The sequence below is a fragment of the Salmo trutta genome, chromosome 4, assembly GCF_901001165.1.
Source record: "Salmo trutta chromosome 4, fSalTru1.1, whole genome shotgun sequence".
NCBI lineage: Eukaryota > Metazoa > Chordata > Actinopteri > Salmoniformes > Salmonidae > Salmo > Salmo trutta.
Window position 1 is genome coordinate 466,036 of NC_042960.1, and position 65,217 is coordinate 531,252.

At 40.5% G+C, this 65,217-nt stretch overlaps 1 protein-coding gene across 3 annotated transcripts; it reads left to right on the forward strand.

The window, feature by feature from the left end:
* The first annotated feature begins 12,150 nt into the window (after positions 1–12,150).
* On the forward strand, positions 12,151–51,891 carry LOC115191643 (CD209 antigen-like protein E). 3 transcript variants are annotated; one of them, XM_029749444.1, is made up of 8 exons: positions 12,151–12,267; positions 17,378–17,554; positions 30,366–30,456; positions 35,927–36,010; positions 36,096–36,320; positions 45,367–45,506; positions 45,597–45,706; positions 51,242–51,891. In XM_029749444.1, the coding sequence occupies exons 2-8, from the start codon at positions 17,411–17,413 to the stop codon at positions 51,372–51,374; spliced, it is 927 nt and encodes a 308-aa protein (XP_029605304.1). In that variant the 5' UTR covers positions 12,151–12,267; positions 17,378–17,410; the 3' UTR covers positions 51,375–51,891. The 3 variants fall into 3 exon arrangements, with proteins under 3 accessions (XP_029605304.1, XP_029605306.1, XP_029605305.1); XM_029749446.1 differs by having other exon boundaries at positions 45,597–45,610; XM_029749445.1 differs by lacking the exon at positions 35,927–36,010.
* Positions 51,892–65,217: the final 13,326 nt, after the last annotated feature.

Genomic DNA, 65,217 nt, shown 5'->3' on the forward strand with positions numbered 1-65,217 from the left:
CTACACTAGAGCTGAAGTAACAGAGGAAAACATAGCATTTAAGTCTAGAAATGTAAGAGACAATCTATACAAAACACAGGTGGAAAATCCAACCATGCTGACCATGAATATTGATGACGACACGTATGCCAAGAAGCCCAGTGTTACATTTTCAGGTATCAATTAAATTAGAAACACACACAGCTTTAGTTTCTTACATTTCTGGATGATATCCGTTTTTTTTTATTACCAGAGAGACTTTAAAGATCTTACATGATATTTCCCTTTGATTCAGCAAATTTTCCGTGGTGGAAGAGACCTTCTGGAGTTGCTGCAGTGTGTCTGGGGCTGCTGTGTGTTCTCCTATTGGCTGGGATCATAGGCCTGTCTCTCTACTGTAAGTTTATAATGTTTTGACAGAAATATTTGTAAACTAAAATGGTGTGATAGTTAAACATATTTATAAACTTTTTCCTTTTAAAGATGGAGTCATTGATCATCACTACTCAACAGAGAGAGACCAACAGGCCAGTTTCAGCCTTCTGACTAAAGGAACCCACCAGTTATAATAACTTGACTAAAGAGGGAGACCAGCTACAGAACAGTTACAACAACCTGACTTTAGAGGGAGACCAGCTACAGACCAGTTACAACAACCTGACTAAAGAGAGAGACCAGCTACAGACCAGTTACAACACCCTGACTAAAGAGAGAGACCAGCTACAGACCAGTTACAACAACCTGACTAAAAAGAGAAACCAGCTCCAGACCAGTTACAACAACCTGATAGAAGAGATAAACCAGATACAGACCAGTTACAAAACCCTGACTAAAGAGAGAGACCAGCTACAGAGTAGTCTCACAACCAAAACTAAGGAGAGAGACCAGCTACAGAATAACCTAAATACCATGACCACAGAGAGACACCAGCTACAGAATAGACTAAATTCCAGGACCACAGGGAGAGACCAGCTACAGAAAATTCTCACCACAAGTACCAAAGACAGGGACCAGCAGCAAAATAGTTATGATTGCTGAAAAGGATCAATTAAAGAATAGCCTTAACTCCAGGACCACAGAGAGAGATCAGTTACAGAATAGTCTCACAACCAAAACTAAGGACAGAGACCAGTTGCAGAATACTCTCACCACAATAACTCAGGAGAGAGACCAGCTACGGAACAGTCTAAATACCATGACCACAGAGAGAGACCAGGGTTGAGACCAAGACGCAGCGGGAAAATGTACACTCATCTTCTTTTATTATGTGAAGAAGGAAAAACACAAAAAAACGTATACAAAACACAAAACAAACTTGACAGTCTTGTCAGGCACACATAGCTAAACAAGAACAATCTCCCACAAAACACTAACACAAACACATACCTATTTATAGGACCCTCAATCAGAGGCAACTAGAAAACACCTGCCTCCAATTGAGAGTCCAACCCCCAATTACCTAAACATAGAAATACAAATGACTAGACTAAACATAGAAATACATTAACATAGAACAGTGCCCAAAACCCGGAATAATAAATCAAACACCCAACTACTAACACAACCAGCCCGAACCACATAAAACAAATACCCCCTGCCACGTCCTTACCAAACTACAATAACAAATTACCCCTTTTACTGGTCAGGACGTGACAGCTACATAATAGTCTAAATACCATGACCACAGAGAGAGATCAGTTAAAAACAGGCTTAGTTTCTATGGTGAGTGCAATCTTTTATTTGCTTAATTTAGAAGTATGATTTTATTTCATACTTAGAAGAGATGTAATATATTTGTAGACGTTTAAATGCCTGCTGTTCTGTTGTGTTTATTTCAGAGAAACCCTGTCTGGATGGATGGTGGAAGTTTGGCACCAGCTGTTACTATGTCTCCTCCACGATGGACACAGGCGGGGGAGGTCAGGAGGAGTGCTGGCAATGGGTGCTGACTTGGTTATTATAAACAGCAAAGAAGAACAGGTAATCGATAATACATTAGTAATACTATAATACTACTTTTCCATTATTATTATTATTATTATCTACTTCTCTGATTAGTATTCAACATGTGTAACCAATTGTATCACCAATGTTCATGTCACTGTCATTTTATAAATTATAGTTCCTGACAGAATAGCAAGTTTGCGTTAGACAATATCTTGACCTATACAGTCGTGGCCAAAAGTTTTGAGAATGTATAATTACAAGCATTTCATAAGTGTCAAAGGCTTTTATTGACAATTACATGAAGTTGATGCAAAGAGTCAATAGTTACAACAGTGTTGACTCTTCTTTTTCAAGACCTCTGCAATCCGCCCTGGCATGCTGTCAATTAACTTCTGGACCACATCCTGACTAATGGCAGCCCATTCTTGCATAATCAATGCTTGGAGTTTGTCAGAATTTGTGGGTTTTTGTTTGTCCACCTGCCTCTTGAGGATTGACCACAAATTCTCAATGGGATTAAGGTCTGGGGAGTTTCCTTGCCATGGACACAAAATATCAATGTTTTGTTCCCCGAGCCACTTAGTTATCACTTTTGCCTTATGGCAAGATGCTCCATCATGCTGGAAAAGGCAGTGCTCCTCACCAAACTGTTCCTGGATGGTTGGGAGTAGTTGCTCTTGGAGAATGTGTAGGTACCATTCTTTATTCATGGCTGTGTTCTTAGGCAAAATTGTAAGTGAGCCCACTCCCTTGGCTGAGAAGCAACCCCACACATGAATGGTCTCAGGATGCTTTACTGTTGGCATGACACAGGACTGATGGTAGTGCTCACCTTGTCTTCTCTGGACAAGCTTTTTTCCGGATGCCCCAAACAAATGATTCATCAGAGAAAATGACTTTACCCCAGTCCTCAGCAGTCCAATCCCTGTACCTTTTGCAGAATATCAGTCTGTCCCTGATGTTTTTCCTGGAGAGAAGTGGCTTCTTTGCTGCCCTTCTTGACACCAGGCCATCCTCCAAAAGTATTCGCCTCACTGTGCATGCAGATGCACTCTGCTGCCATTCCTGAGCAAGCTCTGTACTGGTGGTGCCCCGATCCCGCAGCTGAATCAACTTTAGGAGATGGTCCTGGCGCTTGCTGGACTTTCTTGGGCGCCCTGAAGCCTTCTTCACAACTATTGAACCGCTCTCCGATAAATGGTTGATTTAGGTGCAACTGGCAGCAATATCCTTGCCTGTGAAGCACTTTTTGTGCAAAGCAATGATGACGGCACGTGTTTTCTTGCAGGCAACCATGGTTGACAGAGGAAGAATAATGATTCCAAGCACCACCCTCCTTTTGAAGCTTCCAGACTGTTATTCAAACTCAATCAGCATGACAGAGTGATCTCCAGCCTTGTCCTCGTCAACACTCACACCTGTGTTAACGAGAGAATCACTGACATGATATCAGCTGGTCCTTTTGTGGCAGGGCTGAAATGCAGTGGAAATGTTTTTGGGGGATTCAGTTCATTTGCATGGCAAAGAGGGACTTTGCAATTAATTGCAATTCATCTGATCACTCTTCATAACATTCTGGAGTATATGCAAATTGCCATCATACAAACTGAGGCAGCAGACTTTGTGAAAATTAATATTTGTGTCATTCTCAAAACGTTTGGCCTCGACTGTACTATAGTGTAACAGCTGAGGTTGCAACCTGATCTCATAGTTTCACTTCAAACTTTTTACAGTCTGATAATCTCGTCCTCAACCAGCTCTCTCTCCCTCTCTGTAGAATGGTAACAACTGAGCCTGGGGACTAGGTTAACTGTCTGATTCTCTATGTTGTATTGGATGATTTTCAACTCTGATTCTGTGTGTTGTTTATAGCTATTGGATGGAAGGGAACCAAATAATTTGAGTGACAAGGGGGTTTGTGTGGAGATCTCACAGACGGCATCAGACCGATTGAAGGCTGCAACATGTACTTCAAGTTACTGGGTGTGTGAAAAACCGTTCACCCCGTAGTCTAATTATAATAGCTAATGTAACCCCATATCTTATGGAGTTGAACTGGTTTTCACTGTGTTAGGCTGAACCTGTTTTTGTTTCTATTTGTAACTACATTGAAAGATGTATTTGATGTCTTTAAAGAGACCATGTCTATGTGGAGTTTGTCCACCATTCATCAGGCCCAGGGGAGTGGAACTGTGGACTAGTAGTCTCTAACTGTGGTTTATATATTATTATTTTTGACCATAATTTACTATTATTTTCTTTACAAAATGTACCATTCTGGTGTGCATAAATTTTTTTTTTTTCAAGTTTTTACAGTTAGCAATCCATTTCAAATGCAGCAGTGTTCTATATTTGTGTCCATTCTGTTCCATATGTACCATGTGTTCATTCTACTGATTAAATACATCTATATACTGTGATCCAGATATACTGTATTACTAAGTGTTGTAATGTACTAATAGTAACTCCAGTGTTTTCCTTCTAAAGGATGTCAGTTATTAGTTGACATAGCACAGTAAAAACACTTTAGTTAATAGATAGAAAATACTCCTTATCAGTAAAGTTATAGCAGTACCAGAATTGACCACTAGATGGGTTGGTTCATCCATGGACATGTGATCAGAGCCTGTATTCACAAAGCGTCCCAGAGTAACAGTGCTGATCAAGAAACTGTTTTTTTCTTTGACCTCTCTCTCGTAATGTTAGAATATATTTTTTACTTAGCTTACCCAGTACGAAGGAACCAATGGGATAGTCCCAAAACTGCAAACTCTGCCCAACCAGCAACACAATACTCCTGTTGGATAAAATATTCACATTTAAAACATCTGTGCAGTATTCTGCAGCTACACATACTACCCGTTTCCAACCACTTACACATTTTCTGAACCCACCGTCCAATGGTACGTTAGTTCATTATTGTTTGGCCAAATAAGGTAACTGATATCCTGATGTAAACACATAATGCAGGGTGTTTAAACTTTAAAACACACGTTACTCCAATCTTACATTTCACTCGGTACATTTTGCTACATTTGTATTATTTACAAACCAATATATCACAGTTGGATGCATATGTTTTCACTTCTCAAAGACTTATTTTCTCCATTTCACCAGATATGATCATTTTCTGCATTCTCTAGTTGCGCCGTGATTGGCTCAGTGTTCTGTCACACATGGGACACTACGTCACCACAAAATCTACAAGGAGAGCTCGACAATTCAAGCCCCTTTGGTGCTGCCATAGATTTACATTAGAAGTGCCCATCCAAGAAGGCTCAAGGTCATTGGCCACAAATAAAATGACGTCAAATCACCATTACATCTACCGTAGCTTTTATTAGGCTGATCATGTCAATATCATACTTTCAAAATCTTAGCTATCAAGCTAGACAAGCAGTCATCAGTCATCATCATGAATCAAGTTGACAATCTACTGGCAAATCCTTTTCAATCCTTGTCATATGAAGAGAAATTATACATAAAACACATCGGTGCTCATCGGCCATTGGACATAAACATTACACAACAAGTTGGAAATAACAAATTCAACAATGAGTGGTTTAGAAGGAATCAGTGGCTAACAGCAAGTGTTGCATAGCAATCACTATCCTGCTATTCAGTGGAGAGGGTGTGTGGTCCAAGTCTGGGTTTAAGGGTCTCTTTTAAAACCTTAATAGGATAAACACACATGCAACAACATGGGCCAGAAAAGGTTGAAAACATTGGCGATTCTGTCAATCCAGCATGACTTCTGCCAAGTTCAAAACAACTGGAAACTCGGAACTGCGAAATCTCAGACTTGAGTGAGTTCAAGAGAAATGGGACATTGGAAAAAAATGAGCTCTGACTGGGAAAATACGTTTTGAACGGTCATCTAACTCGTAAGTTCAAGTCGGGAACTCAGGCCTCTTTCTAGATCTCCGACCTGAAGATCACTGACATCATGATTCAACCTTGTTTTTTTCAGAGTTCCCAGTTGTCTTGAAAGCACCATAAATCCAAGATATTCCCACAAGAAGGACCCCCGCACCACCTTACTGTTCAAGTGAGCACTGCACAACAAGGTGAGTCCAAAAAAGTATTGTATGCTGCTTCATAAATTGTTATGCCAGGGAGATATGTATACTGTAGCTAAGAAAGAAAATACTAAGTGTATGTTGTGTAGTAAACTGTTAGTAGCCCATCTGCCTCATCCTAAAAATGTGATCCCTTTCCCCCTCATAACTTAGCCTACTGTTCTGACTTGGTGGTGCACATGTAGCCTATAACCTGTTTTAGAGAAACGTCATCATCGAATATTGTAAGAGCTTTCATTGTCTGCTTATACACCTCCTTTATTGATCCTACGGTTCTGACTTGGAGTACAGGGAGAACACTGTAAGAAAGGCCCATGTTCTGAATTTTATCACTGTACATTTCAAAAGTGCTGAACATATCGTTTTATTGACTACGTCCTTCTCATTAGTGTCTTCATCGAAATTACAGAATGCCTCTTGTCCGCTCACCATTCCCTTATGCTGTAGTTTGTACATCTCAATTGTCAGTAGAAACTACATTTGTTTAAGCAAATCAGCAATATCAGATTTGTTTTTTGAAAAGGCAGTAAATGAGGCTGAATGAACTGTTTCACTGCCAGACAAGGCTCCGCTGATAGCCAGGTGTAGCAGTGGTAAGGTGTTGGGACTCTGCTGTTGGGACAGCTTTGTGTGCACCGTTTGTCACCGTTATAGTACAGTTAATGTATTGTTTAGTGTTGTGTTCAGTTGTGCAGTGGCTTTGCTGGCATGCATTCTGTTTAAAGAAAAGAAAATGTTTCTCCTTGCCGAAGGTAAAAGACATATTTGGGAAACTGAACGAACTGAACAAAAGTATCCAGGGGAAATACAAAAACATTCTACAGATGAGTGACCGAATCAGTGGATTCAGAGGAAATTATTATTATTGGAGAGAGTCTTTCAAAAACGAACCATGCCCCCTTCCCTCGACTGTGCATTTTTCTAACAAACAACAGCGTCAGTAAGTGTCCCACATGAGTGATGACTGCTCACCTCCAACGCTTGAAAGAGCACTTTGGGACCTACTTCCCAATCTGAAGTCAGTTGACTTGCCTGTAAGTGAAATCGAACAGCTGACAGAGCTGTCATGACTGAATGCTGCAGACAACACATTCAGGGGTTAATGTATCACTGGATGAGTGTCAACAAAATGCATACCCAGCATTGTTAAAATAACAGTTTTTATTCAATCTGAGCATACTAGTTCACGCCCTAAAAGAAGACAAGGTTCCAATGCAGTCTATGAAGAGGGAGGTCTATTAGGATTATGTGAACAGCTATTCTGCTATACTATTACAAACAGCAGTCATACTGTTCACATTTTGGTCAAAAGTTAAGACTGAAATCCAGCTTTGTAGTATCTGGTTTATCTTGTCACAAAGTGTCCTGGTTCAATTATTTTCAGTTTCAGAGAAAATGGAGTGTCAAATAGTGACTACACAATCCAAGAAAAAACCAAAGCAAACAGCAGTAAGTGAAGTTACTGTATTCTGTCTTTGTTCCACCGTGATTTGACTGCAGTTACTGTGGTTTGTCTTGGTTTTCTGTCAGGCTCCGAGTTCAGGTCAAACCAATCATGGCACCCTCAGACACACCATGAGACAGCCAGTGATCCCCAGAATAAAGATGGCACATTCCCACGGAAAATGTTTGGTTGAACTCTCATTGAAATGTAAATAACCAGATAACGGTAAGATAGCAAACAAAGTATGTAAAAGTTAGCTAACATTAAGCAACTGACAGCATTGTAACTATATTTATACAATGTCAAATATTCTTAAGTTTAAACATTCTCCATGATTAAATAGTTCTTACCTTATACTGAAAAAATGTGTCAGGGTTACATTCAAAACATGAAAACATGTCTACATAAAACCATTCAATACATCTAGAATGTAGTTAGAACTCTCAAACTGTTTCCATCAAACAGAAAAACAACAAGAAAGATGTATTAACATATTTCTGATCCTATACTTTACATTTACCCATATAGTTGTTTAAGGTGATACAAAGGGAGAGTGCAGATAGTTTGTGAACTCTGCAAATAATGTTTCCACTCCGAGAATGAGAACAGTAGGCTAATTGACGGTAATTAATACATGCATTAACAGAATTTAATGTAACCAAATGGCAGGGTATAAACAGTATATTTACAAGGCCTACTGGTGACATATGTAATGGGGAATTGATAAACAATTAACAAAGGGCAAACAATTCACACAATTAAACAACGAATGCTCAAGAATTGGAGGGTGACAGCTGAGAGCATTCTGGAATTGCTGATGAAGTGCATCCATTCTGGAGAGAGATGCCACACCCCCCTCCCCTTCTTCTTGATGCAACATTTTCCATTAAACTCAAGACACATTATCTTCACACATATTTTAGATGCTTTTCACTGACAGCCACAACTCAATCAGCTAGGCCTATTGCCACATGCTCTGCCCAAATTGCAGGCTTCCCACATAGGCCTTGGCCTACGCACTTGTGATGTGTAACAATCCACAACAAAAATATATTTGTAAATAAGCTAATGATCCTCTGTGGCGTTGTCATGCTCTCTGGTGAAGTAATTTGAATGATTTTTATTCAGGCAGGATTAATTAGATACTTTTGGCAAAACATCAATTTACTTTAGGGGAAGCATGCATCCAAACAGTGCACAGGATGCACCCGGCAACTTTCCCTTCCAATTCGCAAGAGGCTGAAACCAGAGATCTGTATATAATGACGTGATGCTCCGTCCGAACAATGGGATTAGTCGTCCCAAAGGCAGGGAGGCAGGCTACAAGCTTAGGTCTGCATATTATGCCAATAGAAACACACAGTATGTAGCCCATGTATCAGATGCTGTCTGGCCAGAAATCTTATGACATGCCATACTCTTTTGGTCCAGACAGCATCAGATACATGGTCTACACATACTGAGACAGAGAGGTGCTGTTTCACTGTCCAGACAGCATCAGATACATGGTCTACACATACTGAGACAGAGGGGCGCTGTTTCACTGTCCAGACAGCATCAGATACATGTCCAACACATACTGAGACAGAGGGGTGCTGTTTCACTGTCCAGACAGCATCAGATACATGCTCTACACATACTGAGACAGATGGGCGCTGTTTCACTGTCCAGGCAGCATCAGATACATGGTCTACACATACTGAGACAGAGGGGCGCTGTTTCACTGTCCAGACAGCATCAGATACATGGTCTACACATACTGAGACAGAGAGGTGCTGTTTCACTGTCCAGACAGCATCAGATACATGGTCTACACATACTGAGACAGAGGGGCACTGTTTCACTGTCCAGACAACATCAGATACATGGTCTACACATACTGAGACAAAGAGGTGCTGTTTCACTGTCCAGACAGCATCAGATACATGGTCTACACATACTGAGACAGAGAGGTGCTGTTTCACTGTCCAGACAGCATCAGATACATGGTCTACACATACTGAGACAGAGGGGCGCTGTTTCACTGTCCAGGCAGCATCAGATACATGGTCTACACATACTGAGACAGAGGGGCGCTGTTTCGCTGTCCAGACAGCATCAGATACATGGTCTACACATACTGAGACAGAGAGGTGCTGTTTCACTGTCCAGACAGCATCAGATACATGGTCTACACATACTGAGACAGAGAGGTGCTGTTTGACTGTCCAGACAGCATCAGATACATGGTCTACACATACTGAGACAGAGGGGCGCTGTTTCACTGTCCAGACAGCATCAGATACATGGTCTACACATACTGAGACAGAGGGGTGCTGTTTCACTGTCCAGGCAGCATCAGATACATGGTCTACACATACTGAGACAGAGGGGCGCTGTTTCACTGTCCAGACAGCATCAGATACATGGTCTACACATACTGAGACAGAGAGGCGCTGTTTCACTGTCCAGACAGCATCAGATACATGGTCTACACATACTGAGACAGAGGGGCACTGTTTCACTGTCCAGACAGCATCAGATACATGGTCTACACATACTGAGACAGAGAGGTGCTGTTTCACTCGCATGGACGATTTATCTGAGATTTATGCTTCTTTCTGTCGGCACTCGTCTGGGTCAAATAAATGATCAATATATCAATATTTTATTTGGACGGTCAAGGAGATATGATAGGGCAGGCTAGGAGGTATGGTAGGGCGGGCTAGGAGGTATGGTAGGGCGGGCTAGGCCTCCTAAGGACCGCCCATAACACCAGCCCTGTTGCCAGGAAACAAAACCAAAGCATTGATTGCTGTCATAACGTGCCGATAGACTGCTTACAGGGTAAGGAAACCAAAATGTAATTTTGTAATTTGGGTGAACTATCCCTTTTACACATTTAGATTTTAGATACTGCACTTTGCATCTGCATTACCCATATAGTTGCTTAAGGTCATACAATGGCAGAGTGCAGTATCAGCATTTTAGGGGTCATAGGTTATGTCACGATAACTCTAACAGGCAGGAGGGGTGAAGTCAGGCGCAGGAGACGTAGGTACGTGGGACAACACATTTAATAAACACCATGCAAAAATGCCGTAACAAAAGCCGGGTACACAATCCAGCAACAGGCAGAACCATAAACCGAGTCGGGACGCAGCCCAAAAACCCCGTATGCCGAAAAAACAGAATGGACCTGGAAAACCCAAATCCCCAACCTACAAACACAATGACACGAAATAATCCCGCACAATCCCAAACCTAAAACAGAAAATGTAGCATAGTTTTGTTTGATAAAAATACATTTTGATATTCAAATGTTGGAACTGGGTTCTAAAGTTTCAACCCATTTTATGGCATTAAAGTAATTCAATTAATTGTTTTTAATTGGTACCGGGTTCAGATGAGTCTTGTGAGGCTTGTGTTCATCGAAGAGTAAAACAACCGACCTGTACGTGTTCATGTGAGTCTCAACTTTCGATGGTGGGGTCATATTATACTTTGTAGGGCCACAACATTTTGGCCATCTCAGTCTCCGGACTTGAACCCCATTGAAAACCTGTGGTTTGAATTGAAGAGGGCAGTCCATAAGCACAGACGAAGGATGTCCAGGATATGGAAAGATTCTGTATGGAGGAGTGGTCTAAGTTCTCTCCCAATGTGTTCTCCAATCTCTTTTATATTTTTTCTTTTTTTGAGGTCTCAGCGTTGTTATCCTCGCAAGGGGAGGGTGATAGAGTATTGAAAACAGGGTGTCACACCCTGATCTGATTCACCTGTCTTTGTGCTTGTCTCCAACCCCCTCCAGGTGTCACCCATCTTCCCCATTATCCTCAGTGTATTTATACCTGTGTTTTCTGTTTGTCTGTGACCATTTCGTCTTGTCTTGTCAAGTCAACCAGAGTGTTTTTCCGGGCTCCTGGATTTCATAATCTCTGTTTTTCTAGTCCTCCTAGGTTCTGACATTTTGACTGTGGTCGCCTGCCTGAACAATTAGCCTGCCCTGACCTCGAGCCTGCCTGCCGCCCTGTACCTTTTGGACTCTCACCTGCTTTATGAACTTCTGCTTGTCCTCGACCTGCCTCTTGCCTGCCCCTTGTCTACTTCGACGACATCCTTTATTTCTCCCGTTCTGCTTCTTAATAAATATCAGCGACTCGAACCATCTGCCTCCGGTGTCTGCATCTGTGTCTCGCCCTGCGTCGTTATACAAGGGATCCAATAATTTGGACCCCTATCTTTTTTAGATTGTAAATTGTACTAGTATAAAATATATATTTTGTTGCATACAATATAGCTCAGTATTTGTATGATTTTTTAAAATAGTATTTTCTGCTCATTTTAATCAAGGGACCCAATAATTCTGGACCCCACTGTATGTGGGTGAGTCAATTTATTTGAATGGCATTATTTTTACATGATTTAATACATGTTCTCCATCTGAAGAATACATTAAAAGTAAACTTTATTACATTAAACAAAATGTTGAATCAGTTTGAGACTACAGGAAATAGGTTGACTGCTTTGTTAAACAACAACAGTCACGGTTGCTTTGGTTGTCAACAGCCTTGTGGAAAAACAGGAATCCCTGAAGTTGTTGCAGGTGAGGCATGCGGCATGCAAGGGTGGGGCAACTGTTCCTGCACCTGAACTAGACAGACTGGAACAACCTCTGTGATTAACAAGAAATCACCTGACTGACTAGAAAGGGAAAACCTTCAAACTAAGGGTGACCTGTCACTTCATGAAGTACAACTTGGCCTCACATCACTATAAAACATCAGCTGTAGCTCCACTTGCAGACATACGACTCCAGATACCCAACTCAACAGGCAGGTAAGGATGTCTATAAAGTCACTATTACAAGACACAAGCCTGATACAATAAATGGGTGTTTTGTCTTTCTAACCTGACATGAAATGAAGTATGACTTTTGTAAAGGCTATATGCAATTTATTTTTTACAAAACTGGATGGTGTTAAGATATAGATGGGAGGGGTTGAATGGAGCAGAAGGGTGGGACTAATAACAACAAGAGAAGAAATGTAAAATATACGGTGTCCGTAAAATGTATGTAGGTTCAGTACTTTTGTGAAACAGCACAGTTAAAAATATATGGCAAATAGAAATCAAACTGGATGGACATCAGAAATAGACGGGAGAGGTTGAGTAAGGAAAGGACTAAAAAAATACAACTATTGTAAAATATACTGTGTCTGTGAAATGTATATAGTATGTGTTAGCTGGAAGTAGAAGACTAAGTGTTGTTCATTAGTTTCCTCTAATTAGGGGAGGGGTGGAAGGGTTAGTGGAAAATAATAAAGGAAAATACATTTTAAAAAGGTATGTATATATGTGTCTATGCATTTATATATGTGCAGTTGAAGTCGCAAGTTTACATACACCTTAGCCAAATACATTTAAACTCAGTTTCTCACAATTCCTGACATTTAATCCTCGTAAAAATTCCCTGTCTTATGTCAGTTCGGATCACCACTTTATTTTAAGAATGTGAAATGTCAGAATAATAGTAGAGGGAATGATTTTTATCAGATTTTATTTCTTTCATCACATTCCCAGTGGGTCAGAGGTTTACATACACTCAATTAGTATTTGGTAGCATTGCCTTTAAATTGTTTAACTTGGGTCAAACTTTTTGGGTAGCCTTCCACAAGCTTCCCACAATAAGTTGGGTGAATTTTGGCCCATTCCTCCTGACAGAGCTGGTGTAACTGAGTCAGGATTGTAGGCCTCCTTGCTCACACACGCTTTTTTAGTTCTGCCCACACTGTCACGGCTGTTCGAAGGAGCGGACCAAGATGCAGCGTTTTCGTAGTTCCACAATTTATTAAAATAGTGAAAACGAATACAAATAAACTTAAATTACAAACAACAAACTGTGACGCAGAGAGGGAAACACACTACTCAAAATAATACTCACCCACCAAAACACAAGTGAAACAAACATCAACTAAATATGGCCTCCAATTAGAGACAACGACAACCAGCTGCCTCTAATTGGAGGTCATGCCAAAAAACCCAACATATAAATAGAAAACTAGAATTAAACATAGAAAACATAGAACAAAACCAAAAACACCCCCTGTCACGCCCTGACCTACACTACCATAGAAAATGACAACTTACTATGGTCAGGATGTGACACACACATTTTCTATAGGATTGAGGTCAGGGCTTTGTGATGGCCACTCCAATACCTTGACTTTGTTGTCCTTAAGCCATTTTGCCACAACTTTGGAAGTATGCTTGGGGTCATTGTCCATTTGGAAGACCCATTCGCGACCAAGCTTTAACTTCCTGACTGATGTCTTGAGATGTTGCGTCAATATATACACATAATTTTCCTCCCTCACGATGCCATCTATTTTGTGAAGTGCACCAGTCCCTCCTGCAGCAAAGCACCCCCACAACATGATGCTGCCACCCATGTGCTTCACGGTTGGGATGGTGTTCTTCGGCTTGCAAGCCCCCCCCCTTTTTCCTCCAAACAAAATGATGGTCATTATGGCCAAACAGTTCTTTTTTTGTTTCATCAGACTAGAGGACATTTCTCCAAAAAGTACGATCTTTGTCCCCATGTGCAGTTGCTGTTTTGGAGCAGTGGCTTCTTCTTTGCTGAGCACCCTTTCAGGTTATGTTGATATAGGACTCGTTTTACTGTGGATATAGATAATTTTGTACCTGTTCCCTCCAGCATCTTCACAAGGTCCTTTGCTGTTGTTCTTGGATTGATTTGCACTTTTCGCACCAAAGTACGTTCATCTCTAGGAGACAGAACGCGTCTCCTTCCTGAGCGGTATGACGGCTGCGTGGTCCCATGGTGTTTATACTTGTGTTCTATTGTTTGTACAGATGAATGTGGTACCTTCAGAAGTTTGTAAATTGCTCCCATGGATGAACCAGACTTGTGGAGGTCTACAATTTTTTTTCTGAGGTCTTGCTGATTTCTTTAGATTTTTCCCATGATGTCAAGCAAAGAGGCATTGAGTTTTGAAGGTGGGCCTTGAAATACATCCACAGGTACACCTCCAACTGACTCAAATTATGTCAATTAGCCTATCAGAAGCTTCTAAAGCCATGACATCATTTTTGAGAATTTTCCAAGCTCTTTAAAGATACAGTAAACTTAGTGTCTGTAAACTTCTGACTCACTGGAATTGTGAAACAGTGAATTATAAGTGAAATAATTTGTCTGTAAACAATTGTTGGAAAAATTACTTGTGTCATGCACAAAGTAGATGTCCTAACCGACTTGCCAAAACAATATTTTGTTAACAAGAAATTTGTGGAGTTGTTGAAAAACGAGTTTCAATGACTCCAACCTAAGTGTATGTAAACTTCCGACTTCAACTGTATGTACAGCCGTGGCCAAAAGTTTTGAGAATGACACAAATATTAATTTCCACAAAATTTGCTGCTTCAGTGTCTTTAGATATATTTGTCAGATATTACTATGGAATACTGAAGTATAATTTCAAGCATTTCATAAGTGTCAAAGGATTTTATTCACAATTACATGAAGTTGATGAAAAGAGTCAATATTTGCAGTGTTGACCATTCATTTTCAAGACCTCTGCAATCCAACCTGGCATGCTGTCAATTGACTTCTGGGCCACATCCTGACTGATGGCAGCCCTTTCTTGCATAATCAATGCTTGGACTATGAAAGAATTTGTGGGTTTTTGTTTGTCCACCCGCCTCTTGGTGTTTGACCACAAGTTCTCAATGGGATTAAGGTCTGGGGAGTTTCCTGGCCATGGACCCAAAATATCGATGTTTTGTTCCCCGAGCCACTTAGTTATCACTTTTGCCTTATGGCAAGGTGCTCCATCATGCTGGAAAAGGCATTGTTTGTCACCAAACTGTTCCTGGATGGTTGGGAGAAGTTGCTCTCAGAGGATGTGTTGGTACCATTCTTTATTCATGGCTGTGTTCTTAGGCAAAATTGTGAGTGAGCCCACTCCCTTGGTTGAGAAGCAACCCCACACATGAATGGTCTCAGGATGCTTTACTGTTGGCATGACACAGGACTGATGGTAGCACTCACCTTGTCTTCCCAGGACAAGCTTTTTTCCGGATTCCCCAAACAATCGGAAAGGGGATTCATCAGAGAAAATGACTTTACCCCAGTCCTCAGCAGTCCAATCCCTGTACCTTTTGCAGAATATCAATCTGTCCCTGATGTTTTTCCTGGAGAGAAGTGGCTTCTTTGCTGCCCTTCTTGACACAAGGCCATTCTCCAAAAGTCTTCGCCTCACTGTGCGTGCAGATGCACTCACACTTGCCTGCTGCCATTCCTGAGAACGCTCTGTGCTGGTGGTGCCCCGATCCCGCAGCTGAATCAACTTTAGGAGACGGTCCTGGCGCATGCTGGACTTTCTTGTCAAGAAGGGCATCCTGAAGCCTTCTTCACAACAATTGAACCTCTCTCCTTGAAGTTCTTGATGATTCGATAAAAGGTTGATTCAGGTGCAATCTTACTGACAGCAATATCCTTGCCTGTGAAGCCCTTTTTGTGCAAAGCAATGATGACAACACATGTTTACTTGCAGGTAACCATGGTTGACAGAGGAAGAACAATGATTCCAAGCACCACTTCCAGTCTGTTTGTCGAATTCAATCTGCATGACAGAGTGATCTCCAGCAACGTCCTCTTCAACACCCACACCTGTGTTAACGAGATAATCCCTGACATGATTTCAGCTGGTCCTATTGTGGCAGGGCTGAAATGCAGTGGAAATGTTTTTGGGGGATTCAGTTCATTTGCATTGCAAAGAGGGACTCTGCAGTTAATTGCAATTCATCTGATCACTCTCATAACATTCTAGAGTATATGCAAATTGCCATCATACAAACTGAGGCAGCAGACTTTGTGAAAATGTATATTTGTGTCATTCTCAAAACTTTTGGCTACGACTGTATATACAGTACCAGTCACAAGTTTGGACGCACCTACTCATTCAAGGACTTTTCTTTATTTTTACTATTTTCTACATTGTAGAATAGTAGTGAAGACATCAAAACTATGAAATAACACACATTGAATCATGTAGTAACAAAAAAAGTGTTAACCCTTGTGTGGTGTTATATTTGAGATTCTTCAAATAGCCACCCTTTGCCTTTGCTCAGCCTCCGACCGCAAGGCACTACAGAGGGTAGTGCGTATGGCCCAGTACATCACTGGGGCCAAGCTTCCTGCCATCCACGACCTCTATATACCAGGCGATGTCAGAGGAAGTCCCTAAAAATTGTCAAAGACTCCAGCCACCCTAGTCATAGAGTGTTCTCTCTGCTACCGCACTGCAAGCTGTACAGGAGTGCCAAAACTAGTTCCAAGAGGCTTCTACACAGCTTCTACCCCCAAGCCATAAGACTCCTGAACATCTAATAAAATGGCTATCCAGACTATTTGCATTGCCCCCCCCCCCCTTTTTTTACACCGCTGCTACTCTGTTATTATCTATGCATAGTCACTTTAATAACTCTACCTACATGTACACATTACCTCCATTACCTCGAGTAACCAGTGCCCCCGCACATTGAACCTGTACCGGTACAGGTTCAATAGAATAGAATCTGATGTGGATCTTGAATCTAATGGTGGTGGAATCAAGGAGAATTGGACTATTTTCCAAAAGAATGGAAAACGGAGCAAGGTAGAGTACAGTGCTGAGAATATCCCTTCTTACAGTATCTTGTAGGAGTACAGTTTGATAATGAGGAGCAGCTGATTGGATTACCAATCTTAAAAAATCTATTTCAGATATCAAAATTGTGGAGAGAGTACTGGGTAAAGTGAAGGGTGTGAGGATCACGAAAGGCGGGCTTGTTTCAATTTTTTTGTACTTCTGAGGATCAGAAGGAATGTGTGTTGCGTCTCAGCCGATTTGAGAAGTTTTACATGTCATGTGTCTCTTCGGAACAGGGCACCCCTCAAGGGAGTAACATCTGGCATCTCATGGGAAGTCGATGTTGCAGAGATGATAAACACCTTGACAAGAAAGGCCCAGCAGAGGAGGTATTAGGTGAACACCTTGACAAGAAAGGCTCAGCAGAGGAAGTATTAGGTGAAAACATTGACAAGGAGAAGGAGGCAGAGATGGTAAGACACACTTACATAATTTACATCCTCAGTGGTAAGCATGTTCCTGTAATGTGTTATGTTATTTTAGTTTTGCTCATTAAAACTTGTTTATGTGACCTAACAAGCAATGTATAGTGTAGAGGATCAGTGTACCATCTTTGTAATAACCAAAAATATCCTATTTTGAAGCTGGTGTTCAAAAATGAAAGTAAAATTATGCAAAAAGGAAACTTTAAGGATGGGAAGCATACAAATAGGCAGAGATGTGGACTCGAGTCATGTGACTTGGACTTGAGTACTACTCGAGTTGCACATTTTGTGACTTGCCATTCGACTTGAGCATCTACTGTATGACTCTTGACTTAACTAGGACTTGAGCTGTATGACTCGATGTGTCATCTCGCTCACAATATTGGAGTGCTGCAGGTTCCGTGCATTGTGTTCTGTGTCTTGACCAATCAGATTCACGGAAATTACAGGTTGCGCAGGCTAGGCACAAAGCTCGATGCAAAGCACGCACTGCACCGCAGAGATGGAACCTAGTCACAATTTTGCAAAAATCATGAGCAAGTCTCAAGTCTTAACCTTCAAGTCCAAAGTAATGATGGGCAAGTCTCAAGTAAAGTGCCAAGTTCCACAGCTCAGGTCGAGTCAAGTCACAAGTCCCTAATTTTGGGTTTCGAGTCGACAAATCAGTTGTTGTTTTTTTTATGCCAAACTGCATCCTTTCACAATCCCCCCCACCCAACCGAATTCAACGATTTCTGGGCTGATGATGCCCTGATGCAGAGGTGGCACCACAGGTCCCAGAGTGGTGGAGCAAATTGTTTCCCCTGGGGCCCAGAGCTCTTTTTTAATCTGGTTACCTAACCAGGTATAAACCAGAACCCTATAGGGTCTGACAGTGATTAATTAGTTGGAAAATGTTTTTATATGGGCAATGATAGGAGAGGGACCCGATTTACATTTGAGTCATTTAGCGGACGCTCTTAGGGTCAAGTGCCTTGCTGAAGGACACATTGGCATATTGTTCACCTAGTTCGAACCAGCGGCCAAAATTAAGAACTTGACTCGACCTGAGCTTCAAACTTAGAAATTTGACGTTTGGAACAATTTAGAAATGTGTTGTTTGTGAAACATGGATAAATGTCTAATTCTAAGGTGAGACTGTGAGATCTTGTTGATCTTTCCACCTGCTAAGAAGGTAAAATATCTAGATAAAAACAAAAAGCTTCCAGCAGATGTCGAAGTGCATCAGTTCCAACATCTGTCACATGGTAGACTGATGTCTGAAGCTTCGAACGTCATCATCACATTGTATTGTTGCTTTGATATAAGCATCAGTACATTATATTGAATCAGTAGTGCTTTGAAAACTGCATCAGGATGTTGGAGTATCAATCATCCCATCACAAAAAATAAGTAAAGAAGTAATTTTGTGTGGAAGCCAAAAATGTTTTTACGTCAGAGGCAGAGATGCCTAAGTGGACGCGTCATAATTCCCTTAAAACCTAGCTGTCTAACACGGAAATTGTTCCAATAGTTTTTTCACCATCAATTTTTCCTATAGGGGATTTTAAGAACCACTTCAAACAAGGTCTGTGTTTCATGTAGGCTTTCCCTGGCTCTATTTAATCTCAGATTGGAAAATGCTAATTGCCCCTTGTGTGCACTTCCGGTAATACCGTATACCCTGGTATGGAATAGAAATGGTATGACGGTATGAAAATCTGGATACCGCACAACCCTAAACAACTGTACACCACAACACTTATAAAACTTGTTTTTGATTCTAGATGTTATCAAATCTGGAGAAGAACAAGTGATGGAAGCAACATGGGGAAAATGGGTGAAGGTTCTAATGGCACCGGAGGGGATGGCTGCTGTTTTATGGGCTCTTAACCAACCGTGCTATTTTTATTTTTTTTTCGCATTGTTTGTAACATATTTTGTAAATAATGTTGCTGCTACAGTCTCTTAGGAACAAAAAGAGCTTCTGGACATCAGAACATCGATTACTCACCTTGAACTGGAAAAATTATTTTTCTTTAATGAGTCAGACAAGAGGGATTTACTCCAGACAAGGCCCTCATCCCCGTCATTAGCAGGAGAAAGAGACGGAGATATCGCAGAAGGAGATCAGGGTGCCTTGTAAGGATCCGGCGATGAGTGGCTAATCTGCCTTTGTCATCGGTACTCTTGGCCAACGTACAATCGCTGGATAATGAAGTGGATGAACTACAAGCACGTATATCCTACCAACGGGACATTAAAAACTATAATATCTTATGTTTCACCGAGTCGTGGCTGAACAACGACATGAATAACATACAGCTGGCGGGTTATATACTGTATCGGCTAGATAGAACAGCAGCCTCTGGTAAGACAAGGTGTGCCGGTCTATGTATATTTGTAAACAACAGCTGGTGCATGATATCTGAGGAAGTCTCAAGGTTTTGCTCGCCTGAGGTAGAGTATCTCATGATAAGCTGTAGACCACACTATCTACCAAGAGTGTTCATTTATATTTTTCGTAGCTATCTATTTACCACCACAAACTGATGCTGGCACTAAGACCTCACTCAGTGAGCTGTATGCAGCCATAAACAAACAGGAAAATGCTCATCCAGAGGCGGTGCTCCTAGTGGCCGGTGACTTTAATGCAGGGAAACTTAAATCCATTTTACCTCATTTCTACCGGCGTGTAAATGTGCAACCAGAGGGGGAAAAATTCTAGACCACCTTTACTCCACACACAGAGACGCATACAAAGCTCTCCCTCGCCCTCCATTTGGAAAATCTGACCATAATTCTATCCTCTTGATTCCTGCTTACAATCAAAAATGAAAGCAGGAAGTACCAGAGACTCGGTCAATAAAAAAGTGGTCAGATGAAGCAGATGCTAAGCTACAGGACTGTTTTGCTAGCACAGACTGGAATATATTCCGGGATTCTTCCAATGGCATTGAGGAGTACACCACATCAGTCACTGGCTTTGTCAATAAGTGCATCGATGACGTCGTCCCTACAGTGACTGTACATACCCTAACCAGAATCCATGGATTGCAGGCAACATCTGCAGTGAGCTAAAGGGTAGAGCTGCCGCTTTCAAGGAGTGGGTCTCTAACCCGGAAGCTTATTAGAAATCCTGCTATGCCCTCCGACGAACCATCAAAAAGGCAAAGCGTCAATACAGGACTAAGATCGAATCGTACTACACTGGCTACCGACGCTCATCGGATGTGGCAGGGCTTGCACACTATTACAGACTACAAAGGGAAGCACAGCCGCGAGCTCCCCAGTGACACGAGTCTACCAGATGAGCTAAATTACGAGGCGAGTAATACTGAAACATGTATCAGAGCATCAGCATCAGTTTCGAACGACTGTGTGATCACGCTCTCGTAGCCGATGTGAGTAAGACCTTTAAACAGGTCAACATTCACAAGGCCGCAGGGCCAGACGGATTACCAGGACATGTACTCTGAGCATGCGCTGACCAACTGGCAAGTGTCGTCACAGACATTTTCAAACTCTCCTTGTCTGAGTCTGTAATACCAACATGTTTCAAGCAGACCACCATTGTCCCTGTGCCCAAGAACACTAAGGCTACCTGCCTAAATGACTACTGACCCATGGCACTCACATCTGTAGCCATGTAGTACTTTGAAAGGCTGGTCCTGGCTGTCATGACTTGCCCTCCTGGATGGAGATCAAAGGTGCTGGCTAACCAAAGTTTTAAAGACCCCCCTCTACTGGGGTAGTTGGCCAGTTTTATTTATTTGTATTTATTTTGTTTACCCCTTTTTCTCCCCAATTTCGTGTTATCTAATTGGTAGTTACAGTCTTGTCCCATCGCTGCAACTCCCGTACGGACTCGGGAGAGGCAAAAGTCGAGAACCATGCATCCTCCGAAACACAACCCAGCCAAGCCACACTGCTTCTTGACACAATACCCTCCAACATTTGTTAGGCCATATTATAACTTCTGGCATTTGGTAGGCCATCTGTTTGTCAAATATAGTTAGATACAATGCATTTGGAAAGTATTCAGACCCTTTCACTTTTTAAGCATCTTGTTTCGTTACAGCCTTATTCTAAAATGTATTAAATAAACATTTTGCCTATCCCATAATTACAAAGTGAAAATAATATTTTTTTATGTTGCCAATGTATAAAAAATGAAAACAAAAATATCGAATTTACATAAGTATTCAGACCCTTTGCTATGAGACTCGAAATTCAGCTCAGGTGCATCCTGTTTCCATTGATCATCCTTGATGTTTCTTCAACTTGATTGGAGTCCACCTGTTGTAAATTCAATTGATTGGACATGATTTGGAAAGGCACACACCTGTCTATATAAGGTCCCACAGTACAGTACAGAGAGATCCTTGATGAAAACCTGCTCCAGAGCACTCAGGGCCTCAGACTGGGGCGAAGGTTCAACAGGACAACGACCCTAAACACAGAGCCAAGACAACACAGGAATGGCTTCGGGACAAGTCTCTGAATGTCCTTGAGTGGCGCAGCCAGAGCCCGGACTTGAACCCGATCGAACATCTCTGGAGAGACCTGAAAATATCTGTGAAGCGATGCTCCCCATCCAACCTGACAGAGCTTGAGAGGATCTGGAGAGAAGAATGGGAGAAACTCCCCAAATACAGATGTGCCATGCTTGTAGTGTTTTACCCAAGAAGACTCAAGGCTGTAATCGCTGCCAAAGGTGCTTCAACAAAGTTCTGAGTAAAGGGTCTGAATACTTATGGAAATTATATATTTCCTTTTTTTATTTGTAATAAATTAACAAACATTTCTAAAAACCTGTTTTTGCTATTTCATTATGGGGTATTGTGATGGCATAATGGTGTATTGTGTGCAGATTGATGAGAGAAAAAAAATACTTTATTCAATTTTAGAATAAGGCTGTAACGTAACAAAATTTGGAAAAAGTGAAGGGGTCAGAATACTTTCCAAATGCACTGTACAGTACATGCAGCTTCTCTTCTGTCATAATTTGTTGCCCCACAAGACTAAATAAAGTAGTGCTTTCCAGAATAATGTCTTACATTGATAGAATTAATGCGTTAGTAATCTAGTTGACTGTCACGTCCTGGGCAGTATAAGGGTTAATTGTTATTATAGTTTGGTCAGGACGTGGCAGAGGGTATTTATTTTATGTGGTTCGGGGTGGTGTTTTGGCAGAAGGGCGGTTGATTTATTATTTCCGGGTTTTTTGGTTTATGGTCTATGTTGATGTATTTCTATGTGTAGTCTGGTTTATGTATTTATATGTTAGGTTGATTGGGGTTTGGGACTCTCAATTGGAGGCAGGTGTTTACTCGTTGCCTCTGATTGAGAGTCATATATATGGGTAATTGTTTGGTGTAGGTTTTGTGGGAGATTGTTTCTTGTCTAGCGTGTATGAGCCTGAGAAGACTGTTCGGTGATCGTGAGTTTGTTTTGTTGTTTTGGTGTTCATTTTGGAGTTTAATAAATGTTCAAGATGAACAAACACAGTCCTGCTGCATTTTGGTCCTCCTTCACCATCGATAACCGTGACTTTGACAAGGATAAATTTGTCGGTTTTGTTTAGGGACCGGGGAGAAAATGCAAAAACTCCAATACAGTTGAAAGATTGCTACTGTGCAAAATGTCAAAATGTTGTCAGGTTGACTGTTTTTTAGAAAATTAAAAGCTGAGAAAACAATGAAACACGTTTCTGATAAGACTTCAGTTGGTCTTGGGTACATATTTTATGTGGTTGAAATACTGTCTGCTTGCATAACAGTGTCATAGATAACACATTACAAAGGGCACATGAGCTACTATCTGGAATACTGTGGGCATTTTAACATGGTCAGTGATCCTGTAGATGACTGGAAGGAGAGGGAGAAAATGTATTCCTCTAACCTCATTCTTTCAATAAAGTTCTTGTTTTATTGATATTAAATTACTTGTTTTTCTTTCCTTATCAGATTTAAGACAATGCTATTTTTAATGTGTTTTGGTGCAGATTTGTTTTTAACATACTATCCAGATAAGAGTGTCAAATACTGTTGGCTGCTAAGACAGCTGTAATTTGTTCACAGTAAAATGTATTTCTATTCTGATTTCAGATCTTCAGTCCTTACAAAACAACTGCCACTTTCTAATGAAGATAGTTTTTCTCTATCTTGTTTGGTAAAAAGCAAAGATTTTCATATAAAATACACATTTCCACAGGTGTTATTTCTTGACTGATTACAATTTCATTAATGGGATGCAATTGTATGTCATCATCTCAGCTTTCAAAATATATAATGTTTCATATATGCACAGGTCATGATTCAGCAAGACGTGGAACATTCCGATCAGACTGGAAAAGGCTAGGGTAGCTACAAGTCCAGTAGGACTTAAAGTAGGCTACCAACCCCTCCCCACAGACACAAACAAGCATTATCAAGAACGTCTAGCTTCACCATGTAAGTTAGCTAGCTAGTTCTCTAGAGACTAAGAAGTCGGGGGTGGGCGGGGGTTATAAACTGACATATGGAAATATTTTAAGATTGTCATACTATGAATCATTTAGCTATTTGAATTTTAGGACCCCTTTAGGTATAAAATAAAATAATTATTTGACAAAATATTGAATTTCGTCTTTATTACTATAGCCCAGAGAAATGCATTGAATAACATATTCATAAATGGCAAAAAAAGATAATCAATAAAAACTTATAAGAAACAAGGTTTTATAGATCTATATATTTGTTTTACACATTTAACCCCTATTTTTGGGTAGGGACAAAACTATCTTCATACTTCCATAAAAATGTTTTAACCTTTGTAGTCGGGAGAATCTCTCCTTTTCACAGTGGGGTCACATTAGCTTGTAAGACAAGCCCTTAGGGAAGTCTCATGGTCTGACAAACAGTGCTCTAACTGTGCCACCCTTCAGCACAGATGTGGAAGTGCGACACTGATGGATGCAGTGGATTGAGATGCATCCAATAAAAAAAAACATCTCTACCTTAAACTTGATGGGGACTTTAAAAAAAAGTAATTTAGATTGATGCACTGGTGCATCAATTGACTCTAGGGGGTTGCAACTAGCAAGCTAGACCTCTGTTTAATAAAAGCCAAAGAAACGTACACTTTTTTATGAATTATATATTTAAATGACTAGACAAATAGAAGGCTAATATAGCCATGTAGCCAGGCTAATGTTGCTAACTAGCTAACTAGCTAGATAACAGGTATTGTGTAAATTTTAGAACATGCCCAAGACAGTTCACATAAGTATACATTTAAACAAATTTAGCCAATTAATGAATAACTAGATTTAGCTAACATTAGTTAGTTAATGCCTTGATTTGTCGGTCTTGTCCAGATCATCATGGCACTGGTGAGTGTCATGCAGCTTGAGAAAGGTATTTGTAGTTCTGTGTCATAGCCACATTAGCAGCTAACTACTGTTTGCATTTTTTTGGGGGGGGGGGGGTTACACGGTTATCAAAATGCCACGACAGAGTAAGTCTACACGAAATGCCACGACAGAGTAAGTCTACACGAAACACAATCCTTATTTGAAGTGTTTCTAAAATCCCCTTTGGGAAAAATTTATGGTGAAAAACTGTGTTTGACTGCTAGGTTTTATGGGTATTATGACTCATACTGTGGTACTTTGTTTAGACCTAATTCCTGTCGTAGTGTGGAAATGCTTGTGTAGTTCCACCCTCAGAACACAAATCTATGGTTCCTTATCAATATTGATTCATCGGGCATGGACATCTTCACCTTCCTCCATGTGCTAATTGCTATGGAGCACAGCACAGTTAACAGTAGCTACTACATAACAAAGACTATCCACTCTCCTCCTCCCTCTTCTGCAACGGAATTGAATGATAATGGATGAATGCTGAGTTTAGCTGTGATATTGGAGTTTTACCAGCGAAGCTAGAGGCTAGCTAACCTACTCCCTGGACCAATAAATCTAGCTACAGTAGCTAGCTAGCTAGCTAGCTACCAGTAACTATTAGCAACTGTGGATATATCTTTTTTATTATTTAAATTTTTTTGTTACCCAGTTTTCTCCCCAATTGGTATTTACAGTCTTGTCCCATCGCTGCAACTCCTGTACAAACTTGGGAGAGCTGAAGGTCGAGAGCCTCATAAACTCCTCCGAAATACAACCCTGCCAAGCCGCACTGCTTCTTGACAAACTGCTCGCTTAACCTGGAAGCCAGCCTCACCAATGTGTCGGAGGAAACATCGTACAACTGGCGACCGATGTCAGTGTGCATGTGCCCTGCCTGCCACAAGGAGTCGATATAGCGCAAAGGACATCCCGGTTGGCCAAACCCTTCCCTAACCCGGACAATTGTGCGCCGCCTTTCCCGGTCCCAGATTCTTGTTGCTAGTCAACTTTCAGTGCACACCCCCATAAACGTAACAAAATAGGGGCTTGTCCGGGATTTTGTTTCCCATGAGCTCTAATCAACTACTCTGAAGCTCTACTGTGCCCAGATATTTGAGTGTTTAAAATACAATTTTGTGGTAGAGTTTATGTTACTGACAATCACTCAGAGGGGTTATAAGATTGGTGAAATAATTTTGAAAGTTGCATAAACACACAGGCTAATAATGAAAAATATGGACCTTAAGTTTTTGTGGAAAGCATTTGTGGTAAATCCTACTATAGAGATACATGTACGAAGGTGAAACTGCTCATCATTGCAAGGCATTATGACATCAAAGTGGTACATGTCGATCCAAAAGCAGTAGTCAGTTAATTGGTACTGCTTTGGTAGAGGAGGAAATCCTCCCAGAGAGGGAAGAATAATGAAAAGGTTCCTACATGTGGTAGAGTACTCCGTAGATGTACAACTAAGAGAGTTAGAACTAAAGGCAAAGTTGGAGCAACTAAAATACGAGTTTTGAGCACATTGAAAAACAAGAAGAACGTGAGCAGCCATTCGATTAAGAGAATTGGATTTGGAAACACTCCGAATCCAGGCAGGCTATCCTGCACCCTCAACGGAGTTTGATCTTGGTCAGACAGCCGGCTTGTCCCACCTGTCAACGAAAAGGAGTTGCACGTACAGTACCAGTCAAAAGTTTGGACATACCTACTCATTCAAGGGTTTTTCTTTATTTGTACTATTTTCTACATTGTACAATAATAGTGAGGACATCAAAATTATGAAGTAACACATATGGAATCATGTAGTAACCAAAAAAAAGTGTTAAACAAATCCAAAATATATTTTATATTTGAGATTTTTCAAAGTAGCCACCCTTTGTCTGGAATGTATTTCAATTAACAGGTGTGCCGTGCCTTTCCTTCTTATTGCATTTGAGCCAATCAGGTGTGTTGTGACAAGGTAGGGGTTGTATACAGAAGATAGACCTATACCAAGTCCATATTATGGCAAGAACAGCTCAAATAAGCAAAGAGAAACGACAGTCCATCATTACATCAAGACATGAAGGTCAGTCAGTCTGGAAAATTTCAAGTGCAGTTGCAAAAACTATCAAGCGCTATGATGAAACTGGCTCTCAAGAGGACTGCAACAGGAAAGGAAGACCCAGAGTTACCTCTGCTGCAGAGGATAAGTTCATTAGAGTTAAAAGCCTCAGAAATTGCATCCCAAATAAATGCTTCACAGAGTTCAAGTAACAGACTCATCTCAACATCAACTGTTCAGAGGAGACTGTGTGAATCAGGCCTTCATGGTCGAATTGCTGCAAAGACACCACTACTAAAGGACACCAATAAGAAGAAGAGACTTGCTTGGGCCAAGAAACATGAGCAATGGACATTAGACCGGTGGAAATCTGTCCTTTGGTCCAAATTTGAGATTTTTGGTTCCAACCGCCGTGTCTTTGTGAGACGCAGAGTAGGAGAACGGATGATCTCCGCATGTGTGGTTCCCACCGTGATTCACGGAGGAGGAGGTGTGATGATGTGGGGGTGCTTTGCTGGTGACACTATCTGTGATTTATTTAGAATTCAAGGAACACTTAACAAGCATGGCTACCACAGCATTCTGCAGCTATACGTCATCCCATCTGGTTTGCGCTTAGATGGACTATCACTTGTTTTCAACAGCATAATGACCCAACACACCCCCAGGCTGTGTAAGGGCTATTTGACCAAGAAGGAGATTGATGAAATGCTGCATCAGATTACCTGGCCTCCACCATATCAAACCTCAACCCAATTGAGATGGTTTGGGATGAGTTGGACCACAGAGTGAAGGGAAAGCAGCCAACAGATGCTCAGCATATGTGGGAACTCCTTCAAGACTGTTGGAAAAGCATTCCAGGTAAGGCTAGTTGAGAGAATGCCAAGAGTGTGCAAAGCTGAATGAGTAGGTATGTCCAAACGTATATATAAATCACTTAAAATTCAATAGCTCCTTGACCATGTGACCTAAACTCCTCAAACCAACTTTGGAAAGTTCAAAGTGTTGTATGCCCCATACCCTGTGGAGTTCTCAAAAATGATTACATTTCTTTGAACTTCATTTATTCATTTTACCTTCCATTTCTGACTTATAATTTCAATAGCTCCTTGGTCACATGACCTAGACACCTCACTCAAACTTTGTATTGTTCAAAGGGGAGGGACACACATTGCACACCCTTTGGTTTTCCCAAAAAGCAATTCGATAACAGATACTGAGGTTGGCTCACAATGGTTTTATGGCAGACGTGTGTCTGATCGTATCTGGTCAGTAACAGGATGCTGTGGCATACGGTAAAGCCTGTTACATTTGCCAGCGGATGGGTAAACCAAATCAAGCTGTTTTGGTTGCACCTTTGTATCCTATTCCTGATTTTGACAAACTTTTCAGCAGGGTTCTGGTGGACTGTGTTGGTCCTTTGCCCAAAGAAAAGAGTGCTTTGGTATTCTTGAGAGAGTTAATAAAACTTTGAAGTATACATTGAGAGCTTACTGCTTTGAGTTCGAGAAAGACAGGGATGAAGGGGTCCCTCTTGTGCTATTTACAGCGTGGGAGTTTCAGTCTAAATGAGATCATGTTTGGATATCATGTCAGAGGTCCTTTGTGCTTGCTGAAAGAGAAGTTGTTGCAGGACAACATCTCAAAAACAAATTTGTTGGAGCACGTTTACGCTTTTCAATACAGATTTCCCCGCTCCAGTGAGTTCTGCCAGTAAGAATCTGGAGAAGGCCCAAACCGAAATGAAAGTTTGGTATGATTGAAAGCCCTGAACCAGCACTTTCGATGTGAGTGACCATGTCCTGGTTTCGTTAGCGATGACGTCAGGCCGGATCGCAGGAAAACAAACCTGGCTGTGTCATGTCAACATGTTGAAACCATACTTCTACTGCTACAAGAAGTCCGGAAACCGGTAGTGATCTCCTGCCTGTGTTTCTCACTGTTGACTATTCTCTTCCTTGAGAGCACCAGGAAAGCCCAGTACACCTTGTGCCTGTGGAACGGTTGTGTAACTCAGAGATTCTAGAAAGCCTTGATTTATTTTTGGCACATTTGTATCCGGGGGAAAAAGGTGACATTGTTGCACTGCTTTTAGGTACACTATAAAAGTTGAATAAGTTATCATGGACTGTTTGGTGATGTTATGGCTGCTGTTTTAAATGGATATATTGTACCTTCACCTTTTAAAGGGCCAATCAGCAGTTGAAACAACAAAGCGTCTGCCGACCTCTGTTTTGGTAAAAACAGAAACCTGAGCCTATATTGTTTGTTTACAATGAATGAAGTAAAAAAAAGCGTATATTATGGGTTCTGATGGGGTTCGACTGTCGAACTAAGCTCACGAGTAAGTGGCTACCTATCATTCATTTAAAAGTAAAAACGTGGATGTAGCAATCACAGATTGTCGCTTTATGGTTTAGGATAGGGTAAAAGAAACATATATATTTAAGACAATTGTGCCTAGCACTAGGATTGAACCCACAATGCTCAGAGCTGTAGCTTGCAGTTTTAGCCCATCCTCACACCCATCCTAATCACCCTGACTCGTCACGAGCTTATTAGATCAGAGGTAGTCTAACCTCTCCTCTTAGACCCCCAGCCGTTCCATGGATTTGAACTATTCCAGAACTAGCACACCTGATTCAACTTGTCAACTATTCATCAAGCCCTTGGTTAGATGAATCAGTGAGCTAGTTCAGGTCTACAGCAAAATTGTGAAATGTCTGGGGGTCTCCAAGGAAAGGTTTGAATCCCCCTGTACTAGATGGTAACAGGCACGCACGTTGCCCCTAGTGGACGTTTGGATATTGCCATGGAAATAAAATGGCTTGCCATCACGTTACTTTACTTTTCCAAAAGCAGGTTGGTAGCAAGTAAACCACTAGAGTTTGGGCTCAAAGTAGGACATTTTTATGTAAAAAATATAAAGTAACTTTTTCCAAATGTATTGTCTATCCCCTATGATGTGACATTATCAATGTAGACACATTGGGATTTTGTGTGGAACTTCTGCTTTTTTTATGTGAGTTATCTGTTGCTGGATGAATGACAAAGGAGATGATTGTAAAACAAAACAAAAAAGCACACAAACGCTCCGTCTTTTAATGTATGCAACTCGTCAGGCATCAGAAATGATTTGACGTGAGTGATACTTTTGACACACAAAAACTGATAATGATGTATGTTCTATACGATTTCAGCCATGTTCATGCGATCAGTCTGACTGTACCCTTAGTGTGCATTAAACCGAAACTATACATGCTGAACACGGCATTAAATATCCCTAATTCTGAACCTGTTGTGCTTTATTCTCAACAGACCTGGAGGTGTAGATTCAACATAATGTATTAAACATGTTAACCTGTGAATTCTACTTTTTATAGAACTTTAAAGAGGAAAAGCCACTGAAACAAGTCAGAGATGAGTCGAAACCAGAGGAGGGATTCTCAGGAAGAAACAGGGAAACATCCCAAGGTATTGTCTCCTGTTAAAGTTCTTCATACCAGCTCCATTCATTGGCCTTACACCTCATGTCTGCTAAATGACTAAAATGTAAATGGTTGCCACGACATACTCCACTTTTAATAACATATGACTTGGTAACACTGTCATAAATGTTTTATAAATAAGCATTTCTAAACTAAAGGTTATAAGTATAGGCTGGTTTACAGTTGGTCTATCGACATGTCTGGAGCCAGTTTTCACAGTGACATAATGAACATTATATTGTCATATGACATTAAACTTGTCCTTGCCGTTATGAAAAAGTATAAAACACAAAAACTGCTGTATTTTAAAAACAAATTTACGCTGAATAAAAATATAAATGCAACATGTAGTGTGCTGGGGACAATAAAAGGCCACTCGAAAATGTACAGTTGTGTCAAACAACATAATCCCACAGATGTCTCAAGTTTTGAGGGAGCGTGCAATTGGCACACTGACTGCAGCAAAGTCCACCAGAGCTGTTGCCAGAGAATTTAATGTTCATTTCTCTACCATAAGACGCCTCCAATGTTGTTTCAGAGAATTTGGCAGTCCATCCAACCGGCCTCATAACCACAAACCACGTGTGGGTTTTGTCATGACGTTGCCCTCTCTCTGGGTACAGCAAGCACAGTTGCCTCCCTCTGCACCAGGCCTTTTCTATGCACCATCCCCCTACCTACCTCCCCCTACCCAGGCTGCTGTGGTCAGAATGCGGTCGTAAATTCCAAAGGGAATGTCCTGCCTCACAGGCCATAGTTTTGAGACAGAATGGTTTCATAAAGAGACAAAGGAATTCTTCCAACTCACCGGACGGGGGAACCGAACGACATTTATGTTCTGGAGAAGGTATAAAAGATCGGTGAAGAATCCAGCTACGAACTGGTCCGCTTGGTACAATTTTATGAAACTCGTGAGAGACAATATTGCCATATTACCATAATAATGTTTATTTGATAGCCTCAGCTATGGGACTTACATCTAAATGGTTGTATAAAATGTATTAATAAGGATAAAGCTATTTGGAATATGTTGAGATGCTATGTACTGATGTTAATGTGAGAGAATTAAATTTCTGTTCAAAGCTTAACTAAGTCATCGGCATGCCCCCAGGGACACAGACAGGACAAGGCGTCATGTGACAGCCTTTTCTACGTTCAGTATATAAACCCCCACCCAGAATTTCTCTCTTAGACCAGGCCTCCACTCCATTTTGAGTTGGCCAATAGGTTTGACAATGCATTCCTCTACTGAGCTTTAACCATACCACGTGGTTAAACTTTTAGACTATCGATACCGACAGAATAATAACAAGTCTTTGATATTAATTACTAGTCTGCAGCTAGGAATTCGGTATCATTGAACGTGAAGACCGACGAAACATCCATTCTATAACGACATGAACGGATGTCGCTTTGAAAGATCCATTCTAACCGAGAGAGAGAGAACGCGGACAAAAACTCTCCAACAGGACAAAAACTCTCCAACAAGGATCCCGACGACACACTGAGCGTAAATATATATATTGATTGCAATTGTTTCCGAATGAGTGAGCGTTCATGTGCAAAGGATAGCATATCAATTGTTAATATTTATCAACTCTGTTGTGCCTTCTCAGCTGCCCTGTATCACCCTTTGTTTAACAAGCCGCCATTCCGGTTTAGCCCACTAGGGCACATTCCTCCACCATTTCTTTGTAACAATAACTGTTTGTATGCTTTCTGTGAATTACTTAGTTTAGTAAATAAATGATTTTAAGACAATTGATGTATGGATGACTTAGCCTGTCTGGGGTATGTGGGACGATTTCGTCCCACCTACGTAACAGCTACTGAAATTCCAGTGGCGCGATTTTTGAATCGTTAGAAATACTATTACTTCAATTTCTCAAACATATGACTATTTTACAGCTATTTAAAGACAAGAATCTCGTTAATCTAACCCCACTGTCCGATTTCAAAAAGGCTTTACAACGAAAGCAAAACATTAGATTATGTCAGCAGAGTGCCCAGCCAGAAAAAATCAGACAGCCATTTTTCAAGCTAGCATATCATGTCACATAAACCCAAACCACAGCTAAATGCAGCACTAACCTTTGATGATCTTCATCAGATGACACACCTAGGACATTGTGTTATACAATACATGCATGTCTGTTCAATCAAGTTCATATTTATATCAAAAAACAGCTTTTTGCATTAGCATGTGACGTTCAGAAAACGCATAACCCCCGGCAAACTTCCGTTGAATTTACTAACAGTTTGCTAAATTACTCACGATAAACGTTCACAAAAAGCATAACAATTATTTTAAGAATTATAGATACATTACTCCTCTATGCACTCGATATGTCCGATTTTAAAATAGCTTTTCGGATGAAGCACATTTTGCAATAATCTAAGTACATAGCCCGGCATTACAGGGCTAGCTATTTAGATACCCACCCAGGTCAGCATCCACCAAAATCACATTTCCTATAAGAAAAATGTTCTTACCTTGCTTGTTCTTCATCAGAATACACTGCCAGGACTTCTACTTCAATAACAAATGTTGGTTTGGTCCCAAATAATCCATCGTTATATCCAAACAGCGACGTTTTGTTCGTGAGTTCTAGAATGCTTCTTCCCGGTTTTGCGCATGGCGCATTGGCGTGTCAAAAATGTCTAAATATTCCATTACCGTACTTCGAAGCATGTCAACCGCTGTTTAAAACCAATTTTTATGCCATTTATGTCGTAGAGAAGTGATAATATTCCGACCGGGAGTATGCATTGAGCCTAAACAGCCGAATAAAATTTCTCCTCAGAAGCGACTCATGCACGCGCATCATTCAAAGGTCCTCGGAGCAGCCACTTACAAAAGGCGATAATCTGTTTCAACCTGAGGCTCCCTCGTAAACCTTCAGTTATTTCGCGGGCTCTGAGAGCCTATTGGAGCCCTGGGAATTGTCACGTTACAGCTAAGATCCTTACTTTTCAATAAAAAGATGCAAGACGCACGACTCCTTGTCAGACAGGGTACTTCCTGCTTGAAACCTTGTCAGGTTTTTGCCTGCCATAGGAGTTCTGTTATACTCACAGACACCATTCAAACAGTTTTAGAAAATTCAGAGTGTTTTCTATCCAAACCTGAACAATAATATGCATATTCTAGCTTCTGAGTTGGTGTAGGAGGCAGTTAAAAATGGGAACATATTTTTCCAAAATTCTCAATACTGCCCCCTAGCCCAGACAGGTTAATGAAGACTGGGTTTGTGCAGTTAACAACAATTTATGACGTTTGGAATGAGACTGGAGCGAGGTAAAATACCCCATTTAAACCAGAAGATAATTGGTCAGATACTATAATATAATATAATATATAATGTTATAATATAGGAAAGTTATATTAGGAAAATTATAACTTTGTAATCTGAATATTTTCCTTGGTGCCCCGATCTCCTAGTTAATTACAGTTAAACGATTAATCAGTTTAATCGCGTAATAATACTTACAGGGAGTTATTTGATATACATGTCTTCAGTTTAATGGTGCCCAAAGACACGACAGGGGCCTAGCCTCCACCAAACTGTACAGTTGGCACTATGCATTGAGGCAGGTAGCGTTCTCCTGGCGTCTGCTAAACCCAGATTCGTCCATCAGACTGCCAGATGGTGAAGCGTGATTCATCACTCCAGAGTCCAATGGAGGCGAGCTTTACACCACTCCAGCCGGTGCTTGGCATTGCACATGGCGATCTTAGGCTTGTGTGCGGCTGTTCGGCTATGGAAACCCATTTCATGAAGCTCCCGACGAACTGTTATTGTGCGGACGTTGCTACCAGAGGCAGTTTGGAACTCGGTAGTGAGTGGCCTACCACTTCGTGGCTGAGCTGTTGTTGCTCATAGACTTTCCACTTCACAATAGCAGCACTTACAGTTGACCGGGGCAGCTCTAGCAGGGCAGAAATTCCACAAACTGGCTTGTTGGAAAGGTGGCATCCTATGACAATGCCACATTGAATGTCACTGAGCTCTCTGGTAAGGCCATTCTACTGCCAATGTTTGTCTATGGAGATTGCATGGCTTTGTGCTTGATTTTATACATCTGTCAGCAACGGGTGTGGCTGAAATAGGCAAATCCACTTTTTTTGAAGGGGTGTCTACATACTTTTGTATATCTAGTGTATTTGTGAAGTAGGTATTAACTAATATAATTCATGATCCATTTTTAATCCATAATTGTGTGTGTGTGTGTGTGTGTGTGTGATATTATGTTAACTAATATAATCCATCAGTTATACGTTAACTGCAGTTCAGTAAAACATTAACTACAGTATAATAGTGCAACATAATGTTAAGCGTTATCCACCCAGCTTTATATCCTATTATATCCTATTCTGTTGCTGACAGTAGCATGAAACCATGAAAACAATACCTTGCTTTTCTTCTGGCTAGTCTTTCCTCCCTAGCAACTGGATCTACGTTAATCTTTTGTCTGTGTCGTGCAGCCCTCTCCTTATTAGACAACGGCATCTACAGTATAAAGACAACGTGCCTTGAAATACCTTAAAATGCCATAAAATATTTTAAAAGGATAATATTATTGTTATTGTGCATAGGAATTATCACAACATTCTTTTAATTTATATAAAGTTGCTCCCAAATATATTGGAATCCTTGCACTTTTCTTAAATAATTGCCCATTTCTTCTGAAATAAGTTGAAATTGAAAATAACTTTTGGTATCCACATTGGATTTTAAACATTGCAGAACAATTTGTTCTTGTGTTCTATTTTTTTTGCTCGTTTCTTTCCATATCAAAAGGATTTGAACTAGTTATCAAATGACTGAAGTAATCATAATGGATGTGTCAGCATGGGATGTAAAGGTACATTATCTTTGACTACTATTCTACTTTTCCTCCTGTTAAAGAGGATAGAAATCCTCATTTCATGATTTTCAATATGAGGGTAATTATTTCTATATAGTCTAAACTTTCTCACTCTGAACTTCTAACTCCAGTGGGATGGGTGTGACTTCTTGACAATGATCACAATGGCTCCAACATACAGCGCTCCTGGAGCAATTAGGATGAAGTGCCTTGTTCAAGGGCACAACATATTTTTCACCTTGTCCACTCTGGTATTCGAACCTGCAACCTTTCGGTTACTGGCCCAGCACTGTATCCTCAAGGCTACCTGCCTCTACCTTACCCCTACCTACAGTGCCCTCCGTTAATATTGAGGAAACTCAAATTAACTTTGAGTGCTCTAATTCAAATTTTTACATTGCAAACAGTAACAGTTATTTTTCATGCCATGAAAGGTAGCGTATCCAAACAAATAGGTTCTGGAATCCATCAGTCCAAAACAGAGGTGCTGTTCCTGTTTCCGCAGGATCCAGCTCAAATAAAACACTGATACAGTAAAACACATTAACACATTACCAATTTTCTGACTTTAATAATTTTTGATTCAGTACATTTTCAGTGGTGGAAGAGACACTCCAGTGTTGCTGTAGTGTGTGTTCTACTGGCTGTCATCGTAGGCCTGTGGGATTCCTGTAAGTGAAAGAAAAAAATTAAAAATAAACATTTGAAGTCAATGTTTTGACTGTTACACATTTTGATTGACTTTTCCTTTTACAGATGCAGAAAGTGACCGGTTGCAGAATAGTCTAAATACCCTGACTAAAGAGAGAGACCAGCTACAGAATAGTCTAAATACCCTGACTAAAGAGAGAGACCAGCTACAGAATAGTCTAAATACCAGAACCACAGAGAGAGACACGTTGATGAAGAGTCTGAACACTACAACTATGGAGCGTGACCAGCTACAGAAGGAGACAGATAGACTGAACTGGAAGATCAACGGTAAGGACAGCCCCCCCAACGTTTTGGTAGTTGACCTGTTATTGCACACCCAATCATACTCAAGAAGTATTGTCAGCGCTAACTGTGGCCATTAGGAACAGTATCAAATTACAGGAACTGTGTTTTGCTGTGGCGCTCAAGACATGCCACAGGAGGTCATCAGAACTACCTACCTAGAACTCCCTCAGATTTTGTTTTGTCAGTCAAGGAAGTTTTTTTATATATATATATATATATATGTATAAAATGTATAAAATTTTATCATTTACTGTGGCATCTTTTAGAATTCACCAGTGGCCTTGTGGTTAGTGTCCACCCTGAGATTGGATGTTTGGGAGGTCGATCCCCTACAGAGTCATATGAAAGGTTGTAAAAATGTTACCCGATGAGTGTGTGCTTGGCACTCAGCATTAAGGAGATAAATTGGAGATAAGGTCCTACGATAGACTAGCGTCCAGCGGGTGTACTTTATAAAAAAACACTTTTATTTAACCTCTTGACGGGAACATCCCGTATACGGGACGGCTATCCAGCGAAAAATCCTATCGCCATTTGCATAATAAAATCAAATATATATATTTTTTTCAAATATAGGACTATTTCATATCGTTTTATAGGTACACCTCTTCTGAATCGAACCTCGTTGTCCGATTTCAAAAAGGCTTTACAGCAAAAGCAAAACATTAGATTATGTTAGAGGAGTACATCGTAAAAGTATTCACATAGCCATTTTCCGACCAACCACATGCATCACAAATAACCAAAAAACAGCTAAATGCAGCACTAACCTTTGACAATCTTCATCAGTTGACAGTCCTAGGACATCATGTTATACAATACATGCATTCGTTTGTTCGATAAAGTTCATATTTATATATAAAAACAGCATTTTACATCGGTGCGTGACGTTGACTAACTATTTTTCCTCAGATGTGTCATTTGAAACAGCGCTACAATTTACTGAATTACTATTCGAAAACATTTTTAAAATGTAAAATTGTCAATGTAAGATTTAAAGATTAACATCTCTTCAAAGCACCTGCACTGCCAGATTTAAAAATAACTTTACTGGGTAATCATACTTTGCGATGAAAGGGGATGCGATACTCAGAAAAATAGGCTAACGTTACAGTTCAGCGCCATCTTGGAACAATCGCATATCAAATCTAGTCTTGTATATTTTTTAAAATATTTCCTTACCTTCGATTATCTTCATCACAATGCACTTCCAGGAATCCCAGGTCCACAACAAATGTATTTTCGTTCGAAAAAGTTACTCCAATATGTCCCAATAGCTTGTTCTTGTTAGCGCGTTCTGAAGGCTAAACCAAAACTACCGTCGCGCGCGGGCAACCTCTCTTACTAAAAAGGATTTTTTTGTAATTTAGGTTCGTTCAAACATGTCAAACGTTGTATAACATAAATCTTTCGGGCCTTTTTCAACCACAGATCCAATAGCATTCAAGAGGGACGGTTGCATTGTCTTGCAGGGGCGCTGGCGTCATAATGGTGATGGCCATCCCCATGTCACTGCGTTGCACAGCATCTCTTTCAGCCAGTTTTGACAGTAGGAGACCCAAACCACTTTGTAGAGACTGGGGACATCTTGTGGAAGCAATAGGAAGTGCTCAATGAACCATTGCTCACGGTGTGATTTATAGACACAGCACTGAAGTGGAGTCCGCAATTCAGAATTCCACTTCCTGTTTCGATCGGTCTCGGGGTTTTGACTGCCATATGAGTTCTGTTATACTCACAGACACCATTCAAACAGTTTTAGAAACTGTAGGGTGTTTTCTATCCACAAGTAGTAATTATATGCATATCCTAGCTTCTGAAATTGAGTAGGAGGCCGTTTAAAATGGGCACAATTTTTTTCCAAAACGCGCTGTAGCGCCCCCTATCCTAGGCTCCTGGCAAGAGGTTTTAAACAGGATCAGCTAGGACCAAGGTCTCATTTGCAATAGAGCCCTGTTTTCAATACAAATAAAAACACACATACAGTGGAAAGAAAAAGCATGTGAACCCTTCGGAATTACATGGCTTCCTGCATAAATTGGTCCTAACATTTTACCTGTTCTTCATCCAGGTCACAACAATAGACAAACACAGTCTGCTTAAACTTTTAACACACAATTATACGTTTTCATGTCTTTATTGAACACCGTGTAAACATTCACAGTGCAGGGTGGGAAAAGTATCTGAACCCTTGGATTTAATAACCGGTTGACCCTTCTTTGGCAGCAATAACCTCAACCAAACGTTTTCTGTAGTTGCGGATCAGACCTGCACAATGGTCAGGAGGAATTTTGGACCATTCCTCTTTACAAAACTGTTTTAGTTCAGCAATATTCTTGGGATGTCTGGTGTGAACCGCTCAAGGTCATGCCACAGCATCTCAATCAGGTTGAAGTCAGGACTCTGACTGGGCCACTCGAGAAAGCGTATTTTCTTCTGTTGAAGCCTTTCGGTTGTTGATTTACTTCTGTGTTTTGGGTCATTGTCTTGTTGCATCAACTTCTGTTGAGCTTCAATTGGCGGACAGATAGCCTTACATTCTCCTGCAAAATGTTTTGATAAACTTGGGAATTCATTTTTCCATTGGCGATAGCAAACTGTCCAGGCCCTGAGGCGATAAAGCAGCCCCAAACCATGATGTTCCCTCCATCATACTTTAAAGTTGGAATGGGGTTTTGATGTTGGTGCTGTGCCTTTTTCTCCACACATAGTGTGTGTTCCTTCCAAACAATTCAACTTTAGTTTAATCTGTCCACAGAATATTTTGCCAGTAGCGCTGTGGAACATCCAGGTGCTCTTTTGAAAACTTCCGACGTGCAGCAATGTTTTTTTTTGGACAGCAGTGGCTTCTTCTGTGGTGTCCTCCCAAGAACACCATTCTTGTTTAGTGTTTTATGTATCGTAGACTCGTTAACTTGTTGGGGCTAGGGGGCAGTATTTACACGGCCGGATAAAAAACGTACCCGATTTAATCTGGTTACTAATCCTACCCAGTAACTAGAATATGCATATACTTATTATATATGGATAGAAAACACCCTAAAGTTTCTAAAACTGTTTGAATGGTGTCTGTGAGTATAACAGAACTCCTATGGCAGGCAAAAACCTGAGAAGGTTTCATGCAGGAAGTGGCCTGTCTGACAAGGTGTTGTTGTTCTTGCTTCTGTTTATTGAAGAGTCAGGATCTTAGCTGTAACGTGACAATTCCTACGGCTCCAATAGGCTCTCAGAGCCCGGGAAAAACCTGAACGATGACGAGGCAGCCTCAGGCTGAAACACATTATCGCCTTTTCCAAGTGGCCCATCAGAGGACAATGGAATTAGGCGCGTGCCCGATTCGACCCCGTGCAGTATTTTCCTTCGGCTGTTTAGCTAATTGCAGATTCCCGGTCGGAATATTATCGCTTTTTTATGAGAATAATGGCATAAAAATGGATTTTAATCAGCGGTTGACATGCTTCGAAGTACGTTAATGGAATATTTAGAATTTTTTTGTCACGTTATGCGCCATGCGCACGACCGTGATTTACCATTCTGATAGTGTCTAGAACGCACGAACAAAACGTCGCTGATGGAACATAACTATGGATTATTTGGGACCAAACCTACATTTGTTATTGAAGTAGAAGTCCTGGGAGTGCATTCTGACGAAGAACAGGAAAGGTAAGACCATTTTTCTTATAGGAAATGTGATTTTGGTGAAGGCTAAACTGGGTGGGTGTCTAAATAGCTAGCCCGTGATGCCGGGCTATCTACTCAGAATATTGCAAAATGTGCTTCATCCGAAAAGCTATTTTAAAATCGGACATATCGAGTGCATAGAGGAGTAATGTATCTATAATTCTTAAAATAATTGTTATGCTTTTTGTGAACGTTTATCGTGAGTAATTTAGTAAATTGTTAGTAAATTCAGCGGAAGTTTGCAGGGGGGTATGCTTTTTCTGAACGTCACATGCTAATGTAAAAAGCTGTTTTTTGATATAAATATGAACTTGATTGAACAGACATGCATGTATTGTATAACATAATGTCCTAGGTGTGTCATCTTATGAAGATCATCAAAGGTTAGTGCTGCATTTAGCTGTCTTCTGGGTTTTTGTGACATTATATGCTAGCTTGAAAAATGGGTGTCTGATTATTTCTGGCTGGGTACTCTGCTGACATAATCTAATGTTTTGCTTTCGCTGTAAAGCCTTTTTGAAATCGGACAATGTGGTTAGATTAACGAGAGTCTTGTCTTTAAATAGCTGTAAAATAGTCATATGTTTGAGAAATTGAAGTAATAGCATTTCAAACGTTTTGAAAATCTCGCCACAGGATTACACTGGCTGTTACGTAGGTGGGACGAATTCGTGGCAGGGTTTTTGTGTGTTAAGTGTTGGTGATTGGACTCCCAATTGAAGGCAGGTGTGTTGAGTTGCCTTTGATTGGGAGTCCTATATAGTAGTGTGTGTTTTTCTTTGAGGTTGTGGATACTTGTTTTTGCACTGCGTTTGTTAGCCTGCAAAACTGTTCCTGTTGTCGTGAGTACTGTTTTTTTTTCTTCCTGTGGATGCTTTACGTGTTTCATTAAAAGAATATGAGTATCCACTTTCCCACTGCGCCTTGGACTTCTCTTCACTACGAAACTTGTGACATTTATGCAATCGCGGTGTCCGATTTTAAAATAGCTTTTCGGTGAAAGTACATTTTGCAATATTCTGAGTAGATAGCTCGCCATCACAGGCTAGCTATTTTGACACCCACCAAGTTTGGTACTCACAAAACTCAGATTTACTATAAGAAAAATTGGATTACCTTTGCTGTTCTTCGTCAGAATGCACTCCCAGGACTTCTACTTTACACCCAATGTTGTTTTGGTTCCAAATAATCCATAGTTATATACAAATAGTGGCGTTTTGTTCGTGCGTTCAAGACACTATCCGAAGGATGACGCGCGGACGCTTATCGTGACAAAAAATGTCAAAATATTCCATTACCGTACTTCGAAGCATGTAAAACGCTGTTTAAAATCAATTTTTATGCGATTTTTCTCGTAAAAAAGCGATAATATTCCGACCGGGAGTGATTGTTTTCGTTCAAAGACTAAAAATGTAAACATGGAGTCGTCTCGTGCACGCGTGCGCCAGTCTCATTGTTCTCTGATAGACCACTATCCAAATGCGCTACTGTTTTTTAGCCATGGCCTGCAAAGTCATCATTCAACATTCTGGCGCCTTCTGAGATCCTATGGGAGCCTGAGAAAATGTCACGTTACCGCAGAGATCCCCTGTTTTGGATAGAGATGACAAAGAAGGCCAAGAAATGGTCAGAGAGGGCGCTTCCTGTACAGAATCTTCTCAGGTTTTTGCCTGCCGTTTGAGTTCTGTTATACTCACAGACACCATTCAAACAGTTTTAGAAACTTTGGAGTGTTTTCTATCCAAAGCTACTAATTATATGCATATTCTGGGCAGGAGTAATAACCAGATTAAATCGGGTACGTGTTTTATCCGGCCGTGAAAATACTGCCCCCTATCCATAACAAGTTAACCTCATTGAGCATTCTGCTCTGTGCTCTTGCAGTCATCTTTGCAGGAAGGCCACTCCTAGGGAGAGTAGCAACAGCGCTGAAATCTCAATTTATAGACAATTTGTCTTAACGTGGACTGATGAACATCAAGGCTTTTAGAGATACTTTTGTAACCCTTTCCAGCTTTATGCAAGTCAACAATTCTTAATCTTAGGTCTTCTGAGATCTCTTTTGTTCGAGGCATGGTTCACATCAGGCAATGCTTCTTGTAAATAGCCAACTCAAATTTTGTGAGTGTTTTTTTATAGGGCAGGGCAGCTCTGTCCAACATCTCCAATCTCGTTTCATTGATTGGACTCCAGGTTATCTGACTCCTGAATCCAATTAGCTTTTGGAGAAGTCATTAGCTCAGGAGTTCATATACTTGTTCCAACCAGCACTGTGAATGTTTAAATTATGTATTCAATATCAATACAATAATTTGTGTGTTATTGGTTTAAGCACACTGTGTTAGTCTATTGTTGTGACTTAGATGAAGATCAGATCAAATTTGATGACCAATTTATGTAGAAATCCAGGTAATGCCAAAGGTTTCACATACTTTTTCTTGCCACTGTATGCACAACTACACAGACACAATACATATACGCCTTAAGAAAAACACAGTTAACATTTAAAAGATCAGAAATCTATTTTTTGAATAGCCAAAGAGGCACCAGACCATCAATTCTAATAGTTTTTTGTAAATTGTTCCACATGTAAGGTGCATCACCACTGAAGGGACATTTTCCGATCTGTGTAGAAACTGGGGGGATCTGAAGTGTAATGCAATTCATTTACCCAGTTTTATAATTATTAATTCTAGAAGAGATTAGAGATGTCAGATACATTGGAAGTGTTTACTTGTACATCAAGCTGCCTCACACTACAGAAACAGGAGCAGGAGACTAGATCCAATGAGCTGTTCTGGCCTCTCACAAGACAAGGCTCATGTAAAGCTACCTACATATTTAATGTGGGAATAAATAATAGTTGCAAAGTTATGTTTAACTTGAAAATGTCACTGAACAAAAATATAAAACACAACATGTAAAGTGTTGGTCTCATGAGCTGAAATAAAATATCCCAGAAATGTTACATATGCACAAACAGCTCAAATGTTGTGCACAAAGCATGCAATTTTTATGGTGAATCCAAGAATGTCGACCCGAGCTGCTGCCAGAGAATTTATGTTAATTTCTCTACATTAAGCCACCTCCAATGTCATTTTAGAGGATTTGGCAGTACGTCCGACCGGCCTCACAACTGCAGATCATGTGTAACCACACCAGCTCAGGACCTCCACATCTGACAAATTCACCTGCCACCCGGACAGCTGAGGAAACTGTGTTTGCACAACCGATGCATTTCTGCACAAACTGTCAGAAATCGTCTCAGGGAAGCTCATCTGCATGTAGCAAGGATCTGTACACATTTCCTGGAAGCTGAAAATGTCCCAGTTCTTCCATGGCCTGAATACTCAGACATGTCACCCATTGAGCACGTCTGGGATGCTCTGGATTGACATGTACAACAGCGTGTTCCAGTTCCCGCCAATATCCATCAAGTTTTCACAGCCATTGAAGTGGGACAACATTCCACAGGACACAATCAGGTTGATCAAGTCTATGTGAAGGAGATGTGTCACGCTGCATGAGACAAATGGTGGTATTCTGATCCACACCCCTACCTTTAAGACGTTCCGCCAGCGGGACACCTAGCCAACGGGATAGCAGGGTGCGAAATACAAAACATCAAAAATCTCAATTCAATTTTCTCAAACATACGACTATTTTACACCATTTTAAAGATACACTTCTCCTTAATGCAACCACATTGTCCGATTTCAAAAAGGCTTTACAGCGAAAGCAAAACATTAGATTATGTTAGCACACCACCTAAACAGGAAAAGCCACAGCCATTTTCCTAGCAAGGAGAGGCGTCACAAAAACCAGAAATACAGCTAAAATTAAGCACTAACCTTTGACGATCTTCATCAGATGACACTCATAGGACATCATGTTACACAATACATGTTTTGTTCGATCAAGTTCATATTTATATCCAAAAACCCCATTTTACATCGGCGCGTGATGTTCAGAAAATATTTGCCTCCCAAAACTTCTGGTGAATGTGCACATTAATTTACAGAAATACTCATCATAAACTTTGACAAAATATATAACAATAATTTAAAGAATTATAGATATACTATTCCTTAATGCAACCGCTGTGTCAGATTTTAAAATAGCTTTTCGGCGAAAGCACATTGTTCAATATTCTGAGTACAGAACTCAGCCATCAATGCAAGCTATACAGCTACCCGTCAAGTCATGGCATCAATAAAATTCTAAATTAGTGTTATAAATCTTTCCTTACCTTCGGCAGAATGCACTCGCAGGACTCCCACAAGAAATTTTCATTTGTTTGATAAAGTCCATCATTTATGTCCAAATACCTCCCTTTTGTTGGCGCGTCCAGAACACTATTCCAAAGGCACGATGCGGGAGCGCAATTCAATAGACGAAAAGCTCAACAGTTCCATTACCGTTTGTAGAAACATGTCAAACGATGTTTACAATCAACCCTTAGGGTGTTTTTAACATAAAAAGTAGATAATATTCCAACCGGACAATAGCGTATTCATTACAGAAGAAAAATAAAAAATGCTAGCCATGTGTGAATGCGCATGAAGTAACTACATGACCTCAGACAGTCCACTGCTTGAACCGGTTGTTATTCCCTCAAAATTCACCATAGAAGCCTCAAACAACTTTCTAAAGACAGTTGACATCTAGTGGAAGCCTTAGGAAGTGCACAATGACCCCACAGACACTGTAGTTTAATAAGCAATGGTTTGAAAGATTACAAGTGTCAGATCTCCCACTTCCTGGTTGGATATTTCTCAGGTTTTGCCTGCCGTATGAATTCTGTTATACTCACAGACATCATTCAAACAGTTTTAGAAACTTTAGAGTGTTTTCTATCCAAATCTACTAATACTATGCACATATTTGACTCTGGGCCCAAGTATTAGGCAGTTTACTCTGGGCAAGCTTTTCATCCGGCCGTGAAAATACTGCCCCCTATACCTTAACAGGTTTTAAGGTGTCTGAGACCAACAGATGCATATCTGTATTCCCAGTCATATGAAATCCATACATTAGGGTCTAATTCATTAATTTCAATTGACTGATTTCCTTATATGAACTGAAACTAAGTAAAATCTTTGAAATGGTTGCATGTTGAGTTTATATTTTTGTTCAGTGTAACAGCTAAAGGCAAACAGGCAATTCACACAAACGACTGCTGTGGGAAATCACCAGAACATTTTAATTATTTCCTAAAGCTGCAAGGTGGAATCTCAATCAGCTCATTGGAAGGGTTCATTAGAAGTGCTTTGTCTGTTATGTTCTTTTTAATACATTATTTTTCATAACAGTTGAGTGTCAAATATGGTAAATGTCAAACTTCTAGGGTCCTGTCCTGAAGGATGGAGAAGGTTTGGCTGCGGCTGTTACTACCTCTCTACTGAGAAGAAATCCTGGGAGGAGAGTAGACAGGACTGTCTGGAGAGAGGAGCAGACCTGGTGATCATTAACAGTGAAGAGGAACAGGTGAGAGAGAGAGAGAGACAGACAGAGAGAGCTACTTTATTTATTAGTACATCATGTATTATTAACAATGCTTTTTCTGTGCCACAACAGACATTCATCAAAGGGTTAGAATCACTCCTTTTTGCTTGGATTGGTCTGACTGACTCTGTTACTGAGGGGACCTGGAAATGGGTGGACGGAACCCCACTGACCATCCAAAAGTAAGAGACTACTACTCTATAATAACACTGACCACCCCAAGGTAAGAGACTACTGCTCTATAATAACACTGACCACCCAAAGGTAAGAGACTACTGATCTATAATAACACTGACCACCCCAAGGTAAGAGACTACTGCTCTATAATAACATTGACCACCCCAAGGTAAGAGACTACTGCTCTATAATAACACTGACCACCCCAAGGTAAGACACTACTGCTCTATAATAACACTGACCACCCCAAGGTAAGAGACTACTGCTCTATAATAACACTGACCACCCCAAGGTAAGAGACTACTGCTCTATAATAACACTGACCACCCCAAGGTAAGAGACTACTGCTCTATAATAACACTGACCACCCCAAGGTTAGAGACTACCATTCTATAATAACACTGACCACCCCAAGGTTAGAGACTACTGATCTATAATAACACTGACCACCACAAGGTAAGAGAATACTGCTCTCTAATAACACTGACCACCCCAAGGTTAGAGACTACTGCTCTATAATAACACTGACCACCCCAAGGTAACAGACTACTGCTCTATAATAACACTGACCATCCCAAGGTAAGATACTACTGCTCTATAATAACACTGACCACCCCAAGGTAAGAGACTACTCCTCTATAATAACACTGACCACCCCAAGGTAAGAGACTACTGCTCTATAATAACACTGACCACACCAAGGTAAGAGACTACTGCTCTATAATAACACTGACCACCCCAAGGTAAGAGACTACTGCTCTATAATAACACTGACCACCCCAAGGTAATAGACTACTGCTCTGTAATAACACTGACCACCCCAAGGTAAGAGACTACTGCTCTATAATAACACTGACCACCCCAAGGTAAGAGACTACTGCTCTATAATAACACTGACCACCCCAAGGTAAGAGACTACTGCTCTATAATAACACTGACCACCACAAGGTAAGAGAATACTGCTCTAATAACACTGATCACCCCAAGGTAAGAGACTACTGCTCTATAATAACACTGACCACCCCAAGGTTAGAGACTACTGCTCTATAATAACACTGACCACCCCAAGGTCAGAGAATACTGCTCTATAATAACACTGACCACCCCAAGGTAAGAGACTACTGCTCTATAATAACACTGACCACCCCAAGGTTAGAGACTACTGCTCTATAATAACACTGACCACACCAAGGTAAGAGAATACTGCTCTATAATAACACTGACCACCCCAAGGTAAGAGACTACTGCTCTATAATAACACTGACCACCCCAAGGTAACAGACTACTGCTCTATAATAACACTGACCACCCCAAGGTTAGAGAATACTGCTCTTTAATAACACTGACCACCCCAAGGTAAGAGAATACTGCTCTATAATAACACTGACCACCCCAAGGTAAGAGACTACTCCTCTATAATAACACTGACCGCCACAAGGTTAGAGACTACTCCTCTATAATAACACTGACCACACCAAGGTTAGAGACTACTGCTCTATAATAACACTGACCACACCAAGGTAAGAGACTACTGATCTAATAACACTGACCACACCAAGGTTAGAGACTACTGCTCTATAATAACACTGATCACCCCAAGGTAAGAGACTACTGCTCTGTAATAACACTGACCACCCCAAGGTAAGAGACTACTGCTCTATAATAACACTGACCACCCCAAGGTAAGAGACTACTGCTCTATAATAACACTGACCACCCCAAGGTAAGAGACTGCTGCTCTAATAACACTGACCACCCCAAGGTAAGAGAATACTACTCTATAATAACACTGACCACCCCAAGGTTAGAGACTACTGATCTATAATAACACTGACCACCACAAGGTAAGAGAATACTGCTCTATAATAACACTGACAACCCCAAGGTAAGAGACTACTGCTCTATAATAACACTGACCACCCCAAGATAACAGACTACTGCTCTATAATAACACTGACAACCCCAAGGTAAGAGACTACTGCTCTATAATAACACTGACCACCCCAAGGTAAGATACTACTGCTCTATAATAACACTGACCACCCCAAGGTAAGAGACTACGGCTGTATAATAACACTGACCACCCCAAGGTAAGAGACTACTGCTCTATAATAACACTGACCACACCAAGTTAAGAGAATACTGCTCTATAATAACACTGACCACCCCAGGGTAAGAGACTACTACTCTATAATAACACTGACCACCCCAAGGTTAGAGAATAATGCTCTATAATAACACTGACCACCCCAGGGTAAGAGACTACTACTCTATAATAACACTGACCACCCCAAGGTAAGAGACTACTGCTCTATAATAACACTGACCACCCCAAGGTTAGAGACTACTACTCTATAATAACACTGACCACCCCAAGGTAAGAGACTACTGATCTATAATAACACTGACCACCCCAAGGTAAGAGACTACTGCTCTATAATAACACTGACCACCCCAAGGTAAGAGACTATTGCTCTATAATAACACTGACCACCCCAAGGTTAGAGACTACTGCTCTGTAATAACACTGACCACCCCAAGGTAAGAGACTACTGCTCTATAATAACACTGACCACCCCAAGGTTAGAGACTACCATTCTATAATAACACTGATCACCCCAAGGTAAGAGACTGCTGCTCTAATAACACTGATCACCCCAAGGTAAGAGACTACTGCTCTATAATAACACTGATCACCCCAAGGTAACAGACTACTGCTCTATAATAACACTGACCACCACAAGGTAAGAGACTACTGCTCTATAATAACACTGACCACCCCAAGGTTAGAGACTACTGCTCTATAATAACACTGACCACCCCAAGGTTAGAGACTAATGCTCTATAAAAACACTGACCACCCCAAGGTAAGAGACTACTGCTCTGTAATAACACTGACCACCCCAAGGTAAGAGACTACTGCTCTATAATAACACTGACCACCCCAAGGTAAGAGACTATAGCTCTATAATAACACTGACCACCCCAAGGTAAGAGACTATTGCTCTATAATAACACTGACCACCCCAAGGTTAGAGACTAATGCTCTATAATAACACTGACCACCCCAAGGTAAGAGACTATTGCTCTATAATAACACTGACCACCCCAAGGTAAGAGACTATTGCTGTATAATAACACTGACCACACCAAGGTAAGAGACTACTGCTCTATAATAACACTGACCACCCCAAGGTTAGAGACTACCATTCTATAATAACACTGACCAACCCAAGGTAAGAGACTATTGCTCTATAATAACACTGACCACCCCAAGGTAAGAGACTATTGCTGTATAATAACACTGACCACCCCAAGGTAAGAGAATACTGCTCTATAATAACACTGACCACCCCAAGGTAAGAGACTACTGCTCTCTAATAACACTGACCACCCCAAGGTAAGAGACTACTGCTCTATAATAACACTGACCACCCCAAGGTAAGAGACTACTGCTCTATAATAACACTGACCACCCCAAGGTTAGAGACTACTGCTCTATAATAACACTGACCACCCCAAGGTAAGAGACTACTGGTCTATAATAACACTGACCACCCCAAGGTAAGAGACTACTGCTCTATAATAACACTGATCACCCCAAGGTAAGGGACTACTGCTCTATAATAACACTGACCACCCCAAGGTAAGAGACTACTGCTCTATAATAACACTGACCACACCAAGGTTAGAGACTACCATTCTATAATAACACTGACCACCCCAAGGTAAGAGACTACTGGTCTATAATAACACTGACCACCCCAAGGTAAGAGACTACTGCTCTATAATAACACTGATCACCCCAAGGTAAGGGACTACTGCTCTATAATAACACTGACCACCCCAAGGTAAGAGACTACTGCTCTATAATAACACTGACCACCCCAAGGTAAGAGACTACTCCTCTATAATAACACTGACCACTACAAGGTAAGAGACTACTGCTCTATAATAACACTGACCACCCTAAGGTAAGAGACTACTGCTCTATAATAACACTGACCACCCCAAGGTTAGAGACTACTGCTCTATAATAACACTGACCACACCAAGGTAAGAGACTACTGCTCTATAACAACACTGACCACCCCAAGGTAAGAGATTGCTGCTCTATAATAACACTGACCACCCCAAGGTAACAGACTACTGCTCTATAATAACACTGACCACCCCAAGGTAAGAGACTACTGCTCTATAATAACACTGACCACCACAAGGTAAGAGACTACTGCTCTATAATAACACTGACCACCCCAAGGTAAGAGACTACTGCTCTATAATAACACTGACCACCCCAGGGTAAGAGACTACTCCTCTGTAATAACACTGACCACCCCAAGGTAAGAGACTACTGCTCTATAATAACACTGACCACCCCAAGGTTAGAGACTACTGCTCTATAATAACACTGACCACCCCAAGGTTAGAGAATACTGCTCTATAATAACACTGACCACCCCATGGTAAGAGACTACTGATCTATAATAACACTGACCACCCCAAGGTAACAAATTACTGCTCTATAATAACACTGACCACCCCAAGGTAAGAGATTACTGCTCTAATAACACTGACCACCCCAAGGTAAGAGACCACTGCTCTATAATAACACTGACCACCCCAAGGTAAGAGACTACTGCTCTATAATAACACTTACCACCCCAAGGTAAGAGAATACTGTTCTATAATAACACTGACCACCCCAAGGTAAGAGAATACTGCTCTATAATAACACTGACCACCACAAGGTAAGAGACTACTGCTCTATAATAACACTGACCACCCCAAGGTAAGAGACTACTGCTCTATAATAACACTGACCACCCCAAGGTTAGAGACTACAGCTCTATAATAACACTGACCACCCCAAGGTTAGAGACTACTGATCTATAATAACACTGACCACCCCAAGGTAAGAGAATACTGCTCTATAATACCACTGACCACCACAAGGTTAGAGACTACTGCTCTATAATAACACTGACCACCCCAAGGTAAGAGACTACTGCTCTATAATAACACTGACCACCCCAAGGTAAGAGACTACTGCTCTATAATAACACTGATCACCCCAAGGTAAGAGACTACTGCTCTATAATAACACTGACCACCCCAAGGTAAGAGACTACTGCTCTATAATAACACTGACCACCCCAAGGTAAGAGACTACTGCTCTATAATAACACTGACCACCCCAAGGTAAGAGACTACTGCTCTATAATAACACTGACCACCCCAAGGTAAGAGACTACTGCTCTATAATAACACTGACCACCACAAGGTAAGAGACTACTGCTCTATAATAACACTGATCACCCCAAGGTAAGAGACTACTGCTCTATAATAACACTGACCACCTCAAGGTAAGAGACTACTGCTCTATAATAACACTGACCACCCCAAGGTTAGAGACTACTGCTCTAATAACACTGACCACAGTGGAAGCAGTAGGACTGATTCTCTGTGTTGTTCAAACTCTAGGTTCTGAGAGGTTCTGAGAGAGTGGTTAGTCTGACTTTGTGTTGTTTTTACTACAGGTATTGGTGGAGAGGACAGCCTAATGGTGGAACATACCATAACTGTGCGTTCATCCGTCACATGTCATCAGGCCAAGGAGCGTGGTGGGATTTTTATTGTTCCTCTTCAGAAAGATGGATCTGTGAGAAATAGGCTTCTCATAAGTACTTTCTCTGCACTGCTGGTGAATGAACTCTCTACTGTATGTTAATGATGGTCTGAAGACTGGTGTGATTTAATAGAATGGTTCTCTGAACTACAGGTAGGAGAGAAACACAAATACATTCAGACACACACACAGATCTGAACCAAACAAACCTCTTAATAGACAAAGAGGAAATTCCCTTTTGGTTCGAGAGACACTGATTTTGAAATCTCGGGAGGGGCTACTTCATCACATGACCATGAGCAACCAATCATGACCAACTCATGTTCATTACACAAGCTGACACAAAATAATTTATTCACATGTCAAACAATGTGGTGTATAATATCATTCAATAGCTGCTATCAATTACTTTTAAGTTTTACACTTCTAAATACATTTAAAATGACTGTATATGTTTATCAGGTATACACTATGTTTGCTTCTTGTGCTTTTATTATTCTGAACATAAACAATGTGTACTTCCTGCTTATTCAATAAATCATTAAACTGATATTAGTGACATTACCTGTCTAGTACATTATTGTTCTCCTTACTGTTTTATCTAACATGGAATCTAGAAGGACAAGACACCTCTCTGTTTTATACTTTATCTAATATTAACATGGAATCTAGAAGGATAAGACACCTCTCTGTTTTATACTTTATCTAATATTAACATGGAATCTAGAAGGACAAGACACCTCTGTTTTATACTTTATCTAATATTAACATGGAACCTATAAGGACAAGACACCTCTCTGCCACTAGGATAGAGAATGAATGTTAGTGTTTACATTTGAACTTATCTTGTTAACTTCCTGTTTGCGGTGACAACACCAGAACGAAGGGTTGGATCATAAATAACCATTAGTTATTGAAGCAGTCTATGGTTTTGTTATTAAACTAACAAATGGGACTAATCATTGACTACAGTAGGACAGGTGAAAGTGACCTCCAGTTATCAGAGAGACAGTCTTAAGCAGGGTTTTGTGTGTGTGATTGACAGAATGCATGAGATTCATGTAAAAGCGTATAAATCATTGGAGGCTGCTGAGGGGAGGATGTAATAATGGCTTAGAACAGAGCAAATAGAATGGCATCAAACACATAGAAATCATAGAAACCATGCGTTTGATGTATTTGATGCTATTCCACTAATTCTGCACCAGCCATTACAGGCCCGTCCTCCACAATTAAGGTCCCACCAACCTCCTGTGATAACCATCCATTCCGTGTGACTATGCATGACTGGCCTAGAAGAGCTACAGCCTGTACTAATTCAACAACAGCATTACACAACACTAACCCAATGCACTAGGCACTTTTTCTCAAATCTGAAAATCACTCTTCTTGTCAGTCCTCTCCTCCACTGATCTGAAAGAGCTGACCAGGTGAAAGCTAAGCCAGTCTAATGATGAGCTTCCTTCCACCATATTGTTTTCACCTGTGAAGCCAATCAGTGCAGATGTAGTGGAGGAGACAAGGAGAGGGAGACAATTGCAAAAGAGCCTCTGGCCACATTCAGAAGCCAAACTTGGTCAAAAGTTTCAGATATACATGATATCAATAAAGCGGAATTAATTAGTTATTCTACATGTCAGAGAGGCATGTTTTTTACTACATAGCATATTTCAGTTCCTAAACATTGCATCCTGCTGAACGGGCCCTTGGTCTGGTCACATGTCCATAGATGACGCATCTGTCACGGCTGTTCAAAGGATGGGACCAAAATGCAGCGTGTTAGTAGTTCCACATATTTTATTTACCGTGAAACTAAATGCATTACACTAAATACTTGAATACACAAAAAACATCAAACCGTGACGCAGAGAGGAAAACACACTACTCAAATTAATCACCCACAAAAACAGGTGGGACAAACATCAACATAAATATGACCTCCAATTAGAGGTAACGAAGATCAGCTGCCTCCAATTGGAGATCAACCCAAACATAGAAATAGACAAACTAGAACTTAAACATAGAAATAGACAACATAGAAAAAACACCCCCTGTCACACCCTGACCACTCTACTATAGAAAATGACCTCTAACAAGGGTCAGGATGTGACAGTACCAAATCCACCATCTAGTGGTCAATTATTATACTGCTTTAACTTTCCTCATAAAGACTAGTTTCTAACAATGATATGCATTACCCCTAGACAACTGACAGGGGGCGCTGTTTTGAAGCCTCTGCACATTCATTTTGGTGCTACTCCATTGTAAAGATTTTGTAAGATACAGAAATGCATTTATTAATGTCTACATTTAAATGACAAATATATTATATTAGACAACTTAATGCAAGTATATTATATTAGACACCTTAATGTATATTAGACAAATTAATGCATACTTTAAAATTATATTCATTTAAGATTAAAATATATAACAGATGGGTACGTTGGTCAACAACAAAATCAATGAGCAACCATGAGGCATAACTGACAGGGTTGGCTTAGATTGTTGACAGCATGTAAGCTATATTTCATCTCCAATGTTTGAAAACAAATACATTTGAACAATGAGCCCTTGTCTCAAATACATCATTACTGTTGTTGGTGAGACTGCTAGCAAAAACTACCCATATTAACTTGAAATCAGTCAAAACACCTAAAACAAGAAACGGTATCAATAATGATGAAACGAGCTGAAACGAGCCACTTACAATTCACCACATGGAAGTTTCTTGTCATTCTTGCTAGCAATTTGGTCATCCAGAATCACAACCACTTACGTTCTCCAGCAAGAACCAAATAATGTAGCTCAAACAGAAGGAACTAACAAAGAGTCACTGAACACAACCAAAAAGAAACAGGTGGGATTTTAGGAGGGGTTCTGAAAGACGCTTCATGTCCCCTGGAAGTTGACTAGTAACAACAACTGGGACCTAAAAGACACCCACCATGAGCGACCACTAAATTTGCCCAAGAACAGGAAAACAAAATAAAACCCACACCAAACTGAAAGACAAGAAGAAAACCAAAAAGTGGAGCAAAATGAAAACAGGGAAGATCAGATAAAGGAATGTTTTTTCTATAAAATAGCGAGAGTCAACTAAGGGTGTAAACCCTCCACATCTCTCAACACAACTGGAGCACTGGGCCAGACGCTCTTAAATATCACCTGGGCCAACACTGTTGACTAACTAGATGGACCAGCCAGCACAGGTGTAACACATACTGACTAATGAGGTGACACCAATCGGTGCGTCCCACGCGCTAAATGTGCTAACATCCAACCTGAAAATGGAAAAACCAAAGCCTGTAACACCTTCCCCCTTAAGACAACAAACATATCCTACATTTTTGTTGGACAAGTTTGCTCACTACAAACAGAAGGTAACTTCCATCTCACAATATGATCAACTATAATGTCTTGCCTCCTTCAATATAAAAATGGTGTCTACTGGCTGTCAACGCTTAAAGACAAAACAGACACTTTTTATCTTATAATCTTTTTTGGCTAAAACTTATTCGTTTTGAGAAACAGATGTAAAATCACGTATGATTCTATAACTCTCAACCGAAACAAAATTAATCTCCAAAACGGCAAAACATGCAGTCAAAATTGACAGTGAGCCAGGTCTACACACTGACTAAACACAAAACACAAAAACGTATCGACTGCCTACCTTTGAAAGACAATCAGTAACCTAGTTGTCCTTACCGCAGACATGTCTGATTTCAAGGGGAACTCTTGCAATATGAAACTGCAGCGAAGGAGTCGGTGGTTTGTGGAACTCGTCTTTGCAGGAAAACGAGGGGTTATGATCAGTACAGACCACCATAGGGCTAGAGATGATACATAAACCTTGAAGTGCTGAAGAGCCAGTACCAATGCGGGCCTACTTCTCGATACTAGTAGTGTTTGTGATATGAGGCCCATTTCTTTGAAAAGTGCCCCACAGTGTGCTCAACGTTGTTATTGTCTTTCTGTAGGAGCACAGCCCCAGTTCCTACATCACTGGCATTGGTGTACGAAGCAAATGGACGCCGGAAATCCGGAGCAGCTAGCACCGGTGCAGAGACCAAAGAGGTCTTAGCATTTCATAACCTGAACAGAAGACAAAGGTAGGGAAACAAACCACCAGGAGTGACAAAAGCAGACAAATATTTGGCGCTCTGAGTTAGAGGGACCTGCCAATACCCTTCAGCAAATCAAACTCTCTAACGTATTTAGCGGAGCCAACACGGTCCACACAATCATCGACCCTGGGCAAAGGGTACGAGTCAGACTTACTAATGGCATTGAGTTCCCGAAAATCGGAACAAAACCGCAGACCCATCCAACAGGGCGAATTCCACAGACTGTTGCCATGTTGTGCAATGCCGTGCTCAAGAAGACTATAGTCTGACTTCTGTCCAATAGAAGCGCACATTGTTTTTGTGAAATTGTCAGCTAACCCATCTATATAAAAACATTCCTTCAAATATGCTTGAGTACTAATGTTACTGTTCCCAATACAACAAATAACTACTTAAATACATGTAATTTGGTCCTTGAAACATTTTATTGAAATACTGTAGAATTCCATTCATTACTATGGAGCCGGTGGCTTCAAAGCCTCTCATTGGCCAATACATAGCATCAGCAATCCGGGGTTTATACACGTCATTGGTTTCTATCTGTTCAATCTGATCTTTTTTTAAACTGTGCTTTCTCAACGTATAACTGACACCATTTAGAAGTGAAACACTGGTGTTACTATAGTATTAGTACATTACAACACTTAGTAGTACAACATACATACATCTTTAATCACATGATATATATCTTAGTAGTACAGGATACGTACATCTTTAATCACATGATATATATCTTAGTAGTACAGTATACATACAGCTTTAATCACATTATATATATCTTAGTAGTTCAGTATACATGCATCTTTAATCACATTATATATATATATATTAGTAGTACAGTATACATACATCTTTAATCACATGATACAGATGTTCTGGTAATTGTCTAGAAGGTGGAATGTCAAGTCTATCACATATAAAATAAGCATAACTTCCTCATGTGTTCCCCAACTGCAGTTTATGATGGCTATACAATACCAATGTACAAAACGGCAACCTAGGAAATAGTATGTAAGAGAATGGGAAATGTAATAAGCAGAAAGTCACGATTGGTACATACAATAGAATGGAAGTAAAACATTTACATTGATTAATAACTGTAAAAACTTTTATGAAAATGGTATGTTGGTAAATTGTGAAATGCACACCATATTGGGAATTGGCATGTATGGATAGGGCTAAATTGAAATGTTTCTTACAGAATAAATATGGAAAGCATATCCATAACCATGGTAGCAATCAAAAGCGAACAGTTTGGAGATTTTGGGAAGTTAAACTAAAAGTGAGGACAACAGTTAAAATCAAATCAAATGTTATTTGTCACATGTGCCGAATAAGAAACATTTCAATTTAGCCCTTACTGTCAAATACTTACAAGCCCTTAACCAACAATGCAGTTCAAGAAATAAGAGTTAAGAAAATATTTACTAAATAAACTGAGGTATTTTTTTTAAATAACAATAATGTTATAGGGGGTACCGGGGCGTACCGGTACCGAGTCAATGTGCGGGGGTACAGGTTAGATGAGGTAATTTGTACAAGTAGGTAGGGGTGACTACGCATAGATAATAAACAGCGAGTAGCAGCAATGTAAAACAGTGTCAATGTAAATAGACTGGGTGGACATTGGATTAATTGTTCAACAGTCTTATGGCTTGGGGGTAGAATGTGTTAAGGAGCCTTTTGGACCTGGCAAGACTGAATCCAAACACTACACTTTTGATTTGATGTGCATTTTACATATTTATTGTTCTTCTTGCCGCATTCGTTGATAACGAAATCTGTAAATTCTCTGGATACATTAAATAAAAGCATGCAAATATTATTGGAACATTTGGGGTGGGTGCAACATAAGACAAAAATGTACTAGGGTTTGAGTGAGTAGTCTAATTGGTTTCTCCAAGTGGTCGCATACCTCTCCAAAGTGCACAGATCTTAAGTAATTTCAATGAACTTTTATGACTCAAAGAAGAGATGATTTTTTTGAGCTCACCTAGCTGTGCTTTTGAGGAACTAGAGCAAGCAAATGTGTAGTCGTTTTGTTTGGAAACAGCCCTGCATCCACGCCGTCACACAATTACTGTTGTTTACGCAATCCAAAAACGGTCCAATATACAGTTGAAGTTGGAAGTTTACATACACCTTAGCCAAATACATTTAAACTCAGTTTTTTCACAATTCCTGACATTTAATAATAGTAAAAATTCCCTGTCTTAGGTCAGTTAGGATCACCGCATTATTTTTGTGAAATGTCAGAATAATAGTAGAGAAAATGATTTATTTCAGCTTTTATTTCTTTCATCACATTCCCAGTGGGTCAGAAGTTTACATACACTCAATTAGTATTTGGTAGCATTGCCTTTAAGTTGTTTAACTTGGGTCAAACGTTTTGGGTAGCCTTCCACAAGCTTCCCACAATAAATTTGGTGAATTTTGGCGCATTCCTCCTGACAGAGCTGGTGTAACTGAGTCGGGTTTGTAGGCCTCCTTGCTCGCACACGCTTTTTCAGTTCTGTCCACACATTTTCTATAGGATTGAGGTCAGGGCTTTGTGATGGCCACTCCAATAACTTGACATTGTTGTCCTTAAGCCATTTTGCCACAACTTTGGAAGTATGCTTGGGGTCATTGTCCATTTGGAAGACCCATTTGCGACCATGCTTTGTTGTTTCAATATATCCACATAATTTTCCGTCCTCATGATGCCATCTATTTTGTGAAGTGCACCAGTCCCTCCTGCAGCAAAGCACCCCCACAGCATCATGCTGCCACCCCCGTGCTTCACGGTTGGAATGGTGTTCTTTGGCTTGCAAGCCTCCCCCTTTTTCCTCCAAACATAACGATGGTCATTATGGCCAAACAGTTCCATTTTTGTTTCATCAGACCAGAGGACATTTCTCCAAAAAGTACGATCTTTGTCCCTGTGTGCAGTTGCAAACCGTAGTCTGGCTTTTTCATGGCAGTTTTGGAGCAGTGGCTTCTTCAGGTTATCTGGCCTTTCAGGTTATGTTGATATAGGACTCATTTTACTGTGGATATAGATACTTTTGTACCTGTTTCCTGCACCATCTTCACAAGGTCCTTTGCTGTTGTTCTGTGATTGATTTGCACTTTTCACACCAAAGTATATTCATCTCTAGGAGACAGAACGCATCTCCTTCCTGAGCGGTATGATGGCGGTGTGATCCCATGGTGTTTATACTTGCGTACTATTGTTTGTACAGATGAATGTGGTACCTTCAGGCGTTTGGAAATTGCTCCCAAGGATGAACCAGACTTGTGGAGGTCTAAAAAAAAGATCAGAGGTCTTGGCTGATTTCTTTTGATTTTCCCATGATGTCAAGCAAAGAGGCACTGAGTTTGAAGGTAGGCCTTGAAATACATCAACAGGTACACCTTCAATTGACTCAAATGATGTCAATTAGCCTATCAGAATCTTCTAAAGCCATGACATCATTTTCTGGAATTTTCCAAGCTGTTTAAAGGCACAGTCAACTTAGTGTATGTAAACTTCTGACCCACTGGAATTGTGATACAATGAATTATAAGTGAAATATCTGTCAGTAAACAATTGTTGTAAAAATTACTTGTGTCATGCACAAAGTAGATGTCCTAACCGACTTGCCAAAACTGTAGTTGGTTAACAAGAAATTTGTGGAGTGGTTGAAAAACAAGTTTTAATGACTCCAACCTAAGTGTATGTAAACTTCCGACTTCAACTGTATATCCAGTGGTGAAAAAAGTACTCAATTGCCATACTTGAGTAAAAGTAAAGATCTCTTAAAAGAAAATGAGTCAAGTAAAAATGCAAGTCATCCAATAAAATCCTGCTTGAGTAAAAGTCTAAAAGTATTTAGTTTTAAATATACTTAAGTATCAAAAGATAAAGTAAAAGCATAAATCATTTCAAATTCCTTATATTAAGCAACCCAGACGGCTCCATTTTCTTGTTTTTTTGTTTACGGATAGCCAGGGAAAAGCTCCAACAATCAGACATCATTTACAAACGTAGCATGTGTTTAGTAAGTCCACCAGATCAGAGGCAGTAGGGATGACCAGGGATGTCCTCTTGATAAGTGTGTGAATTAGAAAAGTACATCATTTTTCTTTAGGAATGAAGTGAAGAAAAAAAAAAAATATATATATATATATATAATATATATAAATAGTAAAGTATACAAATACAAAAACGACTTAAGTAATACTTTCACATTTTTTTATTTAAGTACTTTACACCACTGTATATATCGTAATCTGGGTCAGGTTGGCATCACTTGAAATCTTGTTCATTTCCAACCAGACTAGCTAAGTTATAAAATACGATTTTACAGTGTTAGGCTATCACAAGGAAATTCAGGCAAGCAGATGGTAATGTTGGTGCGCATACAATGAGTAGCTTGCGGCAAATTTTCTTCACAATACAGCAAACATAGGCTCATTCTGTTCAGGACAACCCAGGGTATGACGCCATGTCATCTTGTTTTTTTCAAACATACTGATCATAAACTTTGACACTGTTTATTACATGAGTGTATGATAAGGAAATGTGAAGTACAGATTTTGACTTGCTTGTGTGACATCAACGTGGTATTTATTATGATCATCAATGTCTCATCTTTTAAAATACATTGAGTCCTCTTAATTTATAGCATTTCCCTCACTCAGACAACAAAACATTTTAAAGGTTTCCCAGTTAGCGAGAGTGAAGCGAAGACCTTGAGCTCTGACGTCATGTATAGCATGTTACTGTACAGCCACAGCATTCCAATTTAAGCGTTTATCAGTGTTCAAATCTGCCATATTCAACCCCTATATGGGTAGAAGTGTAAAGGACTACAGACTGGGATTCAATGCAAGGTGTGTTATAGCGTGAAGCACTATACAGCCAACAATGCGCCTTTTAAAGGCACTTTACCCTGTGTTAGCAGGAACAGCATTAATGGTAAATGCTGTGCATGTCGCTTCAAACCTAAATGACCGATAGTGTATCATGCTGTAGCCCATGTCTAATGGAGTTGTATTGGAGCTATGTGAGCTGGTCCACCTTTCATCAGGCCCAGGGTACACAGGAATATGAGTGTTGAAATCATAGGTCAGAGGAATCCCTCGTTCTTTCATTTTCATGAGAACCTGCTTGTTTTGACTTAATTTCACTCTATCATGCCTGATTGGCCAGTATTTATTACAGGAGCTGTAGAAGTTACCTTCTCTTTTCTTTACTACTCACCTTCAGTTTACCTTCTGCTTATTAGACACACCTGTTGTCTAATAGGCTGTGGTTGCAATATCAATATTTACCATTGTGGTGTAATATAACAATTTAACCACATACTGATTTCATTTGTACGTTTTTACAGTTATCAATACATTGAAATTACAGCAGTTGAATATGGACCATGTGTTCATTCTACTTATTAAACTAGAAAGTGTGTGTGTGTGTGTGTGTGTGTGTGTGTGTGTGTGTGTGTGTGTGTGTGTGTGTGTGTGTGTGTGTGTGTGTGTGTGTGTGTGTGTGTGTGTGTGTGTGTGAGAGTTTCTGTCTATATGTCTGTCTATACTTGCATTGAACCCTGAAAATGTAACATTAACACCATCAGAGTTATACGTAAACTACATCTTTAATAATTAAGATGCTTTTGCAAAAGCACTTGACCTTCAATGATGCGCTATCTCTAATGAACCATTGAAAAAGTTATTACACAAAAGTACAAAGATCTTTTATACCCAAGACCCACCCCTCTCAACGTACATGATGAACCACAGATCTTAGGAACAGTTCACAAAGGTTAAGTTTTGTATGAAAGATATCTATAAAACATAGCAGACAGCAACTGCTGTATCAACAGTGTTCATTGTATAGACCAGTATCTGGTCCTCCTACCCCAAACTGGAACCGTCTCTCCCTGGTACGGTATAGAACAGAACCATTAGCTCATCCAATGGCATAAATCAATTGACAACTCTAGATACTCCCATCTCAAGTAAACCCCCTCTTGACTCCACTCCTGGACAAGCTCACTGAGGGGAGTGACTTCGCACAGACATTGTGGAGACAAATAATTGGTTCCCCATTAATCACGCCATCCCTTCACATGGTTTAACAGATACATTCACATATGAAGACAATGTTCCATTTTGTCCTCCCTGTCTGATATTCTACATAGCAACAGAGATATGTCAAAGACAAGTCTGACCTCTCCCCTCCCTGGGCCCCAAGTGACTGAGCCCCAGCTAAGGGAAAAGTACAACTGTCAATACCAGAGTCCAAAGGGCACGCCATCCCAATGACAAGTATCTCACATACACATATTATACAAATAAAACATCTTAATTATCTATGTTACCCAACGAATTCTGATTCATCCACCACATTAGTTTTCAACATGTTTAACCAATTTTATCACCAATGTTTATGTCACTGTCAATTTACAAAATATACTTCCTGTCAGCAAGGAATATATGGAATATATGGAAGAACTCAAAATCTTTTCAAACATCCTGAATCCCCTTTAATTCTAGTGACCAGGCTGAGAACATTATACTACTACTACTACTATTATTATTTATAAAATGTAAAAGTGTTTCTCTGCTGTGGAGATTATATAATGTCCATTGTTTTTCTTTCATAATTATATTCCAGATATTTGTCAATGGATTTAAGAAGAATGTTTGGATTGGTAAATATAAAGAAGACGGAATCTGGAAGTGGGTTGACAACACACCATTTAGAACTACGTGAGTGAACAGGTTCTGGAGGACTTTTACACTATTTATTCTGTTGTAATAAATTACTTTTTACAGTCAGATAATCTCGTCCTCAGCCAGCTCTCTCTCTCCCTCTGTCGAATGTTAACAACTGAGCCTGGGGACTAGGTTAACCGTCTGATTCTCTGTTGTATTGGATGACTTTCAACTCTGATTCTCTGTGTTGTTTATAGCTATTGGATGGAAGGGAACCAAATAACTTGAATGACGAGATGGCTTGAGTTGAGATCTCACAGACGGCATGAGACCCATTGAAGAGTTGGAAGGCTGGACCATGTACTTCAAGATACCGGGTGTGTGAAAAACTGTTCACACTGTAGTGTAATTCTAATACCAAATGTAACCTCATATCTTATGCAGTGGTGTAAAGTACTTTGAGAAAAATACTTTAAAATACTACTTAAGTAGTGTTTTGGGGTATCTTTACTTTACTATTTATATTTTTAGCAACTTTTACTTTGACTTCACTACATTCCTAAAGAAAATAATGTACTTTTTATCCCATACATTTTCCCTGACAACCAAAAGTACTTGTTACATTTTGACAGGAAAATGGTCCAATTCACACACTAATCAAGAGAACATCCCTGTTCATCCCGACTGCCTCTGATCTGGCGGACTCACTAAACACATGCTTTGTTTTTATAAATTATGTCTGAGTGTTGGAGTGTGGCCCTGGATATCCGTCAATAAAAAATATGTGTCGTCTGGTTTGCTTAATATAGGCCTCACTCCCTCCTATCTAAGATACCTACTGCAGCCCTCATCCTCCACATATAAACACCCGTTCTGCCAATCACATTCTGTTAAAGGTCCCCAAAGCACCTACATCCCTGGGTCACTGGTCTTTTCAGTTCACTGCAGCTAGCAACTGGAATGAGCTACAACAAATACTCAAACTGGACCGTTTTAACTCCATCTCTTCATTCAAAGACTCAATCATGGACACTCTTACTGATGGCCATTTTATTAGTTGTTAGTTGTTTAATTAATTGGAGCCTTTTGGACCTAGACTTGGCGCTCCGGTCCTGCTTGCCGTGCGGTAGCAGAGAGAACAGTCTATGACTTGGGTGGCTGGAGTCTGACAATTTTTTGGGCCTTTTTTGGGCCTTTCTCTGACACCGCCTAGTATATAGGTCCTGGATGGCAGGAAGCTTGGCCCCAGTGATGTCCTGGGTCGTACGCACCTGTAGCACCTTGCGGTCGGATGTCGAGCAGTTGCCATACTAGACGGTGATGCAACCGGTCAGGATGCTCTCGATGGTGCAGCTGTAGAACTGTTTGAGGATCTGGGGACCCATGCCAAATCTTTTCCGTCTCCTGAGGGGGAAAAGTTGTTGTCGTGCCCTCTTCACGACTGTCTTGGGGTGTTTCGACCATAATAGTTTGTTGGTGATCTAGACAGCAAGGAACTTGAAACTGTCGACACGCTCCAATACATCCCCGTCGATGTTAATGGGGGCCTGTTCGGCCCTCGGTTTCCTGTAGTCCACGATCATCTCGTTTCTCTTGCTCACATTGAGGGAGAGGTTGTTGTCCTGGCACCACAATGAGAAATCCACCTCCCTATAAGCTGTCTCATCGTTGTCGGTGATTAGGCCTACCTTTGTTGTCTTCAGCAATCTTATTGATGGTGTTGGAGTCATGCATTGCCTGTCGAGGGTGAACAGGGAGTACAGTACAATTGAGATTGTGTCATCTGTGGATCTGTTGGGGCGGTATGCAAATTGGATTGGGTCTGGAGTGGGTCTACTACATATTTAAATAATGTAATGGTAGAATTAAACATTCAATTCCTTTTGAAAACTTGTTGGACAACACATGTATAAATGAAATTCCTTTTATGGTTTCTGACCGAGTTTACATAAATCCAGTCAGTTGCATTTTATGAGAAATAAAGAGGTTGTTCCTTTATATCATGGGTGTCAAACTCATTTCATGGAGGGCCTAGTGCCTACAAACTCAACTCTGGGCCCCAAAGCCAGTTCTACTGTCACGACTTTCAAGGTAGCAGGAAACGGGTGAGTCAGGCGCAGGAGACTAGAGGTCTGTAGAATATATGTTTAATAAAGTCCAGAGTGAATACAGCGACTAGGCAGGGTGCAAATCACAAACAGAAGGAGAACAGCTCCAAACTAAAAAATACACGGGGCGCAGCCCGGCAACCCTAAGGCCTATCAAAATTAGTCGCATACATAAACATATAGAAAAATAATCCAGCCCATTAACCTCAACGTAACACAAAACAATCCCGCACAAATCCCAAACAAAAAATTGACAAACTAAATACCCCCCCACTAATTACAAACAAGCGTACTAAACAGACATAACCAACAGACACATGAAACATGGATCGGTGGCAGCTAGTAGGCCGGCGACGACGACTGCCGAGCGCCGCCCGACCGGGGAGTGGCGTCACCTTCTGTGGACGTTGTGACATCTACTGCATTTGGTCATTGTTCCCCTCTAGTCAGGGACTTACACCTGGGACACCGGGTGTGTACAATTAATTATCAGGTTGAACAGAAAACCAGCAGGCTCTGAACCTCAGGGTAAGAGTTGAATACCTCTGGCCTGGTGTGTCTGCAGGTTTTTGGTTGTTCCTTTCAAATAAACCCTAGACAACCAGGTCTGGGGAGTTCCTTACTAATTAGTGAACTTAATTCCTCAATCAAGTACAAGGGAGGAGCAAAAACCCGCAGACACTCGGGCCCTCCGTGGAATGAGTTGGACACCTGTGCTTTACATGTTGTGATAGCTTATACTTTGTTCCCAAAATATATATTTCAAATGTTAATACTGAGAAATGTATCTGAAAAAAAGTAGAGATTGTCCCGTCACTTCAAGAAACCCTGAGCTACCCATATGTATATGTGAACCATGCCCTCTTCCCAGTAACAATATCAACATTAACTGTCAAAAGAAACAAATACATCAAGTTAAATTGTACATCAATATTTACCGATGGATTGTCTGCTGACTCTGGCACTGT

What these genes read in the sequence shown, in the direction of transcription:
- LOC115191643 (XM_029749444.1), top strand. Translation starts at nt 17,411, where the DNA reads ATGGGAAGTCGATGTTGCAGAGATGATAAACACCTTGACAAGAAAGGC. An exon ending in CGTAGGCCTGTGGGATTCCT is followed by an intron (nt 36,011 to 36,095) that starts GTAAGTGAAAGA and finishes TTCCTTTTACAG; the next exon opens with ATGCAGAAAGTGACCGGTTG. An exon ending in ACCCCACTGACCATCCAAAA is followed by an intron (nt 45,707 to 51,241) that starts GTAAGAGACTAC and finishes TTTTTACTACAG; the next exon opens with GTATTGGTGGAGAGGACAGC.